At 45.6% G+C, this 64,682-nt stretch overlaps 7 protein-coding genes and 1 long non-coding RNA gene across 18 annotated transcripts in view; all 8 read left to right on the top strand.

The window, feature by feature from the left end:
- itga1 (integrin, alpha 1) overlaps window positions 1-3,935 on the top strand; it is a 93,591-nt gene extending 89,656 nt beyond the window's left edge. The window contains exon 30 of the mRNA XM_066651712.1: window positions 1-3,935. This exon is cut by the window's left edge and continues 537 nt beyond it. The gene's annotated coding sequence lies outside the window, so the exon portion shown is untranslated.
- A 3,677-nt stretch (window positions 3,936-7,612) lies between these two features.
- Window positions 7,613-11,879, top strand: LOC136675257 (uncharacterized). Of its 4 annotated transcripts, none has more exons than XM_066651722.1 (4): window positions 7,613-7,647; window positions 7,728-7,783; window positions 7,870-10,358; window positions 10,659-11,879. In XM_066651722.1, exons 1-4 carry the CDS (start codon window positions 7,628-7,630, stop codon window positions 11,775-11,777), a joined length of 3,684 nt encoding a protein of 1,227 aa, XP_066507819.1. In that variant the 5' UTR covers window positions 7,613-7,627; the 3' UTR covers window positions 11,778-11,879. The 4 variants fall into 4 exon arrangements, with proteins under 4 accessions (XP_066507819.1, XP_066507820.1, XP_066507821.1 ...); XM_066651723.1 differs by having other exon boundaries at window positions 7,870-9,233; window positions 9,864-11,879; XM_066651724.1 differs by having other exon boundaries at window positions 7,870-8,424; window positions 9,253-11,879.
- An 11,669-nt stretch (window positions 11,880-23,548) lies between these two features.
- LOC136674242 (uncharacterized) lies at window positions 23,549-27,533 on the top strand. 3 transcript variants are annotated; one of them, XM_066650145.1, is made up of 4 exons: window positions 23,549-23,583; window positions 23,664-23,719; window positions 23,806-24,360; window positions 24,793-27,532. In XM_066650145.1, exons 1-4 carry the CDS (start codon window positions 23,564-23,566, stop codon window positions 27,414-27,416), a joined length of 3,255 nt encoding a protein of 1,084 aa, XP_066506242.1. In that variant the 5' UTR covers window positions 23,549-23,563; the 3' UTR covers window positions 27,417-27,532. The 3 variants fall into 3 exon arrangements, with proteins under 3 accessions (XP_066506242.1, XP_066506243.1, XP_066506241.1); XM_066650146.1 differs by having other exon boundaries at window positions 25,189-27,531; XM_066650144.1 differs by having other exon boundaries at window positions 23,806-27,533.
- Window positions 27,534-28,902: 1,369 nt separating this feature from the next.
- LOC136674258 (uncharacterized) lies at window positions 28,903-32,062 on the top strand. Its single transcript, XM_066650163.1, has 2 exons — window positions 28,903-29,453; window positions 30,066-32,062. Exons 1-2 carry the CDS (start codon window positions 29,135-29,137, stop codon window positions 31,958-31,960), a joined length of 2,214 nt encoding a protein of 737 aa, XP_066506260.1. The 5' UTR covers window positions 28,903-29,134; the 3' UTR covers window positions 31,961-32,062.
- Window positions 32,063-33,185: 1,123 nt separating this feature from the next.
- On the top strand, window positions 33,186-38,046 carry LOC136675245 (uncharacterized). Of its 3 annotated transcripts, none has more exons than XM_066651702.1 (4): window positions 33,186-33,220; window positions 33,301-33,356; window positions 33,443-36,114; window positions 36,529-38,046. In XM_066651702.1, exons 1-4 carry the CDS (start codon window positions 33,201-33,203, stop codon window positions 37,942-37,944), a joined length of 4,164 nt encoding a protein of 1,387 aa, XP_066507799.1. In that variant the 5' UTR covers window positions 33,186-33,200; the 3' UTR covers window positions 37,945-38,046. The 3 variants fall into 3 exon arrangements, with proteins under 3 accessions (XP_066507799.1, XP_066507800.1, XP_066507798.1); XM_066651703.1 differs by having other exon boundaries at window positions 33,443-34,374; window positions 35,005-38,046; XM_066651701.1 differs by having other exon boundaries at window positions 33,443-38,046.
- Window positions 38,047-39,169: 1,123 nt separating this feature from the next.
- LOC136674257 (uncharacterized) lies at window positions 39,170-42,621 on the top strand. Of its 3 annotated transcripts, none has more exons than XM_066650161.1 (4): window positions 39,170-39,204; window positions 39,285-39,340; window positions 39,427-41,087; window positions 41,388-42,621. In XM_066650161.1, the coding sequence occupies exons 1-4, from the start codon at window positions 39,185-39,187 to the stop codon at window positions 42,504-42,506; spliced, it is 2,856 nt and encodes a 951-aa protein (XP_066506258.1). In that variant the 5' UTR covers window positions 39,170-39,184; the 3' UTR covers window positions 42,507-42,621. The 3 variants fall into 3 exon arrangements, with proteins under 3 accessions (XP_066506258.1, XP_066506259.1, XP_066506257.1); XM_066650162.1 differs by having other exon boundaries at window positions 39,427-39,981; window positions 40,513-42,620; XM_066650160.1 differs by having other exon boundaries at window positions 39,427-42,621.
- A 1,371-nt stretch (window positions 42,622-43,992) lies between these two features.
- On the top strand, window positions 43,993-47,863 carry LOC136674241 (uncharacterized). The gene is made up of 2 exons (XM_066650143.1): window positions 43,993-44,543; window positions 45,156-47,863. The coding sequence occupies exons 1-2, from the start codon at window positions 44,225-44,227 to the stop codon at window positions 47,759-47,761; spliced, it is 2,925 nt and encodes a 974-aa protein (XP_066506240.1). The 5' UTR covers window positions 43,993-44,224; the 3' UTR covers window positions 47,762-47,863.
- Window positions 47,864-48,885: 1,022 nt separating this feature from the next.
- LOC136675129 (uncharacterized) lies at window positions 48,886-52,885 on the top strand. Of its 2 annotated transcripts, none has more exons than XR_010796137.1 (3): window positions 48,886-48,977; window positions 49,200-49,360; window positions 50,718-52,885. It is a non-coding gene; the product is annotated as an uncharacterized lncRNA (long non-coding RNA). The 2 variants fall into 2 exon arrangements; XR_010796136.1 differs by having other exon boundaries at window positions 49,200-49,332; window positions 50,718-52,882.
- The last annotated feature ends 11,797 nt before the right edge of the window (window positions 52,886-64,682 follow it).

The following is a 64,682-nucleotide window of genomic DNA, read 5'->3' on the forward strand; positions in this document are numbered from 1 at the left end:
AAATCTTATGAATTCTGTTTTGATTCAGACTTCTACATTCCTCAACTCGATTCAGACTTCAGAGCATTTGATTCACTATTCTAATTACACTTCAAATCTTATGACTTGCCACTCTGAGTCAGATTGGTGACTCAAATGGCCCTGGAGTTCTTGACTTACTGACTGACAACTCATCTCTGATTTCAAATCATGTAACTCAAGACTCAAGCTGGACATCAAGACTTTGGACTCGTGATTCAACTGACTCAGATCTCAGTGAATTAAGACTTGACGCTGACTCTTATAGAAAGTGAATCGTGACCATTGGCCACTGCTCTAAACTGCGTGGTTCCCAAAGGGAAGGTTAGTACATTGAAAACAGGAAAAGGAAAATGTCACCAATCACAGTTCCAGTCTGTGTTTCAGATCCACTGTTCAGAAACATGCAGGACATGAACAAGGAGTCCATAGTGTTTCACATCACGTCATATCAGTGCTTTATGTCCATTTGGTCAGAAGCAGTTATATTGGTTGATGAACTGTATATTTTTAGGATTGTTTGTCTTTTTAAATCACTGTAAATGTGTGTGTAGAGCTCGCTGTGCTGCATCTAATATATATATATATATATATATCGACTGTTTTGGCACATTCATGTATGAAACGTTTTGACACTGTCATTTTCACAATGTTTCCAGACTTTCCTTCCTGGTCTTAACCATGCTTGTACTGTAAATGTGTGTAAAGCTCAGAGTGTGTATATATATAGAGTAATGTTTGCGATGATGCTCATATTTTAATGACTTTATCCAAACAATTGATGAGGCCTCAGTCCCTGCATTTAGAGGAATATGAGAAAGAAATCCACAGGAACATTCTTACTCAGGAGTTTCAGTTCAGTTTCATTAGTGTTTGAAAGTCTGGAATCACTGCCTTGTTCAGAACTCCTGCCATTTCATTCAGTAGTAATGTGTTTTCTGTGGATTATGACACTGGCGATAGGATTTAAAACAACACTGGGTAGTATTTGTTCCTTAAAGTAAAGCTTCAAAATGATTCTGATGCTCCACCTTGCTGTATTAGGAGAATAGAGACTCTGTTGTTGCTATTCTGGACTTGGTACTGCAGAAACTGCACTATGAACCTTTTGCCTTTTGGAGACAGGTAGGAAACCACCTACAGTCCCTGCCCCTTCATTTCAGGGCAGTGCTGTAAAAGTGAATTATACTCTTCAACTGTAGGAGGAGAAAAAACACCTAATCATACCTAGTGTTCCTTAAACATCCTAAGAAATATTTAAAATTCTGACACAGTAAGAAGAAACTACAGATGATATACTATACGTCCTATTCATTATTGGAACATGTCTGTGAGGATTTAATGGAATTCTGGTCCAGAAGAGCATCAGTGGGGGTAAGGGTCTGATGTTGAGGATTAGTTCTGAATCTCAGTCACCACTCCAACTCATCCCAGAAGAACTGAATGAAGCTCCATCTCTCCAGAGAGCACAGTTCCAGTGCTCCACAGCTCAATGTGTTTACAGGAACACGAATCTGGATACATCCACCATTTACTTAGTTTTTATAGTTTTCTCTTCTTATTACAGCTTCCTTTTTTTAGCGTGTTGCCTGAATGAAGCAGTGACTCCTAACTTTTGAAAGTTGAATTTTTTTTAAAAGAAAATATCTGGAAAGTGAAACTGAAATATTCAATTTAACAATGAAGTATATCCATTGCTTATGGAGGAAGTCCTCCTGAGTTGTTAAATGTCTTGGGTTTGGATGCCGTAGCCTTCCAAAATGATCACTGGTCTTGTTCTCTCTGGATGTTTGGATCTCTCTCTCTCTCTCTCAGCACATTGCTTGGACATCTGTTATTTCACCAAAGAGAGCTGTGTTTTAAGTGTTCTCCTCCAAGCATGTTGAGCTCCAGGTCTGCTAGCATGGTGCGATTAGGGGAGAGATAACTAACAGATAGAATTGAAAAAAATGTTGTTACTACATTGTTACATTTTTGCAGTGATTTTGCTCAAGGATTATGCTCCAGCTATGCAATACAGGTGTTTTTCAGGTTTGAAATATAATGTTTTTTTTTATTATGTTTCTGTGTAATTGATTGTTTTCTCCTCAAATCTCCTCTCCGCAAGTTTTTTTTTTTTTTTTGTTAAAAAAGAAAAGGTCAGTTATTTCTGCTCATGTCAAGACTGGGGTAAGCAACAAGGAATATTTACCCTGATTCTGCAGAACTGACACATACAGTCAGACTAATGAATGCCTTAATGAAATTAGACCTTGGCCTAATACTCTGGCAGAGCAGAGCAGCTCTTTCCCGTGAGAAAGCCCTGAGTTGTTTTGTGTTTGAGACTTATTTTTATTATTTATTTTTGTATTGAGTACATTATATTGGGTTTGATTAAACATCCTGATGGAGGATTTACAAACCCAGTTCCCAAACATGTCGGAACTGCAGTTAAAAACAGAAAGCAGTACGTTTTAAACCTGTGTTGACAGTGTAAATATGAAGATATTTCATGTAAAACCTCCTCAGTGTCATTGGTTTGTGCAAATATTCACTTGAGGCACATTCCAAAAACCTTGGGAATTAAATTCTAAACCTAGTGTCCAAGAAAACCAGAGTTTTCCAGACGTTCTATCCAGATGTTTATGTGCAATCCGGTGTGGCAGGGATTTTAGGTGTCATCAGAAGATTCAGGGTGAGGGTGAAGGAGCAAAAGATGAGGATGAAGGTCCAGTGCAGTTTCACAGCTGAGAGGAACTGCAAACCTTTCAGCTTAAAACAGGATCAGTTCATATCTCCAGTCTCCAAATGATTATCTGCTCACACAGACCAAACCCAGAACTGAGCTTAAGACAAAGGAGGTGAGAAGGATACAGAGAGGTTTGGGTGGCTCCCATCATTCAGCAGGAGGAAGCAGTAATGGAAAAGAGGGAGGTGACAGGATGGAAATGGAAGAGAGAGGAGAAAATTTAAAGGGTGTGAATGTGTAGGAAAGGAATATTAGTCGTGGTCCATAACCCAAACATATGATGTTTCATAACTCCATTATGGTGTTGATGAAGTGAACCAGAGGTTAACCTTTTCCAGTCCCAACGTTTTTGGAAGCTGTGGCCGGATTCAGATTTGGAAAAAAAATTGCACATACAAAGAAGTGAAACAATATTTATTAACCACTACCTTCTGTTTTTACTTCCACTTCTCACATACTCCAGCATTTTTGGGAACTGCTGTCTATAAAGTTACTGTGATTTCAAGTATTTCACATGTCTAAATGTTGTAAATGAAAAATTATAGCTATTCTTTAATAATTTTATAAAGTTTTTGTTTTTAGATCTTGTTACAATTATTCACTTATTTTGGGGTTGATTCCAGGCCAAGATCAGAACAATGCCTGTCATAAAACTGTATTATTTTACTGTCATTTGTCAAATTCCTTCTGTTTCTTGTAAAACGTTAGATCATATTGTGTGTGAGACTCTCGGCCCGCCCACTCCACTGCTGTGAGCATTTTTCTGAAAAAAAAAAAGTGAAATAAATAATAAAAAAAAATAAACTAAATAAAACTCAAGCCTCTGCCCTGTAGCATGTGGATGAGTTTAAGTTGAAATCACTGCTGTGAATTTTCCATGTTATGCACTGGTTTTGTCTGGCTAAATGTACACACCGATTAACCATAACATTAACAACACCTTGTTTCTACAGTCACTGTCCATTCTCTCAGCTCCACTGACCACACAGGAGCACTCTGTAGTTCCACAATTACACACAGCAGTCCGTCTGTTGCTGTGCATACTTTGTTATCTCCTTTATACGCTGTTTTCAGTGCTCAGGATGTTGTGTTATGGCTGATATGTGTGTGTGTATATATATATATAGTTTTTTTCTATAAAGCACGTTTTTTAAAAGCCTTGCACAGACTGTTGATTAATAAATAAATGCAAATTGAATAAAAATTTTGTAATTAACGAATGAAGTGTCTGATTAATAATTGTGTTTTCTCCAGTAATGTAACAGTTTAAAAATTAAAATCCTTAGTCATTATACATTATATTAATCAATGCACAAAATGACCAGAAGTGTGTGGACCCCTCCTCATCCAAGGTTAGTTATCAGGAGTGTGTTCCTCTTTGCTGCACTAACATCGCTGCTCTTCTGGGAGGATGTTACATGATGATGGAAAGTTGCTGAGAGGGTTTAATGGCATTCAGATGTATAAATATTAGGTCGAGGGCTGATGATGGATGATTAGCTATGGATCAAACACCTCTTCAACTCATCCCAGAAGAGCTGGATGAATCTCCATCACTCCAATAGCAATAGCAGGTTAATCTATAGAGCACTTTTCATAAAGCAGGGAGAATCCAGAGAAGTAGCCAATGAAGAACATCTCCCATCAATAATAATAATAATAATAATAATAATAATAATAACAATAATGTATTTATAAAGTGCTTTTCGATGACTGAAAGATGCTGATTAAAATGGGAATTAATATGTAAGGGACCAAAAAGCATCAGACAATCAAACAGAGCAACATATAACACACAAAACAATACAATAACACAAAGTGGAGTAAATGACATGGGTTAACCTATTAGCACTAGGAGGGGAGTAGGAAAGGGAAGTGAAGTCATGCCAGACCACGTTCTTTACTTATCAAACACTTGCATAACATCAGAGATTGATTAAGCTTTTAACAGAAGACAGAAGACGGCAAAGAAGAAACTAGCCAGTTGTGCGCCTGTGGAAATAAACATTTTTATGGAATTTGTGGTATATTTCCAAAGATTTTGTCCAGAAAACGTAAGCCTTAATTCAGTCCAAAAGAAAAGGAGCTGAGGGACATTCCATCTGGTCCTAATTTTGGGCTTAATTTATTCAATCAAATTATTGTTGTAAATATTGATTTTGTTGAAGGACCCCCAGACATGTAACATATTGGCAGATGTTAACACTGATGATTTGATGGGCAGCAGTGGCCTAATATTTAGAGCGGAAGGTTGAAATGGGAAAGGTTGGGCGGTGGAAGTGAAGGAACAGCACTGTCCTCCTCCTCAATCCATGGCTGAGGTGCCCTTGACCAAACCCACAACTGCTCCCCGCTCTGTGTGTGTTCGCAGCCCCTAGTGTGTGTGTGTGTGTGTGTGTATGTGTGTATTCACTGCCGCAGATGGATTAAATGCATTATTTGCACAATGACAAATAATTTCACATTCCACAATTCATTTTCATTTTTTTATGTCTTCCTTTTGGGGTGTTAGACTTTGTTGTTACATCACAAAAAGTTAATATCTAGACATTTAATCTCACTGTGTCTTTCCAGTCAGTAGTTTAAGTTACGACAGAAGAATATCCAGAGCTCAGCTGAAGAAAATTGAACACAATGAAATGTCATGTGACCTGTGAGCAGGTATTGTTCATCTACTGGGTATTAAAGCAAGGAGTATAGCAGTCAGAAATATGTCCATTTGTTTCTGGGGTTTGTAGGTATGAGGAGAGTTATGAATCTTTGGCTTCTGTGTCCTAGCTAGGGATAGTAAAATAAGGCTTTCGTGCCCAAAGGTTTGTCAAAAGGTTCATTATACAAAGCTTCACTGAATTGTTCTAACTAGTGACACCTGCTGTGCAAACATATATATGACAGACTAAATTAATCCTGAGCCATAGTATCCTGAAATGTCTATGTATAAAATACACTATTTTGCCTCTCTGTCTGAATATAAAAGGTCTTGCATGGAAATATTATTAGCTGAGTGTTGTGATAGTGAACACTCAAAATAAATACATCAATGATGTACACTGACACTGAATGCAAGGGTTCTTATGGAACTGGGAGTGAAGGACAGTAAACAGCAAAAGTGCAGCATGGGTAAAGGAACCGATATCACTTATTGATTCTTATTTTAAAAATAAGCTTTTTAACTGTGTTTTAAGTGTGTTTAGATGATTCCTTTTCTTTGGTAATATCTCCCCAGCCTTAGAGAATTCACGTTCACATGGCACTGAGAAGTCCTCCGGGTGCAACGGTTTCCTCCCATAGTCCCAAAAAAAACACACGTTGGTAGGTGGATTGGTGACTCGAAGGGTGTCCATAGGTGTGAGTGTGTGTGTGTCTGTGTTGCCCTGTGAAGGACTGGCGCCCCCTCCAGGGTGTATTCCCGCCTTGCGCCCAATTATTCCAGGTAGGCTCTGGACCCACCGGGACCCTGAACTGGATAAGCGGTTACAGATAATGAATGAATGAATAAATGGCACTGAGGAGGCCAGAGTGCATAAAAATGTCAGTGGTACATGATGTAAATGAGGTTATTGATGTTTATATTTACTCCAAATGCCAACTGAAAGCACCTAAAATGCCTCAAAGCTTGTCGGAGCAGATTTTCTCAGTGAAGCTGTGAATGTTTCTGATAGTATGCTGGAGTGGAGCCTAATCTTGATTTAGTTGGCACTGCTCTTGTTTACTAATTTTCTAATAAAGATGCTTGTGCTTGATCACTGCATTAAGCATTTAGATTTTTGACCAATTAGAACACTCACTCATTGTATCTAGCTTTTCCTCACAAATGTCTTATCTGCAAGTAGCTGGTTATTTGCCTTATTTCACAGCATTTAAACCATGCAAAACTGTAGCTACTTGAACATGTGACAAATCCCCATTTCAGTGGGATTACAAATAACATACAATGCATCTCACTGGCCTTCCTGTGCCCCCCTGCAATAGCCCTATGGGGCTGTACCTATTGGGAACTACCACTTTAGCCTGTCCTGGGTATTGTTCCATTTCTATAGGGATAATGCAACCTAGTGCAATCCTTTATTCGATGTCTTCTGAATATCAGACCTAGATTTCCTTGATCCTTTCATTGGTTTTCCTATCTCACCTTCTGAATGATCTGTTTAGGAGTTTCTGGGAAACCATATTGCCTGGTACATTTGAGTAGATTATATAAAGTTCAAATGTAATTCCTTCTCACACCAGATACTAAACCTTTTACACAAGTACAGAGCTACATGTACTGGAGAGCAGCAGACAGTGCCATAAAGGAAAGCAGACAACTGAATCTAATGTGTCTCTAGATGGGAATAACTCATGTGACGTTAAAAGCTGCCAGTCTGGATATGGCCAGAATTACCCCAATATTGACAAATATTTGTAATTCCAAACCACTTAAAGTAAAAATCTCATGTCTTATAAAGATGAAAAATTTGACTTAAGTGAACAAGACTGAATTATGTTGTCAAAAAATAAAGATAGTTTTCTTTGTGGCGTGTTAACTGAAATGCAGCATAGATTAAGAAACCAACTGTTGTACAGCACTAACATTTCTTCTAATTTTGCCTTTAACTAGAAATATAGGCGCATTAGAAATATTTTTGCTTGAAAGAGTGTCATGTGACAATTGATTGTGTACTTCCTTCAGCTGTGAAATTGCTGACCTGTGGACCTTCTTGCACCATAAACTAAAAGAAAGGCATGTGACATGAGCAGGTGTTGTGCATCTAGTGACTTAATTGAAGGGCTTAAAAGGAATGGTTTTCAGAGGCTAAAGCATGTCCATTTGATTCTGGGCTTTTGGTGGTGTGAGAAGTATAGCAAGCCTTTGGTCTCTAAGCACCAGTTCCTTCAGAAATGGCTTGGAGAAGCAATAGGTAACTGTTTATAATGGCTGTGTTCTTAGCTTGGCAATATTGTTTGAAGAATGGGTTGCTGATCACATGTTGTCTCATAGGCTATGGATGCTTCTCATTGCTTTATGTCTCTTGAGGAATGCCTGTGGACATCCAGGTTAGAGTGAACAATCTCAGTTATCTTAATCTACTTTTGATTAGGTTGTTAAACATGTCTTAATGTGATTTTTCTCTTTCTTTAAGTGCGATGTAAAGGACTTCCAGAGGATCAGCTCAGTCAATGGGATGCTGGATCACAGCAGTTACAAAAGCCTGGGTCTTACTTCTTTGAAGCTAAGATGAGCACAGATGAACCCAATATTGTGTTTGGTCAACCTAGCTCCACATCAGGTGTGATCCCACAGATTAGCCAGGACTCCACATCACAGTTTGTCCAAACGAGCAGTCAGCTGGCCCCTTCTGTAGGTTTTCCTGCAAGTATGTATTTTGGTGTTAGTCTACCTGGGCGCCAGAGTGATAGCCTTGTATCTCAAGCCCAGTTTTCTGGTAGCACTGGGAACCAACTTCAGCAGCAAGGTGCACTACAACAAGTATCTTCTAGCGTCCTTCAGTCTGTATCCAGTGGTCAGGCCTACTCTAGCCAGTTTGGTAGCTCGAATGTCCAAAGCACTTCCAGCCAACCTGGTGCTACCTGGATTACATTCTCACAGCGGTCGGGGGTGCCACAAGCTTCGCAACCACAAGGATCCTCGAGTCAACAAATAGCATCTGGTCAGCAGGTCCCTAGCTCTCAGCAACCTGGCAGTGTCTGGTCTCAGGTTTTGCAACCACTATCTCAGTCACAAGGATCCCTAGGTCAAGTCACTGTCAGTCAGCAGGTCCCTAGCTCTCAGCAACCTGGCAGTGTCTCATCCCAGGTCTCACAGCAGTCAGGGGTGTCACAAGGTTCAAAACCACAAGGATCCTTGAGTCAACAAATGCCATCTGGTCAGCTGGTACCTAGCCCTCAGCAACCTGGCAGTGTCTGGTCTCAGGTTTTGCAACCACTATCTCAGTCACAAGGATCCCTAGGTCAAGTCGCTGTCAGCCAGCAGGTCCCTAGCTCTCAGCAACCTGGCAGTGTCTCATCCCAGGTCTCACAACAGTCAGGGGTCTCACAAGGTTCAAAACCACAAGGATCCCTGAGTCAACAAATGCCATCTGGTCAGCTGGTACCTAGCCCTCAGCAACCTGGCAGTGTCTGGTCTCAGGTTTTGCAACCACTATCTCAGTCACAAGGATCCCTAGGTCAAGTCACTGTTAGCCAGCAGGTCCCTAGCTCTCAGCAACCTGGCAGTGTCTCATCCCAGGTCTCACAGCAGTCAGGGATGTCACAAGGTTCCTTGAGTCAACAAATGCCATCTGGTCAGCTGGTACCTAGCCCTCAGCAACCTGGCAGTGTCTGGACCCAGGTGCCACAAACTTCACAACCCCAAGGGTTCCCAAGTCAAATTACGGTTAGCCAGCAGGTCCCTAGCTCTCAGCAACCTATTAGTGTCTGGTCTCATGTTTTGCAACAACTTCCTCAGCCACAAGGATCTCTAGGTCAAGTCATTGTTAGCCAGCAGGTCCCTAGTGCTCAGCAACCTGGCAGTGTCTCATCCCAGGTCTCACAGCAGTCAGGGGTGTCACAAGGTTCCTCGAGTCAACAAATGCCATCTGGTCAGCTGGTATCTAGCCCTCAGCAACCTGGCAGTGTCTGGACCCAGGTGCCACAAACTTCACAACCCCAAGGGTTCCCAAGTCAAACTACGGTTAGCCAGCAGGTCCCTAGCTCTCAGCAACCTGGCAGTGTCTCATCCCAGGTCTCACAACAGTCAGGGGTGTCACAAGGTTCAAAACCACAAGGATCCTTGAGTCAACAAATGCCATCTGGTCAGCTGGTATCTAGCCCTCAGCAACCTGGCAGTGTCTGGTCTCAGGTTTTGCAACCACTATCTCAGTCACAAGGATCCCTAGGTCAAGTCGCTGTCAGCCAGCAGGTCCCTAGCTCTCAGCAACCTGGCAGTGTCTCATCCCAGGTCTCACAACAGTCAGGGGTCTCACAAGGTTCAAAACCACAAGGATCCCTGAGTCAACAAATGCCATCTGGTCAGCTGGTACCTAGCCCTCAGCAACCTGGCAGTGTCTGGTCTCAGGTTTTGCAACCACTATCTCAGTCACAAGGATCCCTAGGTCAAGTCACTGTTAGCCAGCAGGTCCCTAGCTCTCAGCAACCTGGCAGTGTCTCATCCCAGGTCTCACAGCAGTCAGGGATGTCACAAGGTTCCTTGAGTCAACAAATGCCATCTGGTCAGCTGGTACCTAGCCCTCAGCAACCTGGCAGTGTCTGGACCCAGGTGCCACAAACTTCACAACCCCAAGGGTTCCCAAGTCAAATTACGGTTAGCCAGCAGGTCCCTAGCTCTCAGCAACCTATTAGTGTCTGGTCTCATGTTTTGCAACAACTTCCTCAGCCACAAGGATCTCTAGGTCAAGTCATTGTTAGCCAGCAGGTCCCTAGTGCTCAGCAACCTGGCAGTGTCTCATCCCAGGTCTCACAGCAGTCAGGGGTGTCACAAGGTTCCTCGAGTCAACAAATGCCATCTGGTCAGCTGGTATCTAGCCCTCAGCAACCTGGCAGTGTCTGGACCCAGGTGCCACAAACTTCACAACCCCAAGGGTTCCCAAGTCAAATTACGGTTAGCCAGCAGGTCCCTAGCTCTCAGCAACCTGGCAGTGTCTGGTCTCAGGTTTTGCAACCACTTTCTCAGCCACAAGGATCCCTAGGTCAAGTCACTGTTAGCCAGCAGGTCCCTAGCTCTCAGCAACCTGGCAGTGTCTCATCGCAGGTCTCGCAGCAGTCAGGGGTGTCACAGGGTTCCTCGAGTCAACAAATGCCATCTGGTCAGCTGGTACCTAGCCCTCAGCAAGCTGGCAGTGTCTGGTCTCAGGTTTTGCAACCACTTTCTCAGCCACAAGGATTCCTAGGTCAAGTCACTGTTAGCCAGCAGGTCCCTAGCTCTCAGCAACCTGGCAGTGTCTCATCCCAGGTCTCACAGCAGTCAGGGCTATCACAAGGTTCAAAACCACAAGGATCCCCGAGTCAACAAATGCCATCTGGTCAGCTGGTACCTAGCCCTCAGCAAGCTGGCAGTGTCTGGTCTCAGGTTTTGCAACCACTTTCTCAGCCACAAGGATCCCTAGGTCAAGTCACTTTTAGCCAGCAGGTACCTAGCTCTCAGCAACCTGGCAGTGTCTGGTCTGAGGTTTCTTGGCAGGCAGGTGTGCGACAAGCTTCAAGCAATGTTGCTACAGTTTCTTCTCCAAGTTCCCCTGTTCAAGTTGGCCCCATTGCCCAAATGAGACCAGTAAGCCAGCCCCTGCACCCACCACAGAGTTTAGGAGGTAGCTTGGCTTCAACAGCTCAAGGCAGTCCTGGTGCCAAGTACTTCAGTCCCAGCCAGTTCCCTCCCCAGGCGGCTAGTCAAAGGACACAAGTGGGTGTTCATTCGCTAAAGGCAAAGCTCTTCACTAGTGGTGGTAAACCTGTTGTCTCGGGCAGCCTGAGACCTGTTAATGATGTTCCCAAACAGACTGTGCCCTCTCAAGATGCAACTACATCACAGGCTTCTAGTGCCCTGTCCCAGGTTCAGAGTGCCCCAAGTAGTCCATATGGAGCCCAAGTTGTATGGTTTGACAAAGTTAGCCAAGTAAGTCAGCCTTCAGAAGCCTATGACTTGTCTCAAATGTATTCCAGCAGCTTTAGTGGTGGGCAGCAACAGTCAGGCTTTGCTGTGGGCTTGGCCCAAGCTCAACAGTCTCCTGTGGCCCAGGGTGCACCCAGTGGTTCCGCTACCTCAACTTCACCAGGCTCATATGGCACTTTCTCAAGCCAAATCTCTGCTGCTGATGCCATCAGTGGGAGCTGGAGTGGTCCTTCAGTGGCTCAGGTGGCATCCAGTGACTCTGCCTCATCTGTGACCCAGTCAACATCTGGCAGCTCCTCCTCAGCAGTTGCACAAGGTTTCTACAGTGGTTCTCAAATTCCAAGCTCAACTGGCTACAGCTTCTATCAGCATGTGAAGGAGCCTTCCTACAAGCCTGGATGTCGGAGCAGATTTTCTCAGTGAAGCTGTGAATGTTTCTGATAGTATGCTGGAGTGGAGCCTAATCTTGATTTAGTTGGCACTGCTCTTGTTTACTAATTTTCTAATAAAGATGCTTGTGCTTGATCACTGAGTGAGTGTTCTAATTGGTCAAAAATCTAAATGCTTAATGCATTGTATCTAGCTTTTCCTCACAAATGTCTTATCTGCAAGTAGCTGGTTATTTGCCTTATTTCACAGCATTTAAACCATGCAAAACTGTAGCTACTTGAACATGTGACAAATCCCCATTGCAGTGGGATTACAAATAACATACAATGCATCTCACTGGCCTTCCTGTGCCCCCCTGCAATAGCCCTATGGGGCTGTACCTATTGGGAACTACCACTTTAGCCTGTCCTGGGTATTGTTCCATTTCTATAGGGATAATGCAACCTAGTGCAATCCTTTATTCGATGTCTTCTGAATATCAGACCTAGATTTCCTTGATCCTTTCATTGGTTTTCCTATCTCACCTTCTGAATGATCTGTTTAGGAGTTTCTGGGAAACCATATTGCCTGGTACATTTGAGTAGATTATATAAAGTTCAAATGTAATTCCTGCTCACACCAGATACTAAACCTTTTACACAAGTACAGAGCTACATGTACTGGAGAGCAGCAGACAGTGCCATAAAGGAATGCAGACAACTGAATCTAATGTGTCTCTAGATGGGAATAACTCATGTGACGTTAAAAGCTGCCAGTCTGGATATGGCCAGAATTACCCCAATATTGACAAATATTTGTAATTCCAAACCACTTCAAGTAAAAATCTCATGTCTTATAAAGATGAAAAATTTGACTTAAGTGAACAAGACTGAATTATGTTGTCAAAAAATAAAGATAGTTTTCTTTGTGGTGTGTTAACTGAAATGCAGCATAGATTAAGAAACCAACTGTTGTACAGCACTAACATTTCTTCTAATTTTGCCTTTAACTAGAAATATAGGCGCATTAGAAATATTTTTGCTTGAAAGAGTGTCATGTGACAATTGATTGTGTACTTCCTTCAGCTGTGAAATTGCTGACCTGTGGACCTTCTTGCACCATAAACTAAAAGAAAGGCATGTGACATGAGCAGGTGTTGTGCATCTAGTGACTTAATTGAAGGGCTTAAAAGGAATGGTTTTCAGAGGCTAAAGAATGTCCATTTGATTCTGGGCTTTTGGTGGTGTGAGAAGTATAGCAAGCCTTTGGTCTCTAAGCACCAGTTCCTTCAGAAATGGCTTGGAGAAGCAATAGGTAACTGTTTATAATGGCTGTGTTCTTAGCTTGGCAATATTGTTTGAAGAATGGGTTGCTGATCACATGTTGTCTCATAGGCTATGGATGCTTCTCATTGCTTTATGTCTCTTGAGGAATGCCTGTGGACATCCAGGTTAGAGTGAACAATCTCAGTTATCTTAATCTACTTTTGATTAGGTTGTTAAACATGTCTTAATGTGATTTTTCTCTTTCTTTAAGTGCGATGTAAAGGACTTCCAGAGGATCAGCTCAGTCAATGGGATGCTGGATCACAGCAGTTACAAAAGCCTGGGTCTTACTTCTTTGAAGCTAAGACGAGCACAGATGAACCCAATATTGTGTTTGGTCAACCTAGCTCCACATCAGGTGTGATCCCACAGATTAGCCAGGACTCCACATCACAGTTTGTCCAAACGAGCAGTCAGCTGGCCCCTTCTGTAGGTTTTCCTGCAAGTATGTATTTTGGTGTTAGTCTACCTGGGCGCCAGAGTGATAGCCTTGTATCTCAAGCCCAGTTTTCTGGTAGCACTGGGAACCAACTTCAGCAGCAAGGTGCACTACAACAAGTATCTTCTAGCGTCCTTCAGTCTGTATCCAGTGGTCAGGCCTACTCTAGCCAGTTTGGTAGCTCGAATGTCCAAAGCACTTCCAGCCAACCTGGTGCTACCTGGATTACATTCTCACAGCGGTCGGGGGTGCCACAAGCTTCGCAACCACAAGGATCCTCGAGTCAACAAATAGCATCTGGTCAGCAGGTCCCTAGCTCTCAGCAACCTGGCAGTGTCTGGTCTCAGGTTTTGCAACCACTATCTCAGTCACAAGGATCCCTAGGTCAAGTCACTGTCAGTCAGCAGGTCCCTAGCTCTCAGCAACCTGGCAGTGTCTCATCCCAGGTCTCACAGCAGTCAGGGGTGCCACAAGCTTCGCAACCACAAGGATCCTCGAGTCAACAAATGCCATCTGGTCAGCTGGTACCTAGCCCTCAGCAACCTGGCAGTGTCTGGTCTCAGGTTTTGCAACCACTATCTCAGTCACAAGGATCACTAGGTCAAGTCACTGTTAGCCAGCAGGTCCCTAGCTCTCAGCAACCTGGCAGTGTCTCATCCCAGGTCTCACAGCAGTCAGGGATGTCACAAGGTTCCTTGAGTCAACAAATGCCATCTGGTCAGCTGGTACCTAGCCCTCAGCAAGCTGGCAGTGTCTGGACCCAGGTGCCACAAACTTCACAATCCCAAGGGTTCCCAAGTCAAATTACGGTTAGCCAGCAGGTCCCTAGCTCTCAGCAACCTATTAGTGTCTGGTCTCATGTTTTGCAACAACTTCCTCAGCCACAAGGATCTCTAGGTCAAGTCATTGTTAGCCAGCAGGTCCCTAGTGCTCAGCAACCTGGCAGTGTCTCATCCCAGGTCTCACAGCAGTCAGGGATGTCACAAGGTTCCTCGAGTCAACAAATGCCATCTGGTCAGCTGGTATCTAGCCCTCAGCAACCTGGCAGTGTCTGGACCCAGGTGCCACAAACTTCACAACCCCAAGGGTTCCCAAGTCAAATTACGGTTAGCCAGCAGGTCCCTAGCCCTCAGCAACCTGGCAGTGTCTGGTCTCAGGTTTTGCAACCACTTTCTCAGCCACAAGGATCCCTAGGTCAAGTCACTGTTAGCCAGCAGGTCCCTAGCTCTCAGCAACCTGGCAGTGTCTCATCGCAGGTCTCGCAGCAGTCAGGGGTGTCACAGGGTTCCTCGAGTCAACAAATGCCATCTGGTCAGCTGGTACCTAGCCCTCAGCAAGCTGGCAGTGTCTGGTCTCAGGTTTTGCAACCACTTTCTCAGCCGCAAGGATCCCTAGGTCAAGTCACTTTTAGCCAGCAGGTCCCTAGCTCTCAGCAACCTGGCAGTGTCTCATTCCAGGTCTCACAGCAGTCAGGGGTGTCACAAGGTTCCTCGAGTCAACAAATGCCATCTGGTCAGCTGGTACCTAGCCCTCAGCAACCTGGCAGTGTCTGGACCCAGGTGCCACAAACTTCACAACCCCAAGGGTTCCCAAGTCAAATTACGGTTAGCCAGCAGGTCCCTAGCTCTCAGCAACCTATCAGTGTCTGGTCTCAGGTTTTGCAACCACTTTCTCAGCCGCAAGGATCCCTAGGTCAAGTCACTGTTAGCCAGCAGGTCCCTAGCTCTCAGCAACCTGGCAGTGTCTCATCCCAGGTCTCACAGCAGTCAGGGCTATCACAAGGTTCAAAACCACAAGGATCCCCGAGTCAACAAATGCCATCTGGTCAGCTGGTACCTAGCCCTCAGCAAGCTGGCAGTGTCTGGTCTCAGGTTTTGCAACCACTTTCTCAGCCACAAGGATCCCTAGGTCAAGTCACTTTTAGCCAGCAGGTACCTAGCTCTCAGCAACCTGGCAGTGTCTGGTCTGAGGTTTCTTGGCAGGCAGGTGTGCGACAAGCTTCAAGCAATGTTGCTACAGTTTCTTCTCCAAGTTCCCCTGTTCAAGTTGGCCCCATTGCCCAAATGAGACCAGTAAGCCAGCCCCTGCACCCACCACAGAGTTTAGGAGGTAGCTTGGCTTCAACAGCTCAAGGCAGTCCTGGTGCCAAGTACTTCAGTCCCAGCCAGTTCCCTCCCCAGGCGGCTAGTCAAAGGACACAAGTGGGTGTTCATTCGCTAAAGGCAAAGCTCTTCACTAGTGGTGGTAAACCTGTTGTCTCGGGCAGCCTGAGACCTGTTAATGATGTTCCCAAACAGACTGTGCCCTCTCAAGATGCAACTACATCACAGGCTTCTAGTGCCCTGTCCCAGGTTCTGAGTGCCCCAAGTAGTCCATATGGAGCCCAAGTTGTATGGTTTGACAAAGTTAGCCAAGTAAGTCAGCCTTCAGAAGCCTATGACTTGTCTCAAATGTATTCCAGCAGCTTTAGTGGTGGGCAGCAACAGTCAGGCTTTGCTGTGGGCTTGGCCCAAGCTCAACAGTCTCCTGTGGCCCAGGGTGCACCCAGTGGTTCCGCTACCTCAACTTCACCAGGCTCATATGGCACTTTCTCAAGCCAAATCTCTGCTGCTGATGCCATCAGTGGGAGCTGGAGTGGTCCTTCAGTGGCTCAGGTGGCATCCAGTGACTCTGCCTCATCTGTGACCCAGTCAACATCTGGCAGCTCCTCCTCAGCAGTTGCACAAGGTTTCTACAGTGGTTCTCAAATTCCAAGCTCAACTGGCTACAGCTTCTATCAGCATGTGAAGGAGCCTTCCTACAAGCCTGGATGTCGGAGCAGATTTTCTCAGTGAAGCTGTGAATGTTTCTGATAGTATGCTGGAGTGGAGCCTAATCTTGATTTAGTTGGCACTGCTCTTGTTTACTAATTTTCTAATAAAGATGCTTGTGCTTGATCACTGAGTGAGTGTTCTAATTGGTCAAAAATCTAAATGCTTAATGCATTGTATCTAGCTTTTCCTCACAAATGTCTTATCTGCAAGTAGCTGGTTATTTGCCTTATTTCACAGCATTTAAACCATGCAAAACTGTAGCTACTTGAACATGTGACAAATCCCCATTGCAGTGGGATTACAAATAACATACAATGCATCTCACTGGCCTTCCTGTGCCCCCCTGCAGTAGCCCTATGGGGCTGTACCTATTGGGAACTACCACTTTAGCCTGTCCTGGGTATTGTTCCATTTCTATAGGGATAATGCAACCTAGTGCAATCCTTTATTCGATGTCTTCTGAATATCAGACCTAGATTTCCTTGATCCTTTCATTGGTTTTCCTATCTCACCTTCTGAATGATCTGTTTAGGAGTTTCTGGGAAACCATATTGCCTGGTACATTTGAGTAGATTATATAAAGTTCAAATGTAATTCCTGCTCACACCAGATACTAAACCTTTTACACAAGTACAGAGCTACATGTACTGGAGAGCAGCAGACAGTGCCATAAAGGAATGCAGACAACTGAATCTAATGTGTCTCTAGATGGGAATAACTCATGTGACGTTAAAAGCTGCTAGTCTGGATATGGCCAGAATTACCCCAATATTGACAAATATTTGTAATTCCAAACCACTTCAAGTAAAAATCTCATGTCTTATAAAGATGAAAAATTTGACTTAAGTGAACAAGACTGATTTATGTTGTCAAAAAATAAAGATAGTTTTCTTTGTGGTGTGTTAACTGAAATGCAGCATAGATTAAGAAACCAACTGTTGTACAGCACTAACATTTCTTCTAATTTTGCCTTTAACTAGAAATATAGGCGCATTAGAAATATTTTTGCTTGAAAGAGTGTCATGTGACAATTGATTGTGTACTTCCTTCAGCTGTGAAATTGCTGACCTGTGGACCTTCTTGCACCATAAACTAAAAGAAAGGCATGTGACATGAGCAGGTGTTGTGCATCTAGTGACTTAATTGAAGGGCTTAAAAGGAATGGTTTTCAGAGGCTAAAGAATGTCCATTTGATTCTGGGCTTTTGGTGGTGTGAGAAGTATAGCAAGCCTTTGGTCTCTAAGCACCAGTTCCTTCAGAAATGGCTTGGAGAAGCAATAGGTAACTGTTTATAATGGCTGTGTTCTTAGCTTGGCAATATTGTTTGAAGAATGGGTTGCTGATCACATGTTGTCTCATAGGCTATGGATGCTTCTCATTGCTTTATGTCTCTTGAGGAATGCCTGTGGACATCCAGGTTAGAGTGAACAATCTCAGTTATCTTAATCTACTTTTGATTAGGTTGTTAAACATGTCTTAATGTGATTTTTCTCTTTCTTTAAGTGCGATGTAAAGGACTTCCAGAGGATCAGCTCAGTCAATGGGATGCTGGATCACAGCAGTTACAAAAGCCTGGGTCTTACTTCTTTGAAGCTAAGACGAGCACAGATGAACCCAATATTGTGTTTGGTCAACCTAGCTCCACATCAGGTGTGATCCCACAGATTAGCCAGGACTCCACATCACAGTTTGTCCAAACGAGCAGTCAGCTGGCCCCTTCTGTAGGTTTTCCTGCAAGTATGTATTTTGGTGTTAGTCTACCTGGGCGCCAGAGTGATAGCCTTGTATCTCAAGCCCAGTTTTCTGGTAGCACTGGGAACCAACTTCAGCAGCAAGGTGCACTACAACAAGTATCTTCTAGCGTCCTTCAGTCTGTATCCAGTGGTCAGGCCTACTCTAGCCAGTTTGGTAGCTCGAATGTCCAAAGCACTTCCAGCCAACCTGGTGCTACCTGGATTACATTCTCACAGCGGTCGGGGGTGCCACAAGCTTCGCAACCACAAGGATCCTCGAGTCAACAAATAGCATCTGGTCAGCAGGTCCCTAGCTCTCAGCAACCTGGCAGTGTCTGGTCTCAGGTTTTGCAACCACTATCTCAGTCACAAGGATCCCTAGGTCAAGTCACTGTCAGTCAGCAGGTCCCTGGCCCTCAGCAACCTGGCAGTGTCTCATCCCAGGTCTCACAGCAGTCAGGGGTCTCACAAGGTTCAAAACCACAAGGAACCTTGAGTCAACAAATGCCATCTGGTCAGCTGGTACCTAGCCCTCAGCAACCTGGCAGTGTCTGGTCTCAGGTTTTGCAACCACTATCTCAGTCACAAGGATCCCTAGGTCAAGTCACTGTTAGCCAGCAGGTCCCTAGTGCTCAGCAACCTGGCAGTGTCTCATCCCAGGTCTCACAACAGTCAGGTGTCTCACAAGGTTCCTCGAGTCAACAAATGCCATTTGGTCAGCTGGTATCTAGCCCTCAGCAACCTGGCAGTGTCTGGACCCAGGTGCCACAAACTTCACAACCCCAAGGGTTCCCAAGTCAAATTACGGTTAGCCAGCAGGTCCCTACCTCTCAGCAACCTGGCAGTGTCTCATCCCAGGTCTCACAACAGTCAGGGGTGTCACAAGGTTCAAAACCACAAGGATCCTTGAGTCAACAAATGCCATCTGGTCAGCTGGTACCTAGCCCTCAGCAACCTGGCAGTGTCTGGTCTCAGGTTTTGCAACCACTATCTCAGTCACAAGGATCCCTAGGTCAAGTCGCTGTCAGCCAGCAGGTCCCTAGCTCTCAGCAACCTGGCAGTGTCTCATCCCAGGTCTCACAACAGTCAGGTGTCTCACAAGGTTCAAAACCACAAGGATCCTTGAGTCAACAAATGCCATCTGGTCAGCTGGTACCTAGCCTTCAGCAACCTGGCAGTGTCTGGACCCAGGTGCCACAAACTTCACAACCCCAAGGGTTCCCAAGTCAAATTACGGTTAGCCAGCAGGTCCCTAGCTCTCAGCAACCTGGCAGTGTCTGGTCTCAGGTTTTGCAACCACTTTCTCAGCCACAAGGATCCCTAGGTCAAGTCACTGTTAGCCAGCAGGTCCCTAGCTCTCAGCAACCTGGCAGTGTCTCATCTCAGGTCTCACAGCAGTCAGGGGTGTCACAAGGTTCCTCGAGTCAACAAATGCCATCTGGTCAGCTGGTACCTAGCCCTCAGCAACCTGGCAGTGTCTGGACCCAGGTGCCACAAACTTCACAACCCCAAGGGTTCCCAAGTCAAATTACGGTTAGCCAGCAGGTCCCTAGCTCTCAGCAACCTATCAGTGTCTGGTCTCAGGTTTTGCAACCACTTTCTCAGCCACAAGGATCCCTAGGTCAAGTCACTGTTAGCCAGCAGGTCCCTAGCTCTCAGCAACCTGGCAGTGTCTCATCTCAGGTCTCACAGCAGTCAGGGGTGTCACAAGGTTCCTCGAGTCAACAAATGCCATCTGGTCAGCTGGTACCTAGCCCTCAGCAAGCTGGCAGTGTCTGGTCTCAGGTTTTGCAACCACTTTCTCAGCCACAAGGATCCCTAGGTCAAGTCACTGTTAGCCAGCAGGTCCCTGGCTTTCAGCAACCTGGCAGTGTCTGGTCTCAGGTTTTGCAACCACTATCTCAGTCACAAGGATCCCTAGGTCAAGTCGCTGTCAGCCAGCAGGTCCCTAGCTCTCAGCAACCTGGCAGTGTCTCATCCCAGGTCTCACAACAGTCAGGTGTCTCACAAGGTTCAAAACCACAAGGATCCTTGAGTCAACAAATGCCATCTGGTCAGCTGGTACCTAGCTCTCAGCAACCTGGCAGTGTCTGGTCTCAGGTTTTGCAACCACTATCTCAGTCACAAGGATCCCTAGGTCAAGTCGCTGTCAGCCAGCAGGTCCCTAGCTCTCAGCAACCTGGCAGTGTCTCATCCCAGGTCTCACAACAGTCAGGTGTCTCACAAGGTTCAAAACCACAAGGATCCTTGAGTCAACAAATGCCATCTGGTCAGCTGGTACCTAGCCTTCAGCAACCTGGCAGTGTCTGGACCCAGGTGCCACAAACTTCACAACCCCAAGGGTTCCCAAGTCAAATTACGGTTAGCCAGCAGGTCCCTAGCTCTCAGCAACCTGGCAGTGTCTGGTCTCAGGTTTTGCAACCACTTTCTCAGCCACAAGGATCCCTAGGTCAAGTCACTGTTAGCCAGCAGGTCCCTAGCTCTCAGCAACCTGGCAGTGTCTCATCTCAGGTCTCACAGCAGTCAGGGGTGTCACAAGGTTCCTCGAGTCAACAAATGCCATCTGGTCAGCTGGTACCTAGCCCTCAGCAACCTGGCAGTGTCTGGACCCAGGTGCCACAAACTTCACAACCCCAAGGGTTCCCAAGTCAAATTACGGTTAGCCAGCAGGTCCCTAGCTCTCAGCAACCTATCAGTGTCTGGTCTCAGGTTTTGCAACCACTTTCTCAGCCACAAGGATCCCTAGGTCAAGTCACTGTTAGCCAGCAGGTCCCTAGCTCTCAGCAACCTGGCAGTGTCTCATCTCAGGTCTCACAGCAGTCAGGGGTGTCACAAGGTTCCTCGAGTCAACAAATGCCATCTGGTCAGCTGGTACCTAGCCCTCAGCAAGCTGGCAGTGTCTGGTCTCAGGTTTTGCAACCACTTTCTCAGCCACAAGGATCCCTAGGTCAAGTCACTGTTAGCCAGCAGGTCCCTGGCTTTCAGCAACCTGGCAGTGTCTCATCCCAGGTCTCACAGCAGTCAGGGGTGTCACAAGGATCCTCGAGTCAACAAATGCCATCTGGTCAGCTGGTACCTAGCCCTCAGCAAGCTGGCAGTGTCTGGTCTCAGGTTTTGCAACCACTTTCTCAGCCACAAGGATCCCTAGGTCAAGTCACTGTTAGCCAGCAGGTCCCTGGCTTTCAGCAACCTGGCAGTGTCTCATCCCAGGTCTCACAGCAGTCAGGGCTATCACAAGGTTCAAAACCACAAGGATCCCAGAGTCAACAAATGCCATCTGGTCAGCTGGTACCTAGCCCTCAGCAAGCTGGCAGTGTCTGGTCTCAGGTTTTGCAACCACTTTCTCAGCCACAAGGATCCCTAGGTCAAGTCACTTTTAGTCAGCAGGTACCTAGCTCTCAGCAACCTGGCAGTGTCTGGTCTGAGGTTTCTTGGCAGGCAGGTGTGCGACAAGCTTCAAGCAATGTTGCTACAGTTTCTTCTCCAAGTTCCCCTGTTCAAGTTGGCCCCATTGCCCAAATGAGACCAGTAAGCCAGCCCCTGCACCCACCACAGAGTTTAGGAGGTAGCTTGGCTTCAACAGCTCAAGGCAGTCCTGGTGCCAAGTACTTCAGTCCCAGCCAGTTCCCTCCCCAGGCGGCTAGTCAAAGGACACAAGTGGGTGTTCATTCGCTAAAGGCAAAGCTCTTCACTAGTGGTGGTAAACCTGTTGTCTCGGGCAGCCTGAGACCTGTTAATGATGTTCCCAAACAGACTGTGCCCTCTCAAGATGCAACTACATCACAGGCTTCTAGTGCCCTGTCCCAGGTTCAGAGTGCCCCAAGTAGTCCATATGGAGCCCAAGTTGTATGGTTTGACAAAGTTAGCCAAGTAAGTCAGCCTTCAGAAGCCTATGACTTGTCTCAAATGTATTCCAGCAGCTTTAGTGGTGGGCAGCAACAGTCAGGCTTTGCTGTGGGCTTGGCCCAAGCTCAACAGTCTCCTGTGGCCCAGGGTGCACCCAGTGGTTCCGCTACCTCAACTTCACCAGGCTCATATGGCACTTTCTCAAGCCAAATCTCTGCTGCTGATGCCATCAGTGGGAGCTGGAGTGGTCCTTCAGTGGCTCAGGTGGCATCCAGTGACTCTGCCTCATCTGTGACCCAGTCAACATCTGGCAGCTCCTCCTCAGCAGTTGCACAAGGTTTCTACAGTGGTTCTCAAATTCCAAGCTCAACTGGCTACAGCTTCTATCAGCATGTGAAGGAGCCTTCCTACAAGCCTGGATGTCGGAGCAGATTTTCTCAGTGAAGCTGTGAATGTTTCTGATAGTATGCTGGAGTGGAGCCTAATCTTGATTTAGTTGGCACTGCTCTTGTTTACTAATTTTCTAATAAAGATGCTTGTGCTTGATCACTGAGTGAGTGTTCTAATTGGTCAAAAATCTAAATGCTTAATGCATTGTATCTAGCTTTTCCTCACAAATGTCTTATCTGCAAGTAGCTGGTTATTTGCCTTATTTCACAGCATTTAAACCATGCAAAACTGTAGCTACTTGAACATGTGACAAATCCCCATTGCAGTGGGATTACAAATAACATACAATGCATCTCACTGGCCTTCCTGTGCCCCCCTGCAATAGCCCTATGGGGCTGTACCTATTGGGAACTACCACTTTAGCCTGTCCTGGGTATTGTTCCATTTCTATAGGGATAATGCAACCTAGTGCAATCCTTTATTCGATGTCTTCTGAATATCAGACCTAGATTTCCTTGATCCTTTCATTGGTTTTCCTATCTCACCTTCTGAATGATCTGTTTAGGAGTTTCTGGGAAACCATATTTCCTGGTACATTTGAGTAGATTATATAAAGTTCAAATGTAATTCCTGCTCACACCAGATACTAAACCTTTTACACAAGTACAGAGCTACATGTACTGGAGAGCAGCAGACAGTGCCATAAAGGAATGCAGACAACTGAATCTAATGTGTCTCTAGATGGGAATAACTCATGTGACGTTAAAAGCTGCCAGTCTGGATATGGCCAGAATTACCCCAATATTGACAAATATTTGTAATTCCAAACCACTTCAAGTAAAAATCTCATGTCTTATAAAGATGAAAAATTTGACTTAAGTGAACAAGACTGAATTATGTTGTCAAAAAATAAAGATAGTTTTCTTTGTGGTGTGTTAACTGAAATGCAGCATAGATTAAGAAACCAACTGTTGTACAGCACTAACATTTCTTCTAATTTTGCCTTTAACTAGAAATATAGGCGCATTAGAAATATTTTTGCTTGAAAGAGTGTCATGTGACAATTGATTGTGTACTTCCTTCAGCTGTGAAATTGCTGACCTGTGGACCTTCTTGCACCATAAACTAAAAGAAAGGCATGTGACATGAGCAGGTGTTGTGCATCTAGTGACTTAATTGAAGGGCTTAAAAGGAATGGTTTTCAGAGGCTAAAGAATGTCCATTTGATTCTGGGCTTTTGGTGGTGTGAGAAGTATAGCAAGCCTTTGGTCTCTAAGCACCAGTTCCTTCAGAAATGGCTTGGAGAAGCAATAGGTAACTGTTTATAATGGCTGTGTTCTTAGCTTGGCAATATTGTTTGAAGAATGGGTTGCTGATCACATGTTGTCTCATAGGCTATGGATGCTTCTCATTGCTTTATGTCTCTTGAGGAATGCCTGTGGACATCCAGGTTAGAGTGAACAATCTCAGTTATCTTAATCTACTTTTGATTAGGTTGTTAAACATGTCTTAATGTGATTTTTCTCTTTCTTTAAGTGCGATGTAAAGGACTTCCAGAGGATCAGCTCAGTCAATGGGATGCTGGATCACAGCAGTTACAAAAGCCTGGGTCTTACTTCTTTGAAGCTAAGATGAGCACAGATGAACCCAATATTGTGTTTGGTCAACCTAGCTCCACATCAGGTGTGATCCCACAGATTAGCCAGGACTCCACATCACAGTTTGTCCAAACGAGCAGTCAGCTGGCCCCTTCTGTAGGTTTTCCTGCAAGTATGTATTTTGGTGTTAGTCTACCTGGGCGCCAGAGTGATAGCCTTGTATCTCAAGCCCAGTTTTCTGGTAGCACTGGGAACCAACTTCAGCAGCAAGGTGCACTACAACAAGTATCTTCTAGCGTCCTTCAGTCTGTATCCAGTGGTCAGGCCTACTCTAGCCAGTTTGGTAGCTCGAATGTCCAAAGCACTTCCAGCCAACCTGGTGCTACCTGGATTACATTCTCACAGCGGTCGGGGGTGCCACAAGCTTCGCAACCACAAGGATCCTCGAGTCAACAAATAGCATCTGGTCAGCAGGTCCCTAGCTCTCAGCAACCTGGCAGTGTCTGGTCTCAGGTTTTGCAACCACTATCTCAGTCACAAGGATCCCTAGGTCAAGTCACTGTCAGTCAGCAGGTCCCTAGCTCTCAGCAACCTGGCAGTGTCTCATCCCAGGTCTCACAGCAGTCAGGGGTGTCACAAGGTTCAAAACCACAAGGATCCTTGAGTCAACAAATGCCATCTGGTCAGCTGGTACCTAGCCCTCAGCAACCTGGCAGTGTCTGGTCTCAGGTTTTGCAACCACTATCTCAGTCACAAGGATTCCTAGGTCAAGTCGCTGTCAGCCAGCAGGTCCCTAGCTCTCAGCAACCTGGCAGTGTCTCATCCCAGGTCTCACAACAGTCAGGGGTCTCACAAGGTTCAAAACCACAAGGATCCCTGAGTCAACAAATGCCATCTGGTCAGCTGGTACCTAGCCCTCAGCAACCTGGCAGTGTCTGGTCTCAGGTTTTGCAACCACTATCTCAGTCACAAGGATCCCTAGGTCAAGTCACTGTTAGCCAGCAGGTCCCTAGCTCTCAGCAACCTGGCAGTGTCTCATCCCAGGTCTCACAGCAGTCAGGGATGTCACAAGGTTCCTTGAGTCAACAAATGCCATCTGGTCAGCTGGTACCTAGCCCTCAGCAACCTGGCAGTGTCTGGACCCAGGTGCCACAAACTTCACAACCCCAAGGGTTCCCAAGTCAAATTACGGTTAGCCAGCAGGTCCCTAGCTCTCAGCAACCTATTAGTGTCTGGTCTCATGTTTTGCAACAACTTCCTCAGCCACAAGGATCTCTAGGTCAAGTCATTGTTAGCCAGCAGGTCCCTAGTGCTCAGCAACCTGGCAGTGTCTCATCCCAGGTCTCACAGCAGTCAGGGGTGTCACAAGGTTCCTCGAGTCAACAAATGCCATCTGGTCAGCTGGTATCTAGCCCTCAGCAACCTGGCAGTGTCTGGACCCAGGTGCCACAAACTTCACAGCCCCAAGGGTTCCCAAGTCAAATTACGGTTAGCCAGCAGGTCCCTAGCTCTCAGCAACCTGGCAGTGTCTCATCCCAGGTCTCACAACAGTCAGGGGTGTCACAAGGTTCAAAACCACAAGGATCCCTGAGTCAACAAATGCCATCTGGTCAGCTGGTATCTAGCCCTCAGCAACCTGGCAGTGTCTGGTCTCAGGTTTTGCAACCACTATCTCAGTCACAAGGATCCCTAGGTCAAGTCGCTGTCAGCCAGCAGGTCCCTAGCTCTCAGCAACCTGGCAGTGTCTCATCCCAGGTCTCACAACAGTCAGGGGTCTCACAAGGTTCAAAACCACAAGGATCCCTGAGTCAACAAATGCCATCTGGTCAGCTGGTACCTAGCCCTCAGCAACCTGGCAGTGTCTGGTCTCAGGTTTTGCAACCACTATCTCAGTCACAAGGATCCCTAGGTCAAGTCACTGTTAGCCAGCAGGTCCCTAGCTCTCAGCAACCTGGCAGTGTCTCATCCCAGGTCTCACAGCAGTCAGGGGTGTCACAAGGTTCCTCGAGTCAACAAATGCCATCTGGTCAGCTGGTATCTAGCCCTCAGCAACCTGGCAGTGTCTGGACCCAGGTGCCACAAACTTCACAACCCCAAGGGTTCCCAAGTCAAATTACGGTTAGCCAGCAGGTCCCTAGCTCTCAGCAACCTGGCAGTGTCTGGTCTCAGGTTTTGCAACCACTTTCTCAGCCACAAGGATCCCTAGGTCAAGTCACTGTTAGCCAGCAGGTCCCTAGCTCTCAGCAACCTGGCAGTGTCTCATCGCAGGTCTCGCAGCAGTCAGGGGTGTCAAAGGGTTCCTCGAGTCAACAAATGCCATCTGGTCAGCTGGTACCTAGCCCTCAGCAAGCTGGCAGTGTCTGGTCTCAGGTTTTGCAACCACTTTCTCAGCCACAAGGATTCCTAGGTCAAGTCACTGTTAGCCAGCAGGTCCCTAGCTCTCAGCAACCTGGCAGTGTCTCATCCCAGGTCTCACAGCAGTCAGGGCTATCACAAGGTTCAAAACCACAAGGATCCCTGAGTCAACAAATGCCATCTGGTCAGCTGGTACCTAGCCCTCAGCAAGCTGGCAGTGTCTGGTCTCAGGTTTTGCAACCACTTTCTCAGCCACAAGGATCCCTAGGTCAAGTCACTTTTAGCCAGCAGGTACCTAGCTCTCAGCAACCTGGCAGTGTCTGGTCTGAGGTTTCTTGGCAGGCAGGTGTGCGACAAGCTTCAAGCAATGTTGCTACAGTTTCTTCTCCAAGTTCCCCTGTTCAAGTTGGCCCCATTGCCCAAATGAGACCAGTAAGCCAGCCCCTGCACCCACCACAGAGTTTAGGAGGTAGCTTGGCTTCAACAGCTCAAGGCAGTCCTGGTGCCAAGTACTTCAGTCCCAGCCAGTTCCCTCCCCAGGCGGCTAGTCAAAGGACACAAGTGGGTGTTCATTCGCTAAAGGCAAAGCTCTTCACTAGTGGTGGTAAACCTGTTGTCTCGGGCAGCCTGAGACCTGTTAATGATGTTCCCAAACAGACTGTGCCCTCTCAAGATGCAACTACATCACAGGCTTCTAGTGCCCTGTCCCAGGTTCAGAGTGCCCCAAGTAGTCCATATGGAGCCCAAGTTGTATGGTTTGACAAAGTTAGCCAAGTAAGTCAGCCTTCAGAAGCCTATGACTTGTCTCAAATGTATTCCAGCAGCTTTAGTGGTGGGCAGCAACAGTCAGGCTTTGCTGTGGGCTTGGCCCAAGCTCAACAGTCTCCTGTGGCCCAGGGTGCACCCAGTGGTTCCGCTACCTCAACTTCACCAGGCTCATATGGCACTTTCTCAAGCCAAATCTCTGCTGCTGATGCCATCAGTGGGAGCTGGAGTGGTCCTTCAGTGGCTCAGGTGGCATCCAGTGACTCTGCCTCATCTGTGACCCAGTCAACATCTGGCAGCTCCTCCTCAGCAGTTGCACAAGGTTTCTACAGTGGTTCTCAAATTCCAAGCTCAACTGGCTACAGCTTCTATCAGCATGTGAAGGAGCCTTCCTACAAGCCTGGATGTCGGAGCAGATTTTCTCAGTGAAGCTGTGAATGTTTCTGATAGTATGCTGGAGTGGAGCCTAATCTTGATTTAGTTGGCACTGCTCTTGTTTACTAATTTTCTAATAAAGATGCTTGTGCTTGGTCACTGAGTGAGTGTTCTAATTGGTCAAAAATCTAAATGCTTAATGCATTGTATCTAGCTTTTCCTCACAAATGTCTTATCTGCAAGTAGCTGGTTATTTGCCTTATTTCACAGCATTTAAACCATGCAAAACTGTAGCTACTTGAACATGTGACAAATCCCCATTGCAGTGGGATTACAAATAACATACAATGCATCTCACTGGCCTTCCTGTGCCCCCCTGCAGTAGCCCTATGGGGCTGTACCTATTGGGAACTACCACTTTAGCCTGTCCTGGGTATTGTTCCATTTCTATAGGGATAATGCAACCTAGTGCAATCCTTTATTCGATGTCTTCTGAATATCAGACCTAGATTTCCTTGATCCTTTCATTGGTTTTCCTATCTCACCTTCTGAATGATCTGTTTAGGAGTTTCTGGGAAACCATATTGCCTGGTACATTTGAGTAGATTATATAAAGTTCAAATGTAATTCCTGCTCACACCAGATACTAAACCTTTTACACAAGTACAGAGCTACATGTACTGGAGAGCAGCAGACAGTGCCATAAAGGAATGCAGACAACTGAATCTAATGTGTCTCTAGATGGGAATAACTCATGTGACGTTAAAAGCTGCTAGTCTGGATATGGCCAGAATTACCCCAATATTGACAAATATTTGTAATTCCAAACCACTTCAAGTAAAAATCTCATGTCTTATAAAGATGAAAAATTTGACTTAAGTGAACAAGACTGATTTATGTTGTCAAAAAATAAAGATAGTTTTCTTTGTGGTGTGTTAACTGAAATGCAGCATAGATTAAGAAACCAACTGTTGTACAGCACTAACATTTCTTCTAATTTTGCCTTTAACTAGAAATATAGGCGCATTAGAAATATTTTTGCTTGAAAGAGTGTCATGTGACAATTGATTGTGTACTTCCTTCAGCTGTGAAATTGCTGACCTGTGGACCTTCTTGCACCATAAACTAAAAGAAAGGCATGTGACATGAGCAGGTGTTGTGCATCTAGTGACTTAATTGAAGGGCTTAAAAGGAATGGTTTTCAGAGGCTAAAGAATGTCCATTTGATTCTGGGCTTTTGGTGGTGTGAGAAGTATAGCAAGCCTTTGGTCTCTAAGCACCAGTTCCTTCAGAAATGGCTTGGAGAAGCAATAGGTAACTGTTTATAATGGCTGTGTTCTTAGCTTGGCAATATTGTTTGAAGAATGGGTTGCTGATCACATGTTGTCTCATAGGCTATGGATGCTTCTCATTGCTTTATGTCTCTTGAGGAATGCCTGTGGACATCCAGGTTAGAGTGAACAATCTCAGTTATCTTAATCTACTTTTGATTAGGTTGTTAAACATGTCTTAATGTGATTTTTCTCTTTCTTTAAGTGCGATGTAAAGGACTTCCAGAGGATCAGCTCAGTCAATGGGATGCTGGATCACAGCAGTTACAAAAGCCTGGGTCTTACTTCTTTGAAGCTAAGACGAGCACAGATGAACCCAATATTGTGTTTGGTCAACCTAGCTCCACATCAGGTGTGATCCCACAGATTAGCCAGGACTCCACATCACAGTTTGTCCAAACGAGCAGTCAGCTGGCCCCTTCTGTAGGTTTTCCTGCAAGTATGTATTTTGGTGTTAGTCTACCTGGGCGCCAGAGTGATAGCCTTGTATCTCAAGCCCAGTTTTCTGGTAGCACTGGGAACCAACTTCAGCAGCAAGGTGCACTACAACAAGTATCTTCTAGCGTCCTTCAGTCTGTATCCAGTGGTCAGGCCTACTCTAGCCAGTTTGGTAGCTCGAATGTCCAAAGCACTTCCAGCCAACCTGGTGCTACCTGGATTACATTCTCACAGCGGTCGGGGGTGCCACAAGCTTCGCAACCACAAGGATCCTCGAGTCAACAAATAGCATCTGGTCAGCAGGTCCCTAGCTCTCAGCAACCTGGCAGTGTCTGGTCTCAGGTTTTGCAACCACTATCTCAGTCACAAGGATCCCTAGGTCAAGTCACTGTCAGTCAGCAGGTCCCTAGCTCTCAGCAACCTGGCAGTGTCTCATCCCAGGTCTCACAGCAGTCAGGGGTGCCACAAGCTTCGCAACCACAAGGATCCTCGAGTCAACAAATGCCATCTGGTCAGCTGGTACCTAGCCCTCAGCAACCTGGCAGTGTCTGGTCTCAGGTTTTGCAACCACTATCTCAGTCACAAGGATCACTAGGTCAAGTCACTGTTAGCCAGCAGGTCCCTAGCTCTCAGCAACCTGGCAGTGTCTCATCCCAGGTCTCACAGCAGTCAGGGATGTCACAAGGTTCCTTGAGTCAACAAATGCCATCTGGTCAGCTGGTACCTAGCCCTCAGCAAGCTGGCAGTGTCTGGACCCAGGTGCCACAAACTTCACAATCCCAAGGGTTCCCAAGTCAAATTACGGTTAGCCAGCAGGTCCCTAGCTCTCAGCAACCTATTAGTGTCTGGTCTCATGTTTTGCAACAACTTCCTCAGCCACAAGGATCTCTAGGTCAAGTCATTGTTAGCCAGCAGGTCCCTAGTGCTCAGCAACCTGGCAGTGTCTCATCCCAGGTCTCACAGCAGTCAGGGGTGTCACAAGGTTCCTCGAGTCAACAAATGCCATCTGGTCAGCTGGTATCTAGCCCTCAGCAACCTGGCAGTGTCTGGACCCAGGTGCCACAAACTTCACAACCCCAAGGGTTCCCAAGTCAAATTACGGTTAGCCAGCAGGTCCCTAGCCCTCAGCAACCTGGCAGTGTCTGGTCTCAGGTTTTGCAACCACTTTCTCAGCCACAAGGATCCCTAGGTCAAGTCACTGTTAGCCAGCAGGTCCCTAGCTCTCAGCAACCTGGCAGTGTCTCATCGCAGGTCTCGCAGCAGTCAGGGGTGTCACAGGGTTCCTCGAGTCAACAAATGCCATCTGGTCAGCTGGTACCTAGCCCTCAGCAAGCTGGCAGTGTCTGGTCTCAGGTTTTGCAACCACTTTCTCAGCCGCAAGGATCCCTAGGTCAAGTCACTTTTAGCCAGCAGGTCCCTAGCTCTCAGCAACCTGGCAGTGTCTCATTCCAGGTCTCACAGCAGTCAGGGGTGTCACAAGGTTCCTCGAGTCAACAAATGCCATCTGGTCAGCTGGTACCTAGCCCTCAGCAACCTGGCAGTGTCTGGACCCAGGTGCCACAAACTTCACAACCCCAAGGGTTCCCAAGTCAAATTACGGTTAGCCAGCAGGTCCCTAGCTCTCAGCAACCTATCAGTGTCTGGTCTCAGGTTTTGCAACCACTTTCTCAGCCGCAAGGATCCCTAGGTCAAGTCACTGTTAGCCAGCAGGTCCCTAGCTCTCAGCAACCTGGCAGTGTCTCATCCCAGGTCTCACAGCAGTCAGGGCTATCACAAGGTTCAAAACCACAAGGATCCCCGAGTCAACAAATGCCATCTGGTCAGCTGGTACCTAGCCCTCAGCAAGCTGGCAGTGTCTGGTCTCAGGTTTTGCAACCACTTTCTCAGCCACAAGGATCCCTAGGTCAAGTCACTTTTAGCCAGCAGGTACCTAGCTCTCAGCAACCTGGCAGTGTCTGGTCTGAGGTTTCTTGGCAGGCAGGTGTGCGACAAGCTTCAAGCAATGTTGCTACAGTTTCTTCTCCAAGTTCCCCTGTTCAAGTTGGCCCCATTGCCCAAATGAGACCAGTAAGCCAGCCCCTGCACCCACCACAGAGTTTAGGAGGTAGCTTGGCTTCAACAGCTCAAGGCAGTCCTGGTGCCAAGTACTTCAGTCCCAGCCAGTTCCCTCCCCAGGCGGCTAGTCAAAGGACACAAGTGGGTGTTCATTCGCTAAAGGCAAAGCTCTTCACTAGTGGTGGTAAACCTGTTGTCTCGGGCAGCCTGAGACCTGTTAATGATGTTCCCAAACAGACTGTGCCCTCTCAAGATGCAACTACATCACAGGCTTCTAGTGCCCTGTCCCAGGTTCTGAGTGCCCCAAGTAGTCCATATGGAGCCCAAGTTGTATGGTTTGACAAAGTTAGCCAAGTAAGTCAGCCTTCAGAAGCCTATGACTTGTCTCAAATGTATTCCAGCAGCTTTAGTGGTGGGCAGCAACAGTCAGGCTTTGCTGTGGGCTTGGCCCAAGCTCAACAGTCTCCTGTGGCCCAGGGTGCACCCAGTGGTTCCGCTACCTCAACTTCACCAGGCTCATATGGCACTTTCTCAAGCCAAATCTCTGCTGCTGATGCCATCAGTGGGAGCTGGAGTGGTCCTTCAGTGGCTCAGGTGGCATCCAGTGACTCTGCCTCATCTGTGACCCAGTCAACATCTGGCAGCTCCTCCTCAGCAGTTGCACAAGGTTTCTACAGTGGTTCTCAAATTCCAAGCTCAACTGGCTACAGCTTCTATCAGCATGTGAAGGAGCCTTCCTACAAGCCTGGATGTCGGAGCAGATTTTCTCAGTGAAGCTGTGAATGTTTCTGATAGTATGCTGGAGTGGAGCCTAATCTTGATTTAGTTGGCACTGCTCTTGTTTACTAATTTTCTAATAAAGATGCTTGTGCTTGATCACTGAGTGAGTGTTCTAATTGGTCAAAAATCTAAATGCTTAATGCATTGTATCTAGCTTTTCCTCACAAATGTCTTATCTGCAAGTAGCTGGTTATTTGCCTTATTTCACAGCATTTAAACCATGCAAAACTGTAGCTACTTGAACATGTGACAAATCCCCATTGCAGTGGGATTACAAATAACATACAATGCATCTCACTGGCCTTCCTGTGCCCCCCTGCAACAGCCCTATGGGGCTGTACCTATTGGGAACTACCACTTTAGCCTGTCCTGGGTATTGTTCCATTTCTATAGGGATAATGCAACCTAGTGCAATCCTTTATTCGATGTCTTCTGAATATCAGACCTAGATTTCCTTGATCCTTTCATTGGTTTTCCTATCTCACCTTCTGAATGATCTGTTTAGGAGTTTCTGGGAAACCATATTGCCTGGTACATTTGAGTAGATTATATAAAGTTCAAATGTAATTCCTGCTCACACCAGATACTAAACCTTTTACACAAGTACAGAGCTACATGTACTGGAGAGCAGCAGACAGTGCCATAAAGGAATGCAGACAACTGAATCTAATGTGTCTCTAGATGGGAATAACTCATGTGACGTTAAAAGCTGCCAGTCTGGATATGGCCAGAATTACCCCAATATTGACAAATATTTGTAATTCCAAACCACTTCAAGTAAAAATCTCATGTCTTATAAAGATGAAAAATTTGACTTAAGTGAACAAGACTGAATTATGTTGTCAAAAAATAAAGATAGTTTTCTTTGTGGTGTGTTAACTGAAATGCAGCATAGATTAAGAAACCAACTGTTGTACAGCACTAACATTTCTTCTAATTTTGCCTTTAACTAGAAATATAGGCGCATTAGAAATATTTTTGCTTGAAAGAGTGTCATGTGACAATTGATTGTGTACTTCCTTCAGCTGTGAAATTGCTGACCTGTGGACCTTCTTGCACCATAAACTAAAAGAAAGGCATGTGACATGAGCAGGTGTTGTGCATCTAGTGACTTAATTGAAGGGCTTAAAAGGAATGGTTTTCAGAGGCTAAAGAATGTCCATTTGATTCTGGGCTTTTGGTGGTGTGAGAAGTATAGCAAGCCTTTGGTCTCTAAGCACCAGTTCCTTCAGAAATGGCTTGGAGAAGCAATAGGTAACTGTTTATAATGGCTGTGTTCTTAGCTTGGCAATATTGTTTGAAGAATGGGTTGCTGATCACATGTTGTCTCATAGGCTATGGATGCTTCTCATTGCTTTATGTCTCTTGAGGAATGCCTGTGGACATCCAGGTTAGAGTGAACAATCTCAGTTATCTTAATCTACTTTTGATTAGGTTGTTAAACATGTCTTAATGTGATTTTTCTCTTTCTTTAAGTGCGATGTAAAGGACTTCCAGAGGATCAGCTCAGTCAATGGGATGCTGGATCACAGCAGTTACAAAAGCCTGGGTCTTACTTCTTTGAAGCTAAGATGAGCACAGATGAACCCAATATTGTGTTTGGTCAACCTAGCTCCACATCAGGTGTGATCCCACAGATTAGCCAGGACTCCACATCACAGTTTGTCCAAACGAGCAGTCAGCTGGCCCCTTCTGTAGGTTTTCCTGCAAGTATGTATTTTGGTGTTAGTCTACCTGGGCGCCAGAGTGATAGCCTTGTATCTCAAGCCCAGTTTTCTGGTAGCACTGGGAACCAACTTCAGCAGCAAGGTGCACTACAACAAGTATCTTCTAGCGTCCTTCAGTCTGTATCCAGTGGTCAGGCCTACTCTAGCCAGTTTGGTAGCTCGAATGTCCAAAGCACTTCCAGCCAACCTGGTGCTACCTGGATTACATTCTCACAGCGGTCGGGGGTGCCACAAGCTTCGCAACCACAAGGATCCTCGAGTCAACAAATAGCATCTGGTCAGCAGGTCCCTAGCTCTCAGCAACCTGGCAGTGTCTGGTCTCAGGTTTTGCAACCACTATCTCAGTCACAAGGATCCCTAGGTCAAGTCACTGTTAGCCAGCAGGTCCCTAGCTCTCAGCAACCTGGCAGTGTCTCATCCCAGGTCTCACAGCAGTCAGGGATGTCACAAGGTTCCTTGAGTCAACAAATGCCATCTGGTCAGCTGGTACCTAGCCCTCAGCAACCTGGCAGTGTCTGGACCCAGGTGCCACAAACTTCACAACCCCAAGGGTTCCCAAGTCAAATTACGGTTAGCCAGCAGGTCCCTAGCTCTCAGCAACCTATTAGTGTCTGGTCTCATGTTTTGCAACAACTTCCTCAGCCACAAGGATCTCTAGGTCAAGTCATTGTTAGCCAGCAGGTCCCTAGCTCTCAGCAACCTGGCAGTGTCTCATCCCAGGTCTCACAGCAGTCAGGGATGTCACAAGGTTCCTTGAGTCAACAAATGCCATCTGGTCAGCTGGTACCTAGCCCTCAGCAACCTGGCAGTGTCTGGACCCAGGTGCCACAAACTTCACAACCCCAAGGGTTCCCAAGTCAAATTACGGTTAGCCAGCAGGTCCCTAGCTCTCAGCAACCTGGCAGTGTCTCATCCCAGGTCTCACAACAGTCAGGGGTGTCACAAGGTTCAAAACCACAAGGATCCTTGAGTCAACAAATGCCATCTGGTCAGCTGGTATCTAGCCCTCAGCAACCTGGCAGTGTCTGGTCTCAGGTTTTGCAACCACTATCTCAGTCACAAGGATCCCTAGGTCAAGTCGCTGTCAGCCAGCAGGTCCCTAGCTCTCAGCAACCTGGCAGTGTCTCATCCCAGGTCTCACAACAGTCAGGGGTCTCACAAGGTTCAAAACCACAAGGATCCCTGAGTCAACAAATGCCATCTGGTCAGCTGGTACCTAGCCCTCAGCAACCTGGCAGTGTCTGGTCTCAGGTTTTGCAACCACTATCTCAGTCACAAGGATCCCTAGGTCAAGTCACTGTTAGCCAGCAGGTCCCTAGTGCTCAGCAACCTGGCAGTGTCTCATCCCAGGTCTCACAACAGTCAGGTGTCTCACAAGGTTCCTCGAGTCAACAAATGCCATTTGGTCAGCTGGTATCTAGCCCTCAGCAACCTGGCAGTGTCTGGACCCAGGTGCCACAAACTTCACAACCCCAAGGGTTCCCAAGTCAAATTACGGTTAGCCAGCAGGTCCCTACCTCTCAGCAACCTGGCAGTGTCTCATCCCAGGTCTCACAACAGTCAGGTGTCTCACAAGGTTCAAAACCACAAGGATCCTTGAGTCAACAAATGCCATCTGGTCAGCTGGTACCTAGCTCTCAGCAACCTGGCAGTGTCTTGTCTCAGGTTTTGCAACCACTTTCTCAGCCACAAGGATCCCTAGGTCAAGTCACTGTTAGCCAGCAGGTCCCTAGCTCTCAGCAACCTGGCAGTGTCTCATCGCAGGTCTCGCAGCAGTCAGGGGTGTCACAGGGTTCCTTGAGTCAACAAATGCCATCTGGTCAGCTGGTACCTAGCCCTCAGCAGGCTGGCAGTGTCTGGTCTCAGGTTTTGCAACCACTTTCTCAGCCTCAAGGATCCCTAGGTCAAGTCACTTTTAGCCAGCAGGTCCCTAGCTCTCAGCAACCTGGCAGTGTCTCATTCCAGGTCTCACAGCAGTCAGGGGTGTCACAAGGTTCCTCGAGTCAACAAATGCCATCTGGTCAGCTGGTACCTAGCCCTCAGCAACCTGGCAGTGTCTGGACCCAGGTGCCACAAACTTCACAACCCCAAGGGTTCCCAAGTCAAATTACGGATAGCCAGCAGGTCCCTAGCTCTCAGCAACCTATCAGTGTCTGGTCTCAGGTTTTGCAACCACTTTCTCAGCCGCAAGGATCCCTAGGTCAAGTCACTGTTAGCCAGCAGGTCCCTAGCTCTCAGCAACCTGGCAGTGTCTCATCCCAGGTCTCACAACAGTCAGGTGTCTCACAAGGTTCCTCGAGTCAACAAATGCCATTTGGTCAGCTGGTATCTAGCCCTCAGCAACCTGGCAGTGTCTGGACCCAGGTGCCACAAACTTCACAACCCCAAGGGTTCCCAAGTCAAATTACGGTTAGCCAGCAGGTCCCTAGCTCTCAGCAACCTGGCAGTGTCTCATCCCAGGTCTCACAACAGTCAGGGGTCTCACAAGGTTCAAAACCACAAGGATCCTTGAGTCAACAAATGCCATCTGGTCAGCTGGTACCTAGCCCTCAGCAACCTGGCAGTGTCTGGTCTCAGGTTTTGCAACCACTATCTCAGCCACAAGGATCCCTAGGTCAAGTCACTGTCAGCCAGCAGGTCCCTAGCTCTCAGCAACCTGGCAGTGTCTCATCCCAGGTCTCACAGCAGTCAGGGATGTCACAAGGTTCCTTGAGTCAACAAATGCCATCTGGTCAGCTGGTACCTAGCCCTCAGCAACCTGGCAGTGTCTGGACCCAGGTGCCACAAACTTCACAACCCCAAGGGTTCCCAAGTCAAATTACAGTTAGCCAGCAGGTCCCTAGCTCTCAGCAACCTGGCAGTGTCTGGTCTCAGGTTTTGCAACCACTTTCTCAGCCACAAGGATCCCTAGGTCAAGTCACTGTTAGCCAGCAGGTCCCTAGCTCTCAGCAACCTGGCAGTGTCTCATCGCAGGTCTCGCAGCAGTCAGGGGTGTCACAAGGTTCCTCGAGTCAACAAATGCCATCTGGTCAGCTGGTACCTAGCCCTCAGCAACCTGGCAGTGTCTGGACCCAGGTGCCACAAACTTCACAACCCCAAGGGTTCCCAAGTCAAATTACGGTTAGCCAGCAGGTCCCTAGCTCTCAGCAACCTGGCAGTGTCTCATCCCAGGTCTCACAGCAGTCAGGGCTATCACAAGGTTCAAAACCACAAGGATCCCCGAGTCAACAAATGCCATCTGGTCAGCTGGTACCTAGCCCTCAGCAAGCTGGCAGTGTCTGGTCTCAGGTTTTGCAACCACTTTCTCAGCCACAAGGATCCCTAGGTCAAGTCACTTTTAGCCAGCAGGTACCTAGCTCTCAGCAACCTGGCAGTGTCTGGTCTGAGGTTTCTTGGCAGGCAGGTGTGCGACAAGCTTCAAGCAATGTTGCTACAGTTTCTTCTCCAAGTTCCCCTGTTCAAGTTGGCCCCATTGCCCAAATGAGACCAGTAAGCCAGCCCCTGCACCCACCACAGAGTTTAGGAGGTAGCTTGGCTTCAACAGCTCAAGGCAGTCCTGGTGCCAAGTACTTCAGTCCCAGCCAGTTCCCTCCCCAGGCGGCTAGTCAAAGGACACAAGTGGGTGTTCATTCGCTAAAGGCAAAGCTCTTCACTAGTGGTGGTAAACCTGTTGTCTCGGGCAGCCTGAGACCTGTTAATGATGTTCCCAAACAGACTGTGCCCTCTCAAGATGCAACTACATCACAGGCTTCTAGTGCCCTGTCCCAGGTTCAGAGTGCCCCAAGTAGTCCATATGGAGCCCAAGTTGTATGGTTTGACAAAGTTAGCCAAGTAAGTCAGCCTTCAGAAGCCTATGACTTGTCTCAAATGTATTCCAGCAGCTTTAGTGGTGGGCAGCAACAGTCAGGCTTTGCTGTGGGCTTGGCCCAAGCTCAACAGTCTCCTGTGGCCCAGGGTGCACCCAGTGGTTCCGCTACCTCAACTTCACCAGGCTCATATGGCACTTTCTCAAGCCAAATCTCTGCTGCTGATGCCATCAGTGGGAGCTGGAGTGGTCCTTCAGTGGCTCAGGTGGCATCCAGTGACTCTGCCTCATCTGTGACCCAGTCAACATCTGGCAGCTCCTCCTCAGCAGTTGCACAAGGTTTCTACAGTGGTTCTCAAATTCCAAGCTCAACTGGCTACAGCTTCTATCAGCATGTGAAGGAGCCTTCCTACAAGCCTGGATGTCGGAGCAGATTTTCTCAGTGAAGCTGTGAATGTTTCTGATAGTATGCTGGAGTGGAGCCTAATCTTGATTTAGTTGGCACTGCTCTTGTTTACTAATTTTCTAATAAAGATGCTTGTGCTTGATCACTGAGTGAGTGTTCTAATTGGTCAAAAATCTAAATGCTTAATGCATTGTATCTAGCTTTTCCTCACAAATGTCTTATCTGCAAGTAGCTGGTTATTTGCCTTATTTCACAGCATTTAAACCATGCAAAACTGTAGCTACTTGAACATGTGACAAATCCCCATTGCAGTGGGATTACAAATAACATACAATGCATCTCACTGGCCTTCCTGTGCCCCCCTGCAACAGCCCTATGGGGCTGTACCTATTGGGAACTACCACTTTAGCCTGTCCTGGGTATTGTTCCATTTCTATAGGGATAATGCAACCTAGTGCAATCCTTTATTCGATGTCTTCTGAATATCAGACCTAGATTTCCTTGATCCTTTCATTGGTTTTCCTATCTCACCTTCTGAATGATCTGTTTAGGAGTTTCTGGGAAACCATATTGCCTGGTACATTTGAGTAGATTATATAAAGTTCAAATGTAATTCCTGCTCACACCAGATACTAAACCTTTTACACAAGTACAGAGCTACATGTACTGGAGAGCAGCAGACAGTGCCATAAAGGAATGCAGACAACTGAATCTAATGTGTCTCTAGATGGGAATAACTCATGTGACGTTAAAAGCTGCCAGTCTGGATATGGCCAGAATTACCCCAATATTGACAAATATTTGTAATTCCAAACCACTTCAAGTAAAAATCTCATGTCTTATAAAGATGAAAAATTTGACTTAAGTGAACAAGACTGAATTATGTTGTCAAAAAATAAAGATAGTTTTCTTTGTGGTGTGTTAACTGAAATGCAGCATAGATTAAGAAACCAACTGTTGTACAGCACTAACATTTCTTCTAATTTTGCCTTTAACTAGAAATATAGGCGCATTAGAAATATTTTTGCTTGAAAGAGTGTCATGTGACAATTGATTGTGTACTTCCTTCAGCTGTGAAATTGCTGACCTGTGGACCTTCTTGCACCATAAACTAAAAGAAAGGCATGTGACATGAGCAGGTGTTGTGCATCTAGTGACTTAATTGAAGGGCTTAAAAGGAATGGTTTTCAGAGGCTAAAGAATGTCCATTTGATTCTGGGCTTTTGGTGGTGTGAGAAGTATAGCAAGCCTTTGGTCTCTAAGCACCAGTTCCTTCAGAAATGGCTTGGAGAAGCAATAGGTAACTGTTTATAATGGCTGTGTTCTTAGCTTGGCAATATTGTTTGAAGAATGGGTTGCTGATCACATGTTGTCTCATAGGCTATGGATGCTTCTCATTGCTTTATGTCTCTTGAGGAATGCCTGTGGACATCCAGGTTAGAGTGAACAATCTCAGTTATCTTAATCTACTTTTGATTAGGTTGTTAAACATGTCTTAATGTGATTTTTCTCTTTCTTTAAGTGCGATGTAAAGGACTTCCAGAGGATCAGCTCAGTCAATGGGATGCTGGATCACAGCAGTTACAAAAGCCTGGGTCTTACTTCTTTGAAGCTAAGATGAGCACAGATGAACCCAATATTGTGTTTGGTCAACCTAGCTCCACATCAGGTGTGATCCCACAGATTAGCCAGGACTCCACATCACAGTTTGTCCAAACGAGCAGTCAGCTGGCCCCTTCTGTAGGTTTTCCTGCAAGTATGTATTTTGGTGTTAGTCTACCTGGGCGCCAGAGTGATAGCCTTGTATCTCAAGCCCAGTTTTCTGGTAGCACTGGGAACCAACTTCAGCAGCAAGGTGCACTACAACAAGTATCTTCTAGCGTCCTTCAGTCTGTATCCAGTGGTCAGGCCTACTCTAGCCAGTTTGGTAGCTCGAATGTCCAAAGCACTTCCAGCCAACCTGGTGCTACCTGGATTACATTCTCACAGCGGTCGGGGGTGCCACAAGCTTCGCAACCACAAGGATCCTCGAGTCAACAAATAGCATCTGGTCAGCAGGTCCCTAGCTCTCAGCAACCTGGCAGTGTCTCATCCCAGGTCTCACAGCAGTCAGGGGTGTCACAAGGTTCCTCGAGTCAACAAATGCCATCTGGTCAGCTGGTATCTAGCCCTCAGCAACCTGGCAGTGTCTGGACCCAGGTGCCACAAACTTCACAACCCCAAGGGTTCCCAAGTCAAATTACGGTTAGCCAGCAGGTCCCTAGCTCTCAGCAACCTGGCAGTGTCTCATCCCAGGTCTCACAACAGTCAGGGGTGTCACAAGGTTCAAAACCACAAGGATCCTTGAGTCAACAAATGCCATCTGGTCAGCTGGTATCTAGCCCTCAGCAACCTGGCAGTGTCTGGTCTCAGGTTTTGCAACCACTATCTCAGTCACAAGGATCCCTAGGTCAAGTCGCTGTCAGCCAGCAGGTCCCTAGCTCTCAGCAACCTGGCAGTGTCTCATCCCAGGTCTCACAACAGTCAGGGGTCTCACAAGGTTCAAAACCACAAGGATCCCTGAGTCAACAAATGCCATCTGGTCAGCTGGTACCTAGCCCTCAGCAACCTGGCAGTGTCTGGTCTCAGGTTTTGCAACCACTATCTCAGTCACAAGGATCCCTAGGTCAAGTCACTGTTAGCCAGCAGGTCCCTAGCTCTCAGCAACCTGGCAGTGTCTCATCCCAGGTCTCACAGCAGTCAGGGATGTCACAAGGTTCCTTGAGTCAACAAATGCCATCTGGTCAGCTGGTACCTAGCCCTCAGCAACCTGGCAGTGTCTGGACCCAGGTGCCACAAACTTCACAACCCCAAGGGTTCCCAAGTCAAATTACGGTTAGCCAGCAGGTCCCTAGCTCTCAGCAACCTATTAGTGTCTGGTCTCATGTTTTGCAACAACTTCCTCAGCCACAAGGATCTCTAGGTCAAGTCATTGTTAGCCAGCAGGTCCCTAGTGCTCAGCAACCTGGCAGTGTCTCATCCCAGGTCTCACAGCAGTCAGGGGTGTCACAAGGTTCCTCGAGTCAACAAATGCCATCTGGTCAGCTGGTATCTAGCCCTCAGCAACCTGGCAGTGTCTGGACCCAGGTGCCACAAACTTCACAACCCCAAGGGTTCCCAAGTCAAATTACGGTTAGCCAGCAGGTCCCTAGCTCTCAGCAACCTGGCAGTGTCTGGTCTCAGGTTTTGCAACCACTTTCTCAGCCACAAGGATCCCTAGGTCAAGTCACTGTTAGCCAGCAGGTCCCTAGCTCTCAGCAACCTGGCAGTGTCTCATCGCAGGTCTCGCAGCAGTCAGGGGTGTCAAAGGGTTCCTCGAGTCAACAAATGCCATCTGGTCAGCTGGTACCTAGCCCTCAGCAAGCTGGCAGTGTCTGGTCTCAGGTTTTGCAACCACTTTCTCAGCCACAAGGATTCCTAGGTCAAGTCACTGTTAGCCAGCAGGTCCCTAGCTCTCAGCAACCTGGCAGTGTCTCATCCCAGGTCTCACAGCAGTCAGGGCTATCACAAGGTTCAAAACCACAAGGATCCCCGAGTCAACAAATGCCATCTGGTCAGCTGGTACCTAGCCCTCAGCAAGCTGGCAGTGTCTGGTCTCAGGTTTTGCAACCACTTTCTCAGCCACAAGGATCCCTAGGTCAAGTCACTTTTAGCCAGCAGGTACCTAGCTCTCAGCAACCTGGCAGTGTCTGGTCTGAGGTTTCTTGGCAGGCAGGTGTGCGACAAGCTTCAAGCAATGTTGCTACAGTTTCTTCTCCAAGTTCCCCTGTTCAAGTTGGCCCCATTGCCCAAATGAGACCAGTAAGCCAGCCCCTGCACCCACCACAGAGTTTAGGAGGTAGCTTGGCTTCAACAGCTCAAGGCAGTCCTGGTGCCAAGTACTTCAGTCCCAGCCAGTTCCCTCCCCAGGCGGCTAGTCAAAGGACACAAGTGGGTGTTCATTCGCTAAAGGCAAAGCTCTTCACTAGTGGTGGTAAACCTGTTGTCTCGGGCAGCCTGAGACCTGTTAATGATGTTCCCAAACAGACTGTGCCCTCTCAAGATGCAACTACATCACAGGCTTCTAGTGCCCTGTCCCAGGTTCAGAGTGCCCCAAGTAGTCCATATGGAGCCCAAGTTGTATGGTTTGACAAAGTTAGCCAAGTAAGTCAGCCTTCAGAAGCCTATGACTTGTCTCAAATGTATTCCAGCAGCTTTAGTGGTGGGCAGCAACAGTCAGGCTTTGCTGTGGGCTTGGCCCAAGCTCAACAGTCTCCTGTGGCCCAGGGTGCACCCAGTGGTTCCGCTACCTCAACTTCACCAGGCTCATATGGCACTTTCTCAAGCCAAATCTCTGCTGCTGATGCCATCAGTGGGAGCTGGAGTGGTCCTTCAGTGGCTCAGGTGGCATCCAGTGACTCTGCCTCATCTGTGACCCAGTCAACATCTGGCAGCTCCTCCTCAGCAGTTGCACAAGGTTTCTACAGTGGTTCTCAAATTCCAAGCTCAACTGGCTACAGCTTCTATCAGCATGTGAAGGAGCCTTCCTACAAGCCTGGATGTCGGAGCAGATTTTCTCAGTGAAGCTGTGAATGTTTCTGATAGTATGCTGGAGTGGAGCCTAATCTTGATTTAGTTGGCACTGCTCTTGTTTACTAATTTTCTAATAAAGATGCTTGTGCTTGGTCACTGAGTGAGTGTTCTAATTGGTCAAAAATCTAAATGCTTAATGCATTGTATCTAGCTTTTCCTCACAAATGTCTTATCTGCAAGTAGCTGGTTATTTGCCTTATTTCACAGCATTTAAACCATGCAAAACTGTAGCTACTTGAACATGTGACAAATCCCCATTGCAGTGGGATTACAAATAACATACAATGCATCTCACTGGCCTTCCTGTGCCCCCCTGCAATAGCCCTATGGGGCTGTACCTATTGGGAACTACCACTTTAGCCTGTCCTGGGTATTGTTCCATTTCTATAGGGATAATGCAACCTAGTGCAATCCTTTATTCGATGTCTTCTGAATATCAGACCTAGATTTCCTTGATCCTTTCATTGGTTTTCCTATCTCACCTTCTGAATGATCTGTTTAGGAGTTTCTGGGAAACCATATTTCCTGGTACATTTGAGTAGATTATATAAAGTTCAAATGTAATTCCTGCTCACACCAGATACTAAACCTTTTACACAAGTACAGAGCTACATGTACTGGAGAGCAGCAGACAGTGCCATAAAGGAATGCAGACAACTGAATCTAATGTGTCTCTAGATGGGAATAACTCATGTGACGTTAAAAGCTGCCAGTCTGGATATGGCCAGAATTACCCCAATATTGACAAATATTTGTAATTCCAAACCACTTCAAGTAAAAATCTCATGTCTTATAAAGATGAAAAATTTGACTTAAGTGAACAAGACTGATTTATGTTGTCAAAAAATAAAGATAGTTTTCTTTGTGGTGTGTTAACTGAAATGCAGCATAGATTAAGAAACCAACTGTTGTACAGCACTAACATTTCTTCTAATTTTGCCTTTAACTAGAAATATAGGCGCATTAGAAATATTTTTGCTTGAAAGAGTGTCATGTGACAATTGATTGTGTACTTCCTTCAGCTGTGAAATTGCTGACCTGTGGACCTTCTTGCACCATAAACTAAAAGAAAGGCATGTGACATGAGCAGGTGTTGTGCATCTAGTGACTTAATTGAAGGGCTTAAAAGGAATGGTTTTCAGAGGCTAAAGAATGTCCATTTGATTCTGGGCTTTTGGTGGTGTGAGAAGTATAGCAAGCCTTTGGTCTCTAAGCACCAGTTCCTTCAGAAATGGCTTGGAGAAGCAATAGGTAACTGTTTATAATGGCTGTGTTCTTAGCTTGGCAATATTGTTTGAAGAATGGGTTGCTGATCACATGTTGTCTCATAGGCTATGGATGCTTCTCATTGCTTTATGTCTCTTGAGGAATGCCTGTGGACATCCAGGTTAGAGTGAACAATCTCAGTTATCTTAATCTACTTTTGATTAGGTTGTTAAACATGTCTTAATGTGATTTTTCTCTTTCTTTAAGTGCGATGTAAAGGACTTCCAGAGGATCAGCTCAGTCAATGGGATGCTGGATCACAGCAGTTACAAAAGCCTGGGTCTTACTTCTTTGAAGCTAAGACGAGCACAGATGAACCCAATATTGTGTTTGGTCAACCTAGCTCCACATCAGGTGTGATCCCACAGATTAGCCAGGACTCCACATCACAGTTTGTCCAAACGAGCAGTCAGCTGGCCCCTTCTGTAGGTTTTCCTGCAAGTATGTATTTTGGTGTTAGTCTACCTGGGCGCCAGAGTGATAGCCTTGTATCTCAAGCCCAGTTTTCTGGTAGCACTGGGAACCAACTTCAGCAGCAAGGTGCACTACAACAAGTATCTTCTAGCGTCCTTCAGTCTGTATCCAGTGGTCAGGCCTACTCTAGCCAGTTTGGTAGCTCGAATGTCCAAAGCACTTCCAGCCAACCTGGTGCTACCTGGATTACATTCTCACAGCGGTCGGGGGTGCCACAAGCTTCGCAACCACAAGGATCCTCGAGTCAACAAATAGCATCTGGTCAGCAGGTCCCTAGCTCTCAGCAACCTGGCAGTGTCTGGTCTCAGGTTTTGCAACCACTATCTCAGTCACAAGGATCCCTAGGTCAAGTCACTGTCAGTCAGCAGGTCCCTAGCTCTCAGCAACCTGGCAGTGTCTCATCCCAGGTCTCACAGCAGTCAGGGGTGTCACAAGGTTCAAAACCACAAGGATCCTTGAGTCAACAAATGCCATCTGGTCAGCTGGTACCTAGCCCTCAGCAACCTGGCAGTGTCTGGTCTCAGGTTTTGCAACCACTATCTCAGTCACAAGGATCCCTAGGTCAAGTCACTGTTAGCCAGCAGGTCCCTAGCTCTCAGCAACCTGGCAGTGTCTCATCCCAGGTCTCACAGCAGTCAGGGATGTCACAAGGTTCCTTGAGTCAACAAATGCCATCTGGTCAGCTGGTACCTAGCCCTCAGCAACCTGGCAGTGTCTGGACCCAGGTGCCACAAACTTCACAACCCCAAGGGTTCCCAAGTCAAATTATGGTTAGCCAGCAGGTCCCTAGCTCTCAGCAACCTATTGGTGTCTGGTCTCATGTTTTGCAACAACTTCCTCAGCCACAAGGATCTCTAGGTCAAGTCATTGTTAGCCAGCAGGTCCCTAGTGCTCAGCAACCTGGCAGTGTCTCATCCCAGGTCTCACAGCAGTCAGGGGTGTCACAAGGTTCCTCGAGTCAACAAATGCCATCTGGTCAGCTGGTATCTAGCCCTCAGCAACCTGGCAGTGTCTGGACCCAGGTGCCACAAACTTCACAACCCCAAGGGTTCCCAAGTCAAATTACGGTTAGCCAGCAGGTCCCTAGCTCTCAGCAACCTGGCAGTGTCTCATCCCAGGTCTCACAACAGTCAGGGGTCTCACAAGGTTCAAAACCACAAGGATCCTTGAGTCAACAAATGCCATCTGGTCAGCTGGTACCTAGCCCTCAGCAACCTGGCAGTGTCTGGTCTCAGGTTTTGCAACCACTATCTCAGCCACAAGGATCCCTAGGTCAAGTCACTGTCAGCCAGCAGGTCCCTAGCTCTCAGCAACCTGGCAGTGTCTCATCCCAGGTCTCACAGCAGTCAGGGGTGTCACAAGGTTCCTCGAGTCAACAAATGCCATCTGGTCAGCTGGTACCTAGCCCTCAGCAACCTGGCAGTGTCTGGACCCAGGTGCCACAAACTTCACAACCCCAAGGGTTCCCAAGTCAAATTACAGTTAGCCAGCAGGTCCCTAGCTCTCAGCAACCTGGCAGTGTCTGGTCTCAGGTTTTGCAACCACTTTCTCAGCCACAAGGATCCCTAGGTCAAGTCACTGTTAGCCAGCAGGTCCCTAGCTCTCAGCAACCTGGCAGTGTCTCATCGCAGGTCTCGCAGCAGTCAGGGGTGTCACAGGGTTCCTCGAGTCAACAAATGCCATCTGGTCAGCTGGTACCTAGCCCTCAGCTAGCTGGCAGTGTCTGGTCTCAGGTTTTGCAACCACTTTCTCAGCCACAAGGATCCCTAGGTCAAGTCACTTTTAGCCAGCAGGTCCCTAGCTCTCAGCAACCTGGCAGTGTCTCATTCCAGGTCTCACAGCAGTCAGGGGTGTCACAAGGTTCCTCGAGTCAACAAATGCCATCTGGTCAGCTGGTACCTAGCCCTCAGCAACCTGGCAGTGTCTGGACCCAGGTGCCACAAACTTCACAACCCAAAGGGTTCCCAAGTCAAATTACGGTTAGCCAGCAGGTCCCTAGCTCTCAGCAACCTGGCAGTGTCTGGTCTCAGGTTTTGCAACCACTTTCTCAGCCACAAGGATCCCTAGGTCAAGTCACTGTTAGCCAGCAGGTCCCTAGCTCTCAGCAACCTGGCAGTGCCTCATCCCAGGTCTCACAGCAGTCAGGGGTGTCACAAGGTTCCTCGAGTCAACAAATGCCATCTGGTCAGCTGGTACCTAGCCCTCAGCAACCTGGCAGTGTCTGGACCCAGGTGCCACAAACTTCACAACCCCAAGGGTTCCCAAGTCAAATTACGGTTAGCCAGCAGGTCCCTAGCTCTCAGCAACCTATCAGTGTCTGGTCTCAGGTTTTGCAACCACTTTCTCAGCCGCAAGGATCCCTAGGTCAAGTCACTGTTAGCCAGCAGGTCCCTAGCTCTCAGCAACCTGGCAGTGTCTCATCCCAGGTCTCACAGCAGTCAGGGCTATCACAAGGTTCAAAACCACAAGGATCCCCGAGTCAACAAATGCCATCTGGTCAGCTGGTACCTAGCCCTCAGCAAGCTGGCAGTGTCTGGTCTCAGGTTTTGCAACCACTTTCTCAGCCACAAGGATCCCTAGGTCAAGTCACTTTTAGCCAGCAGGTACCTAGCTCTCAGCAACCTGGCAGTGTCTGGTCTGAGGTTTCTTGGCAGGCAGGTGTGCGACAAGCTTCAAGCAATGTTGCTACAGTTTCTTCTCCAAGTTCCCCTGTTCAAGTTGGCCCCATTGCCCAAATGAGACCAGTAAGCCAGCCCCTGCACCCACCACAGAGTTTAGGAGGTAGCTTGGCTTCAACAGCTCAAGGCAGTCCTGGTGCCAAGTACTTCAGTCCCAGCCAGTTCCCTCCCCAGGCGGCTAGTCAAAGGACACAAGTGGGTGTTCATTCGCTAAAGGCAAAGCTCTTCACTAGTGGTGGTAAACCTGTTGTCTCGGGCAGCCTGAGACCTGTTAATGATGTTCCCAAACAGACTGTGCCCTCTCAAGATGCAACTACATCACAGGCTTCTAGTGCCCTGTCCCAGGTTCAGAGTGCCCCAAGTAGTCCATATGGAGCCCAAGTTGTATGGTTTGACAAAGTTAGCCAAGTAAGTCAGCCTTCAGAAGCCTATGACTTGTCTCAAATGTATTCCAGCAGCTTTAGTGGTGGGCAGCAACAGTCAGGCTTTGCTGTGGGCTTGGCCCAAGCTCAACAGTCTCCTGTGGCCCAGGGTGCACCCAGTGGTTCCGCTACCTCAACTTCACCAGGCTCATATGGCACTTTCTCAAGCCAAATCTCTGCTGCTGATGCCATCAGTGGGAGCTGGAGTGGTCCTTCAGTGGCTCAGGTGGCATCCAGTGACTCTGCCTCATCTGTGACCCAGTCAACATCTGGCAGCTCCTCCTCAGCAGTTGCACAAGGTTTCTACAGTGGTTCTCAAATTCCAAGCTCAACTGGCTACAGCTTCTATCAGCATGTGAAGGAGCCTTCCTACAAGCCTGGATGTCGGAGCAGATTTTCTCAGTGAAGCTGTGAATGTTTCTGATAGTATGCTGGAGTGGAGCCTAATCTTGATTTAGTTGGCACTGCTCTTGTTTACTAATTTTCTAATAAAGATGCTTGTGCTTGATCACTGAGTGAGTGTTCTAATTGGTCAAAAATCTAAATGCTTAATGCATTGTATCTAGCTTTTCCTCACAAATGTCTTATCTGCAAGTAGCTGGTTATTTGCCTTATTTCACAGCATTTAAACCATGCAAAACTGTAGCTACTTGAACATGTGACAAATCCCCATTGCAGTGGGATTACAAATAACATACAATGCATCTCACTGGCCTTCCTGTGCCCCCCTGCAACAGCCCTATGGGGCTGTACCTATTGGGAACTACCACTTTAGCCTGTCCTGGGTATTGTTCCATTTCTATAGGGATAATGCAACCTAGTGCAATCCTTTATTCGATGTCTTCTGAATATCAGACCTAGATTTCCTTGATCCTTTCATTGGTTTTCCTATCTCACCTTCTGAATGATCTGTTTAGGAGTTTCTGGGAAACCATATTGCCTGGTACATTTGAGTAGATTATATAAAGTTCAAATGTAATTCCTGCTCACACCAGATACTAAACCTTTTACACAAGTACAGAGCTACATGTACTGGAGAGCAGCAGACAGTGCCATAAAGGAATGCAGACAACTGAATCTAATGTGTCTCTAGATGGGAATAACTCATGTGATGTTGCATATGACGTTGAAAGCTGCCAGTCTGGATATGGCCAGAATTACCTCAATATTGACAAATATTTGTAATTCCAAACCACTTCAAGTAAAAATCTCATGTCTTATAAAGATGAAAAATTTGACTTAAGTGAACAAGACATAGCATAGATTAAGAAACCAACTGTTGTACAGCACTAACATTTCTTCTAATTTTGCTTTTAACTAGAAATATAGGCGCATTAAAAATATTTATGCTTGAAAGAGTGTCATGTGACAATTGATTGTGTACTTCCTTCAGCTGTGAAATTGCTGACCTGTGGACCTTCTTGCACCATAAACTAAAAGAAAGGCATGTGACATGAGCAGGTGTTGTGCATCTAGTGACTTAATTGAAGGGCTTAAAAGGAATGGTTTTCAGCGGCTAAAGAATGTCCATTTGATTCTGGGCTTTTGGTGGTGTGAGAAGTATAGCAAGCCTTTGGTCTCTAAGCACCAGTTCCTTCAGAAATGGCTTGGAGAAGCAATAGGTAATTGTTCATAATGGCTGTGTTCTTAGCTTGACAATGTTTTTTTGAAGAACGGGTTGCTGATCACATGTCTCACAGGCTATGGATGCTTCTCATTGTTCACTCTAACCTGGATGTCCACAGGCATTCCTCAAGAGACATAAAGCAATCTCAGTTATTTTAATCTACTTTTGATTAGGTTGTTAAACATGTCTTAATGTGATTTCTCTTTTTTTGTTGCAGGTCAGCATCTAGCAGCTCCTCAACCTCAGGTTTCTACAGTGGTTCTTAAATTCTAAGCTCTATCGGCTATCTGCATCTGAAGGAGAGCAGGTTTTCTCAGCATGACTCTTCAGTGAAGAAGTGAACTGTCCTGGTACTGTGCTGGAGGGAGCCCAATGCTGGTTTAGTCAATTTTGCTTTTGTTTTTTATGGAACTATTTTAATATTTTTTTTATTGTGGTACTAGTAGTGCATTTTCTAGGTTGTCCACCTAAAATGTACATAATTTGGAGTTTGACACCCCTTATCTAGACTAAGCACATTTTGGTCTGGGGGCCACATGCAACTTAATTGGATCTCAATGGATCCAGATCAGTAAACTCATTCCAAAATTACATGGAACTAACAAGTCCACTTTTTTTTTTGAGTTAGTGCAAAGAGATAAATATAATAATCTTTATGAAATTAATTGTCCTTTAACTAAATTTTATGAACTGCTTTTTACTTAAGGAAAGTGTGTAATTTCAACAACTTTTACTCAATCACTTAAGTGCATTATGCATTAAAACTGATCACAGTGATATTTTTCCACATCTGGGAAGTAATTCTTAACACATGAACTGACTCCACACTCATTCTTTATCATATGTCTGTTTAAAACACATTTCAAATGTGTCCACTTGCTAATGCATATAATGTATGCATGTAAAAAAGACCCTCACATACATAAGTTATGGCATGTATAAGAAATATTTTACTCAACTTGTCTGTTGTAAATCTGTTACTGACTAGCACTTTCACAATTACAGCAGCAAATATTCACAGCTTTTTTTTTTATAGTGCAATATTGAAAGTAGCATTGCGTAGAATTTAGTCTTGCTGAGTATTTTCTCCTGAAACTTGGCATCTTTTAGCCTGCACAAGTGCATCAATATCAAGCATCATGTCCTGAGAAACAGCCAGTTTCAGAATCTCATTTAAGTGCGTATATGTGAGCTTGGAGCGCAGCTTCATTTTATTAATGTTCTTTACTGAGAAAATCTGCTCACAAAGGTAGGTAGGTACAAACATGGACAACATTTTTGCAGCCAGTGCTGTCAATTTAGGATAGCCTGGTAGGAGATACTTGTAAAATGTGTCCAAGCCCACGGAAGCAAATTTAACTTTCGCTGATTTTGCATTGTGATGTAGAATTAATTTCAAGTTGCATGCCAATGGGCCCATCAGAAGCTGACTGTAAATGGTGAGCAAAAAACTGCGGATTCTGTCTCAAGTTTGCTAAAGACATGAAATCGTTTCTCAAACTCTCACAGCAACCCTGAGATCTTGTTTTTGTACTGTTTCACATCAGGATTAACTGTCTCTCGTAATGTGAGCTTTAACTTGAATGCATGTATGCTGTCATAACTGTTACAATTTGTGTCCTTGTAACATTTTATTCAGATTATTCAAGTGCTCTATAATATCAACCATAAATGCAAGGTCCTGCAGCCAAAGTGGGCACTGTAATTCCTTAACAGGTTTTCCTTTTTTCTCCAGGAACTGTCGGTTTTCCCTACATAAATCAAAGAAGTGATTCAGCACAGCACCTCTGCTTAACCATTTTAATTGTGTGGTATGGCAGACCATGGCTAATGTTGCAGTCACTGAGAATGCTGTCAAACTGATGATGAGACCTCTGGCTCGGATGAAATTAACAGTTTGGACAACCACCTCAGTGACATGATCCATTCTTAATGACTTGAAACATGATGCCTCCTGATGCAAAATGCAATGAAATGTCCAAAAATCACCCCCTCCATTTGCAGCTTGTACTTTCTCGCTGAACTTTGTCACAACACTTGCCTTTTTCCCGATCATTGACGCTCCATCAGTAGCCAGGCTTACGGCGCGGGACAAGTCTGTCCAGCACTCCAATGGCAGAGCGGAAAATGTCCTCAGCTGTTGTGATGTCTGTCATGGGCACCAACTCGAGAAACTTCTGTGACTGTCAAAGTCTCGTCAACTCTACGAATGAATATGGCCAGTTGAGAGAATGTCCGTAATATCAGGGCAATCAATTGCCACAGAAAATGCCAGAAATGACTCCGCTTTGCATTTCAGTTGGCTGTCCAAATCTGCTGATAATTCCAACATCCTGTCTGCCACGGTATTTCTAGTCAAGCTAATATTGGCAATAACTTGTTGCTTCTCATGACACACAATTTCGGCAGCCTTCAGCATGCAGTTTTTGACGAACTCCCCCTCACAGTACGACTTTGACGTTAATGCTATTTGGCTAGCAATTACATAGCTGGCTTTCACCGCAGCATCACTGACCTCTCGGCTCCGGGTGAAAACAGATTGCTGTTTCCTCAGAAAACAAGGTAAATGAAATGTTGGTGGGTCTCAGTTCTCCGTGCAAGCTGTTGTATTTTTGACCATGCTGAGTTTCATAGTCCCGTTGAATATTGTATTCCTTAAACACAAACTTGCTCCATACACACCAGCCACACGGGTTTCCCCATTCACCTCTGTGAACCTATAGGAAGAGGTCCATTTTTCTTTGTCTGAAAGACATTTCACTTAAGGTGCCAGAGTCAACAGAAAAAGTGGGTAAAGCGATAGAATTGACTAAAACACGCCCCTAGTGGACAATATAGGAACTTCAAATTTTAAATAAAATGGAGTTTATTCTTCTTTAATAATGCAGGTTTATTCTGCGGGCCGGACTGAACCCTCGGGTGAACCCCCACAGGCCGTATGTTTGACACCCCTGGTCTAGATGATAAATGTTGGTCGAGTTTCTCAGCAGTCAAGTGGGTTTTCCTCACCATGTTCTTAATATGTGAGTTTAGAATCTAGAGGGTCATGTTTCATGCGTTTGCGGTGTAGGCCTGCATCCCTAGTTCTGTTGCTGCCATTTTGAGGATTTTATCTGGCTTTGCAGTGCACCATATGTAAACAGATGTCAACTTTGGAACAAAGTACACAGCAGTAGATGCAGCATATCATGGGCCTTGTTCTCTGGACTCTTATCTTCATGGTTTGAGGTGTTTTTTCCTCTTTAATAGTGTTTATTATTTAGATGAATCTACTTTCACTATGCAGGACAGTGTCCCAGCTCTTTATGTATGTAAAATGATGAAAAGCCCACTGCCTCTTCCCATCAGAGTGGCGACAGGATTGCTCTTCCTATAAAAAGTGGTATGTTCTTCTGTTAGTGAAATTAGTATGTCATGGGGAAAATGTTTGTAAGCCTCCGATGTGTTTTGCCATGAGAGGTCGCTGTAGCCTAATTTTTGAAGGATACATCTATGGCTGTTGACCACACCTGTCCCTTGCTGATATTTTAAATGTTGGATCTAAGCTGCCTCCATACTGCATTTGTAGGACTTTAAATGTTATATTCTAACAACCAGTGGCCTTTCTGTCATTGCTTTTAATGTATGTTAGAACAAATCCACCAGACAGACCTTCTGTAACCCAGATTTTTGTTGAAAATATAACGAGTTCACAAAGAATTAAGCCTTTAACAATTTATTTTACAAACTTAAAAATAAAAGCATGATGTGTGTTTAATTGTTCTAGTACTTGCATGAAAGTTTGGGGAGCTTTGGAAGCCTAGATTTGGGAAATCTAGGGAACTAATTTAATTGCTTATGTTAAGTGTTTATGAGTTTAAAGACTTACTCAAGAGTTTCTTTTGCTGTTTTAATGAGAATAGTGGGAAAACACACATCGTTCCCATTTATTTATATGTATTTTCACCTAGTCTGCATTGTTAATTCTTTAACTACATAGTGTTGTGTGCAGGAAAACCCTACTGCTTTAGGGGCAAAGGTAGTGGAGGCAGGGTTTGGGGTTGGTCTAAGTTAGGTTCAGGGGAGGGGCCAGGGCTGTGGGTGGGGCAGAAATCAAAGTAAACCACATAAACAGAAATGGAGACACAATCTGGTCACTTTTATTTGTGTCTTTTTAACCACCTCTACAATAACAAATTACAAAAAAAAAATATCTGAAACCATAATCAATGTATGCCAGAGGCTAATGAAGGTTCCCAGCAGCCAACACCCCTGCCACCCCCCCCCCCCCAACCACACACACACAAACCCACGCAACTCACTGTCAGAAGCAGTTTAAACAAAGCTTTATCTAAAATCCACTGTCCTAACATTAACATGATCCCACTGTAAAGCCACCGTTTATATTCCGAAGTTACCATCATGTACTTGCACAAGGTGGAGCTGTGGTCCTTTCTGTGCCTCAGCTGTTCCTCACATGTATTGGTTTATAGGGATTAGCCAAAATAATGAAACCACTGTAAAATGGCTTTAGCTTTAAAATGATATAAATGTTATTTTAAACTCTACTATGAGGTTTAAATAAGTCCTGATCATCAAAGCAACTCTGCAAACAGTGTATTCTCTGTAGGAAAGCCTGAAAGGAAATGGGGCACTCTTGAGCAACTGCACATGAACATACCATCACAGTGCTCAATGCCGACGAGTGTGGAATTAGGTGTCCACAGACTTTTGGTCATGTAGGGATTATAGTGTAAATAAAATAAATATAAAGTCTGTATCCTACAGTGAGGTTCATGATGTCACATATGTTTATTTTTTCTTCACTAGCATGTGCCAGATAAGATGTTTTATTTTTCAAAATCCGAACACACACACACATACAGAGAGAAGGGGGTGCAGATAAACAGGTCTTACTTTTGAGTGGTGGCAGTACATGTCAATGGGTAATCCATATTGATACTGACATACTCTGTGTGTGTGTGTGTGTGAGAGAGAGAGAGAGAGAGTGTGAGTTTATACTAGGTTTAACTCATTCATGTTATGGAATACCAAAATCTTATTACACACACTATAAATTCTCAAGCCAGTCCACCTAAAATTGTAAATCATTTCATTCTAAGTTTAAAACATGTTTTAAGGCTAGGATTAAATGTAGGGTTTGAGTTAGGGTTACATTTTCCCAACATGAATAGACGTTTATTTGCACCTTCCACTGCATGGTCCCTACTCTACTGTTCTCCTCCTCCACCAGGTGAATCAGGTCCTGGTTCTGGTTCTGGAAGCGGGTTCTTGTTTAGTGGCTGTTCTCTCGTGGTTCAGAGCGAGTCGAGTAGGGACTAAACCGTGGCGTGTAAACCTTGCAGAGCGCTGATTGTCCAGGGAGAGTCGTCACTCTACGCCACGCAACGCAGACGACCAGCACCAACTCTCCATCTGTAAAATCTCCAGCTGCAGCAGAGATCACGTTTATTTTTATCCGACTCACGACGGCAGCTCGTAAAATGACGCCGTGGTCTTTTGAAGAGGTTCAAACGCTCCTTGGATCGGTGGCCGACGAAAGAATCCAGCGAGAACAAACTCTACTGATCTGTCTGAACTGATGACGGAGCTGTGTTCAGTCCCAAACAACAACAACACGCCGATACACCATGAGTAAACATCACTTAACGTTACGAAAGCCCACTGTTCCCGTTAGAGACGGGGTTTTGAGATGACACCAAATATATTTCCGGGGGGGATGCTGTGAGAGTGGAAAACCAACCAGAAATGAATCAGAGAGTAGAGATGAGACCATACAGTGGAAATGTGCCATATGTAATGCCCCCTGAAACAATTGTTGACAAAACAGTGTGTGTGTGTGAGTGTGAGAGAGACTGTGTGTTTAGACTCTCAGGTGACAGTAATGATGCTGTAGCCAGTAAGAGCTGATGTGACTCTGCTCTTTGTTTTGTTGCGAGTAGCTTTTCAAGTTGTTTATAATGAGCGTTTTGTTCTTTATTTTGCTGTAACTGACCACTAAGCAGAGGAAAAACTATATCCCACACATATAGACCCTGATATCCAGAAATGCTGCGACTTTCATGGAGAAAAGAAAACTGTGTCTGGTTCAGAACCGTTTAGTTTACAACAGCATGTGATACACTGCAGTAAATGAAGCATTAGTGAGTGAAATCATCTTAAATCTCCTCACTGTATCTAATAATTCTCATTCTGAGATGGTTTTAAAGATGTTATGGGATTATTTCTAGACAGTTTTTATTGGTTTAAATGATTGTATCCAGTTAATAGGCCTTAATCCATTGGTAGATATAGGAAATGATGCTTGAAACTTACAAAATTATCTCCCAACTTGAATGTACACATCACCATAACAAAAGAACCTGCGCAGAGCAATGCTGAATGATCTCACCATGAGAAATGTTAGACATATTAGCTCATTTTTAAATTATTCCCCTTAAAAAAAATGTGTTTTGGGAGCGACTTTCAGAAAGGCCATTGATTTCGGTCACAGAGAAATCCAGTCCAGACCTGAAACTCCTTAAATGGACACAGTGCAGGCTACAGAGCGACTTCCACAGAAGTCAAGGTGCCCCCAAACTTTATATTTTAATGAAGAATATAAACACAAGGTTATGTGGATGTGAGCGGCTGGTGCCGGGCTGATAACATTGCGAGCTGAGGAAAAACACCAGCTAAACACGAAGATCCCATCTCACCGTGCTGTGTGTATTTGAGCTGAGATTCGCTGATGACTGGTTAAATGCAGGCGGCTGGGTTCTGTCCCGATTTTCTGCCTTCATAGAGCCGCAAATACAGTTTTAGAATTGGGACAGGGATGGGGTCTGGTTTGCATTCAGTCCGATCTGTGCACATACCATTTACATTTACTGCTGAAATGAGCATGCTTTGTGATTGTATGCAATGGCCAAGGACAAACACACACGCGCACACACAGGATTTCATAATTAAAAAGCCTATTTCCTGCATTTTGGACTGTGTTCAGTTCATGTGTCTCCTGAAATAAATAGCATTAATCAGGACTGTTTTCCTCTTCACATTGCTGTGTGGATTTTATAGCATTAGCCACGAGCATAAAATGAGGTCGAGTGTGGATGTGGGAGGATTAGTTCTGGATCACAAACACCACTCCAATTGGTCTCAAAGGTATTGGATGGAGCTCCAACACTCCAGAGAACACAGTTCCACTTCTCCACAGCCCAACGCGGGGGGGCTTCATACCCCTCTGGCCAGTGCTTGTTATTAGCCATGGTGATCTAAGCTTAGGCAAGTGTTGCATTTTCCTACATGCTTTTCTACAGAGATTATACACACTGTGCTACCTTCAAGTAGCTTAAGTCAGTCACTCTAAAGGATATCTATGAGGGTTTGGAAATGTGTTTGGTCGGAAACCACAGATTCGAGACCTGCTCCAGGACAACTGACATGCTTAAATAGGTCAATGTCCACCGCAGTGTTTGGACTTGGAGAGAAAGTATGTGAGATGGATGAAACACTCAGGTCTCGTCCACACATTTCCAGATATTTTTGAAAGCTTAGAGTTTCCTCCCTCCATTTTTGAAACTATCCCCGTCCAGAGGAATGTAATAATGGATGCATTATCATGCAAGTCCAGTCTCTTAAAGAGAGGTATCAAAACACCATGACGCATAAGAGAAACAGATTTAATTCACCTCCCAAATCACATTCCAGTATTCAACAACACAAACATCAAGAACAGTTAAAGGAAACAGATGTTGTTCTTGATCCAATGCAAATAAAAAATCCCAGCACTTTCTGCAGAGTTCTGAGCTTGCTCTCCTCAGGATCGTTCTTCTCCAGTGTTGAAGCTGAGTACTGATCAATAATCATTATTAATATCAGTGATCATTAGTAAACAGTTCTAAAGTGATATCCTGCTGCAGGTGGCGCTGTTGTTGAAAATAAACACAGCTGGGGTTACCTTCCTATGACCCAATCACAGCTGCAATGATTCCCAGAAGAACAGCGCACCTTCAATGTGATACCGCTTAAATATTTCATTAAATATATATATATATATATATATATATATATATATATATATATATATATATATATTTCTGCGCAGAGAAAATCGCCTTTTTCATGTGTCAAAATATCAGAAATCTTTGTCAGAATTCAGCTTTAAAACAGGTCCTCATGAATTAGTTTCATGCATCACTTTCCCAACAAATCCTCTGCTGACAACAATGAGACAGAGATTTAGAGAGAGAGAGGGAGAGAGAGAGAGACAGAGAGAGAGTAATATATTCAGTGGAGTGTGTTAAAGTCCTGGTCTGATGTTTTCTCTTATTTTCAGGGATATTTTATATATAAATTCAGCAGAAGTCGTCCTGCTCAATCTTTGGCACGGCGAGGAGAGGAAAGTATTAAATCCTGTATTAATAGTGACCAGGCAGAAATGAAAGATGGCACCGCTGTCACTAGCAATATGAGAAATGTCACGCCTCTGGCAACTTCAAAAGCGCAGTAAAATAAAATAACAGGAGGGAAAAGTAATGAAAACGGAGTCCGCGCTCTGATCGTCCTAAGTGGCAGTTTAGCGTTCAGAGGGAAAACCAGCTGCAGCCAGAAAAACCAGGCACCACCAAAACTGCACTGGAGCAGAGCTGTAAGGCAGTGTTTGTCAAAGTGGGAGCTGGCTTATTGTGGGAGGGGCTATTGGGGGTGGAGCAAGTTAAATAAATAAGATACACAACACGTCACTTGCTGTAATTCCACTGTGAATTAGTTTTATCTTCTATCTAAAACTTTATTTGTTCAATAAGGATTACAGTGTTTAAATACATTCTAGTGGAGTCTGGAAGCGGAAGACGTGTACAAGTGTGTCGGAGTGTGTGGGTCTCGAAAATATTCTAATCTACAAAAAGGGGCACTGCAGAAAACGTTTGGGAAACACTGTTTTTAATGCCGTGTGGGGCAATGTAGTTCTAAACTCTGCATTTTTTAATGTGGAACAGTGTGTTTGAGAAGAATAACAACATCCCCGTACATTTTTATTCACTGTTTGAAATTTCCACAGAAACTCATGTGTAACTCAAGCTGTTTAATTTTGTAGCACTCTCGCTAATGCAGTTAGCCCTCTCCAGAGTTTGGAGACATTTCCACCTTAAGTGATCAGAAACAGCAAAAATAAGTCAGTGTTACCCCCCTATGGAGCAGGAATAGAGCAACATCCTCATCTCGGATGGTGCTTTTCAGCGTTTGGAGTCTCTCCGTTGTCTAAAAACCTCCAGATGGTGTTTCTCTGCCGTGAGCAGAGAGAGAGAAAGCCTAGCACCGGACCCAGACACTTTGTTTTTTTACCCATTTACAGACACTGGGGCTTCGTAAAAAACATTAGTGTGGTTTCTGGTACAGACTGACTGCATATACTAGACAGTGCCCCGATGAGAATGGGGACACCATACAACCTCACGGTCTGTGGAGTCATAAGTATGCAATTTGGGACTTAGCCACTGAGTCTCACCATTTCCCATGATCCCCTGGGGCTGGGCCTGGCCATCCTGAAGGCTGTAGGGTGTTTATCCACCTTGGCTGATTCTAATCATGTCGGTGTGTTTTTCAGCCAATCTGCAAGCCTCAGTCTGTGTCTCATGCATTTTAATTCAGCCCCCAGTGAGAGAGAGTGAGAGAGAAAGAGAAATGCATTTAATATGGCTTCTGTGACGACTGTAACACAGATATTTCTTTTTCATTTCATCACGTCTAATCGCAAGGATTATCGCCAATTTGCAGCCGGAGGTGAACTGCCTGTCGATAGACACTTTCTTTACAAACTTTCAGGCATCACTCTGAATTATGCATAAATTCAATGCGTACAATCAAAAGTTTTATTTAAAAAAACTAATTGAGGTGTGGATCATTTCTGAGGCTCCAGTTTGCTCAGCTTCTGATGAAAGATGTTTGATTTCTGTACAAGATTTTGTTGATATTCACTGTGAAGAAATTCAAACTGAAATCCATCCCTCCATCTTCTGTAACCACTTCAAACTGATCAGGGTCTGGAGCCTACCCAGAATCAGTGGGTGCAAATCACCCTCACCCAGTCAATTACACACTCACCCAGTGGTATTATCAGGACCTCACTGGTTTGCTCCCTGCTGAGATTTTCCCTCACGTTTCCACTGCATGGAACATACCTGGCTCTGCTCTTTTGCTTTCCACTAGTCAAATGTGGTCCTGGGCCTGATACAAACTGAACTGGATATGTACTAAATGTGACGTCTAAACCTTGCAGAGCGCTGACTGGTCAGAGGGACTTGTCAATCATCAAATGCAGAGGTCCAGCACTGGAGCGCAGATCCGTGTTCAGTCCAAAATAAAAACAAAAAAAACATGAATACGCAACAAGTAAAAAACACCTAAACTTTTCGCCACCACTGTTGTGCTTTTCAAAGGGCATGGTTCCTGTTAGAGACCTGGTTTTGTAATGTCACAGTTACCTTTTGCAGGGAAGCTGTGCTAGTGGAAAAGTGACCAGGGGAAAGTGCGTCGAGCTGTGCCGAGCCGAGTCGAGTGGAGTCAAGCTGATGTGAAAAAGCACATGGAAAAGCACCACTCTGCTCTTGCTCTATGATTAAATGGGAGCTCCATCCCTTTCTCCGATCTCTCTGCTCACAGTGCTAGATTATATATCTGCCAGCTGATGTGACAGATCTGGGCAGTGTGCCTTCTTCTCCAGAGCTTTAAGCTCTTCAGTGGAATTGTGTTAGAAGCAGTTTAAAAAAACAGTGGTGGGTTTAGCTCGGACACTGGGAAAACTCACTGATGAGGGCTATTGCAGAAGGTTTTTTATTTCTCCAAAATGTTTTAATAATTATTAAAAATGTTTAACCCCTGTGAGAGGGAGTGGGGGCGAGTGTAATGAGTTATAAAGCCATGTAAAGTTTATTCAGGCCTCTGCTCTGAAGATGAAACCCACTCATCACAACACTCCACTTCTCCACAGCTCAGCTCTGCTCTGTTATTTTAATAGGAGTTAAAATACTTTGGACAGTGTTCAAGTGTAATGAGCTCCATCAATGGGTCCATGCATTTTTCAGTGTCATTACATTCTGGAAAATGAAAGAATTTGTTTGGCAGTCCAGCACATAGCAGATGAAGCAGGTCCACTTTTCAAAATGCTGCAATTATTTAACCTTGAAGCAAGAGAGCAGTGAGTGGCTGGGAATAACAACGAGGAGATTCAGATCAATCATGATTCAGAGCATCGTTCCATTCCACTGGATTTGATCAAATCACACATACGATTATTTTTTTTTACCACTCTGCACTTATACCTACACCGATCTGCCAAAACACAGCAAGGGCTATATATATACAGAAATATATATATATATATATATATATATATCTATATATACAAAAACATTATCTTGACCTTAAAAAAAACAAGCCCAAGCATTATTATTATGATCCTATATCTGACTGTGATTGATGATGGAAAGTGGAATTGAGGCAGTTGGGCTCAGCCCTGCTTTCAGATTGAATTAGCATGTTTGCCGCCTGCTAATTAGCACGTGTGTTTGAGTGTAACTGCAGCTCTGGCAGATTCTGGCACTTTCTGGCTGCTGTGGAACATCTGGATCTGGGTTTATGCAGCTTTCACTGGGGAGATGGGGCTGATTCCTTCATTTACTTACATTTGAGGCAGATGCGAGTCGAGGGGGACGTTTAGCGGACACATTAGCACTTGTTTGGATTGTAAAGGAGCAGATTGCTTGGGATGTGGAAATGAGACTAAGCTGAAGTGCAGAGGAGCTGGAGCGCTCTCATTGTGAGCTTGTCTGCTGAGTGCCAGCGTTTCTGTAAATAATCTTTTTACCATAAACACAAAGCCTGAGCTCTCCACCATCCACAATATTGCATCTCCTTTCACTGTAGCGCAGAGAAATCCAACAACAAATCTGAGTCAATTCAGGAATCACTGGGATCTGACTCTGACCTGATTCTTAAGTCACTGGGATTGAAGTCAGATTTGAGTACTGATTCATATGTTTGGAGGCTGAGTCACATTCTGAGTTGCTATAGAGTGAGACAGAATCAAATCGAGTCATTGGGGTGTGAGCTTGTGATGAATTTCTGTGAGTCATTTAGAAATGATTCCGTGTTGATTCCCAAGGCTCTGAAGTGCAAGTCTGAATTTATTCTGGAGTAACTGGGCGATTAGTCTCACTTGAGTCTTGAATCACTTAGATGTGAGTCTACCCTCCTCCAAAAGTTACATAGTGCAGTTTCTGCAGTGCTCAGCACAGAGTAGCAAGGACAGAGGCTCTGTTCTCCTTACAACATCACAATGATTTTGAAGCTGTAACTGTAAGGTAATAATAATACATAGTGTTTCTTTAAAACCTGCAAGAACTTTTCTGGCACTGCCCACACAAATTACACATTAACCTAAACCATTGATCCTGAAGGGTATTTCCTATGTCAGTAGAATGACATTTCCCATCTCAGCCGTTATGGAGTCCGGTATCACCTCAACGCTGAGAACAGTCTCGTCTGAGGAGTTACTGTATCGCTTTTCTCTGAAAAATGAACAGTGTTATATTTTATTTACTGTGAATCCTGCAGTCAGGTATTTTTCAACTTCTGGTCAATATTATGAATCTTTCAGATCATAAAGTCATACAACCACGTCTCATTCCTCAGCAAATGACACAATCTCTTAATCTGCCACACGGCTGCAGTGTCTCTGGGTCCTGGGTGGGATCCTAACCTCAGGTCACTGTCTTTGAGGAGTGTGGTGTGTTCTCCCTGTGTCTGCGTGGGTTTCCTCCGGGTGACTGTCTGTGAGGAGTGTGGTGTGTTCTCCCTGTGTCTGCGTGGGTTTCCTCCGGGTGACTGTCTGTGAGGAGTGTGGTGTGTTCTCCCTGTGTCTGCGTGGGTTTCCTCCGGGTGACTGTCTGTGAGGAGTGTGGTGTGTTCTCCCTGTGTCTGCGTGGGTTTCCTCTGGGTGACTGTCTGTGAGGAGTGTGGTGTGTTCTCCCTGTGTCTGCGTGGGTTTCCTCTGGGTGACTGTCTGTGAGGAGTGTGGTGTGTTCTCCCTGTGTCTGCGTGGGATTCCTCTGGGTGACTGTCTGTGAGGATTGTGGTGTGTTTTCCCTGTGTCTGTGTGGGTTTCCTCCAGGTGCTCCAGTTTTCCCCCACAGTCCAAACTCACATGTTGGGAGGTGGAGTGATTGTGTGAAACTGATGGTGCTTCAGTGTGGGTTTCTGCCCTCTGCCCAGTGATGACGTGACCACCTCGACCCAGATCGAGAATGAAGGCTTTCAGAGGATAAGATTACAGGCATTTTATGTAAATTTACACATAAATGTTCTACAACCCATCTAGGAATCAGTCTGAATTTGTAAAATATTTAAGTTTGTTAATATATACATATAAGTTTGAAAGTTGGTTGGTGATATGCTTGTGCTTCTATGTTTCTCTTACCTGAATTCTTTACTCCACCAGAGGGCAAAATATCTTCCCTGTTAAGTCCAAAGAGGGAGCCAGAATTACTTCTGCAGCCGTCTAAAGGTTAGCAACATTTTTTTTCCAGGATGAAAATGGATTATTAAAATACTTATAAAATAATACCTGAGAGTCTAGTACAAGATGCTCACCCCATGCCCAACCTTCCCCTGCAGGTATATCTTTGTGCTGCCCCCAGCTGAGAAACTAGTTTTATCAAAACAAAACTGACAGAAGATGAACATTGCTTCTGATGGAAAATCGCAGCCAAACAAAGTGTGGTCAGAAATCCAAGGTGAGATTTTAAACAGAGGATATTTTTTTGTGTGTTTTTGCTTAAATGTAGGAATCTGAAAAGTTCTCTTAAATGATCTTTTAGTGTGCTAGGGTTTTGATAATAGGGTTCTTCACCATTGTTACTGAATGTACTTTAAATGGTCATTGTTATTTTGTTAGTTAGCTAGGGTGTTTACATTGTTTGTGTTCTTTTGGGACTGATTATTTGGGCAGTTGGAAAGTTTTAATGGTTTTTCTGTAGAAAAATGAACATTGGAAGGCATTGTTAGCACTCTTTGTCACCACTTTCTGTTTCAAGGTTAAATAATCCACAAAAAGAAACATCATAATCACGTGTACCGCTCTCCCTGCTACAACACTAGCACATGAAACTTTCAGAAAACTAGTAGCCTAAATGTTAGCAAATGTGTTTTGGGACCAGGTGGACTGGTCACTTTCAGGACAAAGCCTTGTGTCTAAAAAATGGCAACTTTGCAGTAGAAAGCAAAAGCATTCCTGTGTCGAATGAGGATTAACCCATCAGTGGTAGTGAACACACACTCACACTAGTGATTAGGGGATGTGATCAAACATGGAGCAGTGGGCAGCCATCCACAGCCCTGGGGAACATTTTGGGTGTTGGGGGGCCTTGCTCAAGGGCACTTCAGACATGGATCTTTGCTCAAAAGGCTATCTACATAATTTTGACTTTCAGGAAAAAGCGTTGTCTCCTGGCTCTGGGTGGAATATGTATGTACAGATGTTATATTGGTTTATGAAGGTGTCTTATGAAGGCTATGAAGAACGTCTAGGCGTTATGTGGCCTTACGGACGGCAGGGTTTGATTTTCATTAGCGCAGCACTGGTCCTGCAGAGCCACAGAGTCAGCTGCTGTAGCTGGTTTTAATTAAACCCAGAGCCCTGTCTGAATACTGACGCTGTATTTATGAAGCGTTTTTCTGTTCGGCTGGTAATTGAGAGGCAGTTAATCGTCCCCCGATATAAAAGATTCCTCCATTAAACACCGTCCTCGGATGGAGAGCTGTAATGAATGCATTGTTTTGTTCGAATCCCACTGAGATTTCATTTTAAACTGAGAGGACGGGCTCTTGTCGGAAGAATTATCTCCCATATGTCGTTGGTAATGACACGTTGAGTTATTATAGGGTTCTCTCTGCAGCGTTTGGGAACGGCTCGCAAAAACACAGAGCGGGATTAACGAGGCTTCTTAAAATATATTTGTCAAGCTTTCACTTCCCGTCCTTCTGCTTTCTGGATTCTTCCTTCGGCCCCTGCTCGTCTACGTTCATTTCTAATAAGGAATAATTGTTTATGTTTGTTTGGGGTTTATTTTGCAGCGCTGACACATGGGAGTGTGAAACGGAGCCCATTTTGATTTGAAAAATAATTTGAAATTTCAGCATAAGGGTCCAAGTTGATGGGACTTTTTGTTTGTTTTGATGGTTTTTCTGGGTTTTTTCTGGTTTTCAGGCTTCTTTAATGTTTGTTTGTAGTTGTTTGTGTTTATTTTTTGCTATTGGTGACACACAGGGGTAGAAATGGAAGTTAACTCAATTACAGTGAAGAAAACTCAATTACACGTCAGGGGCTCGGACAGATGAGTCCGTTTTTTGGGGGGTTTTTTTGGCTGTGGTTGTGCGAGTCTAACAGAAACAGGGCCGGGATGAGGCCAGCAGAAGGATGTCCGAGAAGGACTCTTTCTGAGCCAAAGCTGCTACAAAAAACGGCACCAGTTCCCGGCTCATTATATAATTAGTGACCTGTGAGAGCGTATCGGTGACGGCTACTTTATCACAGCTAGCCATTGAGGCTCTAGGCAGGGTCTCTACTGTAAAATCCAGGGAACAGTGGCCAAGACAGGGCTGAGTGGCCAACAGTCGGCCAAACTCGATTGGCTCAGGCAGCTAAAAATCCAAAAGTGCT

Source organism: Hoplias malabaricus, chromosome 18 (assembly GCF_029633855.1).
Source record: "Hoplias malabaricus isolate fHopMal1 chromosome 18, fHopMal1.hap1, whole genome shotgun sequence".
In the NCBI taxonomy this organism is placed as follows: Eukaryota; Metazoa; Chordata; class Actinopteri; order Characiformes; family Erythrinidae; genus Hoplias; species Hoplias malabaricus.

Bases quoted from the DNA above. Each gene is read 5' to 3' on its own strand.
- LOC136675257 (XM_066651721.1), top strand. From the start codon at position 7,628: ATGGCTTGGAGAAGCAATAG. The intron at 7,648-7,727 runs GTAACTGTTTAT...GTTGTCTCATAG, and splicing joins ATGGCTTGGAGAAGCAATAG to GCTATGGATGCTTCTCATTG. The intron at 7,784-7,869 runs GTTAGAGTGAAC...TCTTTCTTTAAG, and splicing joins GAATGCCTGTGGACATCCAG to TGCGATGTAAAGGACTTCCA.
- LOC136675245 (XM_066651701.1), top strand. From the start codon at position 33,201: ATGGCTTGGAGAAGCAATAG. The intron at 33,221-33,300 runs GTAACTGTTTAT...GTTGTCTCATAG, and splicing joins ATGGCTTGGAGAAGCAATAG to GCTATGGATGCTTCTCATTG. The intron at 33,357-33,442 runs GTTAGAGTGAAC...TCTTTCTTTAAG, and splicing joins GAATGCCTGTGGACATCCAG to TGCGATGTAAAGGACTTCCA.
- LOC136674242 (XM_066650144.1), top strand. From the start codon at position 23,564: ATGGCTTGGAGAAGCAATAG. The intron at 23,584-23,663 runs GTAACTGTTTAT...GTTGTCTCATAG, and splicing joins ATGGCTTGGAGAAGCAATAG to GCTATGGATGCTTCTCATTG. The intron at 23,720-23,805 runs GTTAGAGTGAAC...TCTTTCTTTAAG, and splicing joins GAATGCCTGTGGACATCCAG to TGCGATGTAAAGGACTTCCA.
- LOC136674241 (XM_066650143.1), top strand. From the start codon at position 44,225: ATGTATTTTGGTGTTAGTCTACCTGGGCGCCAGAGTGATAGCCTTGTA. The intron at 44,544-45,155 runs CTGGCAGTGTCT...GTGCTCAGCAAC, and splicing joins GGTCCCTAGCTCTCAGCAAC to CTGGCAGTGTCTCATCCCAG.
- LOC136674257 (XM_066650160.1), top strand. From the start codon at position 39,185: ATGGCTTGGAGAAGCAATAG. The intron at 39,205-39,284 runs GTAACTGTTTAT...GTTGTCTCATAG, and splicing joins ATGGCTTGGAGAAGCAATAG to GCTATGGATGCTTCTCATTG. The intron at 39,341-39,426 runs GTTAGAGTGAAC...TCTTTCTTTAAG, and splicing joins GAATGCCTGTGGACATCCAG to TGCGATGTAAAGGACTTCCA.
- LOC136674258 (XM_066650163.1), top strand. From the start codon at position 29,135: ATGTATTTTGGTGTTAGTCTACCTGGGCGCCAGAGTGATAGCCTTGTA. The intron at 29,454-30,065 runs CTGGCAGTGTCT...GTGCTCAGCAAC, and splicing joins GGTCCCTAGCTCTCAGCAAC to CTGGCAGTGTCTCATCCCAG.